A 72,089-nucleotide genomic window follows, 5' to 3' on the forward strand; every position below is an offset into this window, starting at 1 on the left:
ACATATTACAGTCAGAGAAAATAACAGGGAATGCTACTTGCCAGAAAACTAAATCAGGTTTGCCTTGCATTTATTCTCCCAACGGATCGCACTTTGGGAGAGATTGTTGTTTTCTGAATTATAATAGGTATGGATGCTTTGGCCATTACAGTTAATTCGCTTATCTTCGCGTATTCTGTATGCATTTATTTCAGTCAGTAACCTTTCTTGGGGATTCAATGTTTTATCGAAAACAATTTTGACATAAGAGATATTGTACGTTTTTACAATTTGTCAACAAAATTCATGAAAAAACGGCTTCGGTGTATAGTAATAAGGTTATCTATCCCAATGCAATTCATGGATTTCCACAAACTTCAATTTAAGTCGCATTGATTCTGGGAGATTACATGGGGAGAAGTGTTGGAATTTGGTGGTGGAAAACGTATAAATACAATAATTACGCGAAGAAGTATTGTTGCAATATTCAACAACACAAAGAAATCAAACATGGCTGCAACATCTGGAGCTATCGTCATTTACATTTTCGGAATCATGTTTGTCAACGACTTTCAGGAATAATGTCCAAGAGACGTTTTGTAAAGACTGGTGTTAATAGCTATAGCCCCACTTCGAGTTAGACTGGCGTAACTTGTGTGTGTGATGGTTGCAGTATTTTATATTGTTTTTGAAATATTTTCAGAACAATTCTTCATTTTGGTCTCTAATATTCTCCGACCTAAATCATCGGTAGTGCACTAGTTGTTTTGGATAAAACTAAAGTGTTATAAAATATAAATTGACTGGTAACGTAATCGAGGTATGAAAAGGAACAATGGACAAGACCAGGAATCGAACCCGGAACCTTCAACAGAAAATGTCAATGCTCTTACCAAGGAGCTTTCTTGTCGGTATTATGTCCCTTTACACCTCTTGCATAACCTAACGTGGTGGCTACATCGACGCTTAGCGGGGCAGCTACACGGACACCGCTGTGTTTGGCGATACTTTGGGGCGAAAACAATACTTACTTCAGGATGATGTTTGATCTAAAGATCGTGTTCGAGAGGCTATGCATTTCCTTCACCAAAAAGTATCGATACTGTAGGTCGATAGACTGGGCTTGCCGGAGGAGTCATCAAAGTCAGCTATTTAGCTGTGTTAGTTTGCATATAAGGGCATGACGTGCACCGTCGAAGATTCAGATCCTGACAGGTTGGCTCTCAGTCAGTTCTACATGGTAGCTGACATGCTGTAGCTGGACTGGGACTTGACGTTGTGTAAGGCAACGTCATGTCATCAGGGAGTAAACACCTAACACACGGATAACAGAAGCGGAGGCATTTACACTAAATATCAATATTACACAGACACCTGTGTGACTGAAAAACTAACATTAACAAGGACACCTGTTTGAATAGAGTACTAACATTAACACGGACGCTTGTATGACTGAAGTACTAACATAAACACGGACACCTATTTGACTGAAATACTAACATTAACACGCATACCTGTATGACTGAACTACTAACTTTAAAACGGACACCTATTAGATAGGAGTACTGACACAAACACGGACTCTTGATAGAAGAAGTAACACGGACACCTGTTTGACTGAAGTACTAATAATACCACGGACACCTGTTCGAAGAACGAAAATAAATACGGACTACTGTATGACAGGGGTACTAACATTAACGAGGACACCTGCATGGCAGAAGTACTAATATTAACAGACACCTATTTGAATTACGAACATTAACGCGGACACGTGTATGACTGAAGTACTAAAACAAATACAAATAACTGTAAGACAGAAGTACTAACATTAACACGGACACCGGTATGGCAGAAGTACTAGCATTAACACGGACATATGTATGACTGAAGTACTAACATTAACAAGGACACCTGTATGACTGAAGTACCACGGACACCGGTATGACAGAAGTACTAACATTAACACGGACACCTGTATGACTGAAGTACCCTTAACACGTACTCCTGTATGACTGAAGTACCAACATTAACACGGACACCCGTTTGACTGAAATACTAACATCATCACGGGTTCAGAATTCTTTTCTATGGCATTTACCTCTGCATTCTAACATTCAAAGGGCAAAAGGTAACACCTAACGTTTTGGTGCCACATGAGCATTTTACACATGTCCGAACACCCAACTTCTAAAGACGCGTAATTCTGTTTGTTTGTTTGTTTAACGCTACTCTCAGCAATATTTCAGCTATGTCGTCTGAACATGGATCTACGTATTCCAGCATCAACCATGTCTGACCAGTCGATCCCGTTAGTAGCTTCTTACAACAAGCTGGGGTTGCTGCTCTAACCCGGGTGTTCTCCTGTCCGAGAAGCTCTACCGTAGCGACGTACACCCTATACGAAGATTCCATATTAGATGTTTAGCTGTATGTAGCCGTTTGTCATCTGAAATGGTCATTCATTGAAGTTCATCTCGTATCCCAGCAGTCTTTACAAACCAATGGCACTTTGACGCGAAATTTCGAAAGGCAACGGTCAACAAGGTGAAGGTCGCGTCTATTGCCTGACCTCCTAGGATGACCAGCGCAGTCTATCCTGTGGTTGTTTACCTACAGGACAGCTAAGCACTACTGTCTTCGTGACTACAAATCTCCTAAAGAGGCTTCAAGAAATGTTTCCAATTTCGCAAATCCCAATTTCGTAAAAGGGGCAAGTGGTGCATCATTGTCGGAAAAATAGAGGTACTTTCGCGAACACAGATCGTCACTCACAGCCACCATATCACGCTAAACACCCAAAATATCACAGTTTACACGTGCAGTTCACAATTCAAGTACGATCCGCGGTGTATCTGGCGACATATCAAGGTAGTGTATGTGACCAGGTGACAATGTCGACAAAGCAAGAACATGTAGCTGCGGATACGAATGTTGGGATGTACAACTTGTGAAGGCATTGAGATGAATATGAAGGAACTCTACACACAAGCTTCTGACCTCCGACATTGGGGACTAAATTGGACACGAGAAGCCCTACATATTTGTTTCGTGTCAATGTCACAACTTCTATCATTCATTATCAAATTATTTAATAAATGTTGAGAAAAAGTGACAGTTTCAAAACTTCTGAAAGTAGAACTTGGTACTAATTGGATTTCATGGAGTTAAGATGAAACCTGTTGTAAATAACAGATCTTGAAGTTGATTATCATTTGTGTTTACTCACTGGAGTAATCATACTGTTTTACCTTTCTGTGAGAACTTTGCTTTATTCATTAGCGAGGAAGTCACGTTCTTATCTGCTGAAATAAGGAAATACAACTTACACAGATCGGCACGGAACACAGTAATGTAAATTACACACGGCGACATGCAATCTAAACAGCTCAACGTGCAATTAACATCCACTGGAATGCACTTACACAGAGGACTCATGCATTATGACATGAAATGTACACTCTGTGGTGTGTAAGTTACATATGGTCCTAAAGGTGGCGTGTAAATATATAGAGCATTCTAAACGATGCCCCGTGTAATACCACATTTATGAAACTCGTGAATGGTATTGGTATCTAACTCCCTTTCGCTCGTTAGGTAAAAACGGTTAACCATTCACGAGTTTCATAAATATGGTATTACACGAGGCATAATGTACTATTTCATTCATTACTCACCCAACATTAGCTAAATAATATTTGAGTAAAGTGCGTACTTCTTTCCCAAGAATTCAACGAACATCATGACACTGTCGGCAGTTTCCATCAATATATGTTGGAGAGGAATACTAAACTCGGTTCCGTGAAGTACCATTTTTATTAAACAAAAATGGTATTACACGAAGTGTCGTTTAGCAGACTCTATATTTTCATTCCAAAATTGAAAAACATTTGTATAACACTTCTATGCGATGCAATCTCACCTGACAATTAACGTCCTTTAATTTTTTTCCAGCTACATAGTACACATATCCTAATTTCGTTAAGGACATGTTTATTTTAAAAATCCATCCTCTCAACGGAGAATTGCCATATGTCCTGAGGTCATCTGATGGGTCAAGTGAACTCCGCGAGAACAATGAACAGGGCCGAATGAATCCAGTCATCAATCAATGTCTCACACTCGAATACTAGCTTAATATCAAACTCCAAAATAGAAAGTCCACTTAAAATAATCTTTAATAAAACATGATATCATATTTCATTTTAATATCGAAGATCAACCCACCCATATGAATATGGAGGGTCGACTGGGTGGCCAACCTCTCGATTGGACAGGGGTACTTCAATGCATCCATCATAGGCCCGTCTGACATGGTATTTCAGCGCATATACGGGTGGTCTACCCGGATAATAGTGTGTACCCTTCAAATGCATATCCTAATGTTTGGCGATTTGTCACCTTAAAGGCCTGCGTCATTTCAAGGTCAATAGTTAGGGTGAAGGTCAAACTGATGCGTAATGCCGTGGGCACTTTCGACCGGCGCTATGGAATGCCATTGTTTTCAACTTTCAAACGCATAAATGTTGCTTTAAAGCGGTATAACGGTGTATTTTGGTGCTTGAAATATTAAATGTTTGGTTCCTGAAATTGCTAGGTCGTAAATTATATTGCGTCTGGATAGTAATGGGGGAATCTGTCCACTCAACTAATTGTACTGCAAAGAACTATTACCTAGGTTAAAATACAAAGTAATCATCCCATCTATTCTACCTGCATACCCACGAGGCAAGAATAGCTGTGTGGACGACTACGACCAAAATAATCCTACACTTCCAGAAACGAAACCTAGCGTCGATCACGGCGCACATCAATTTATCAGTAGCTTTGTAACAAATGGCTGCACACCAGAGTAAAAAAGACATATACATTAAAAATGTAAAAAATCCCATAAATTTATAGCCGACTGTGAGAAAATGGCAACCGGTTAATTTAGTATCAGTACTCTGTCCTGAAACAAAACAATGTACTGCATGTGTAGACAGCTAGTTTTCTACATCACCTGCAGCCGAGAACGTACGACATCCGCAAATAACACTGGGAGGTTCTCGCCCATTGAGTCCTTAATTGGGTAAGTCAATGTTCTTATCCGTGTGTATTTACTGTCAGATTTAAAGATTGTATAACTCCCGCTGGCATCAATCATAGCTGAGCTATGGTCTCGACTCTAGAGGGTTCTCATACTATTCCCTACAAAAACGTCATCGTAAATCTTCACAACTACCACGTCAGCTTTAACATATACATGAATCGGCAGGACAATAAATTTCTCTTACAGAAACACTTTGGGGCGTAATTTTCGTAGAAGAAAATCTCTTTTGGTGAGTATTCTCAACTGTGGTTGAAACTCGATTCGAACTCGGGACCGATACATTACAATATAAAACGCCGGGGAGGGATCCCAAAAAGGATGAAATATTTGCCTCCCTTTGTGAATATTGCCACTCTGTTTCTCTCGCATATACGTCAGTCTAAAGTTTCAACTGTCTTTTCGCGTCTATGAGGTTTTACGGTCACTCAGGGATAGAATGGAGGATGCTGTACCACAGAATATCAATATTTGACTAGCAAAGCTCTTGATCATAGAAAACATGGCTTTATAGGACCACTGGGAATGGAGGAAAAGATTAGATTTCAGAAAGGCAGGAGACGGGGATGTTGCAGTCGCCGTGGTGGTGTTGTGTGAACGCTGGTCGGTACCCTATGGCTGTTGGAATCACTGTAGGGTGTTGGGAGTTACTGCGTCGCCAACCACGTTGATGGTTTAATAATGACAGAACTTTGTCTCGCCAGTGGATGAGTGCCTGCAAAGAACATGGCAAGTTTTTTTAAGACTACGTAAACCACGTGAATGTTCTAGAAGAAATAAAATTGCCACATATGATTTTAACATACACACTCGTAAAATTGGAATAATGTCAGACTTTAATTTCCCCCAGTGGCTTTCAACACCAGAGCACGTATTCACATTCAAAATCGAAAATATAGCATTTCCAATTCTGGGACAGGTCTCCTTGGAGTATTGCCTGTGAAGCAGTTAGAGCTATGTGCTTCAGTTTCAACTTGTGTATATACATTCAAAGTTCAAGCAAGTAAAACGGAACACAAAACATGACCAGAAGTGCATAACTTCGATGTGTTCCAGATGTTCTTGTGCATGAAAGAGGTCAGTCTATTCCACGAGCCTTCCCTAAGACAGACGCACCAATCAATCTCCCTTTCCTGCTTTGGCCGGCGAAATTAAATTAAGCTCCTTTTATATACTCCACGATTGACAACATAAAGCTCTTTACACCTTCTAGATCTAAACATGATACATGGTGTATCCCTCATGTATCTATGTAAATGAAGTCTCCTAATCCACAAGGGCGAGGTCAGTGCAAGATTTATATCAACCCTGCACGGAATGGGTAAAAACGGAAACCGTGCTAATTATCGGCCTTGGTAAGATCATTGCTTTACACTTCATATATTCACAGCGGCGAAATATCCAATTCAACTGACACAGTGGGGCTTTACACTGGTCAGTCTGGACAGTCGTGGGCGGACAGTTGTCACTGGTCGTTTGCGTGACCTGGTTTTTGTCAAACCGCGATAACTGTCCGCGATAGATAAGCGTGTATGACCAAGGCACGATAATCCCCACTACGTTTCCAGACAAAGAAACACGAGGAATACCCACATGCCTGACAATAGCCCGTGGCAGTAGAGTGAAATTTTGCTGGAACCTTTCGACTATGAAGAAATGACCAAAACGCCATATTCCGAGTCAGCACCGTCGCGCATGGACGGCGTGAGTTGTTTGAAGGGAGGTAACTCTAACGGGACAACGTCCATCTCTTCCTTGGTCTCGCTGACTCGCTTCCTGCCGCCAGGCGCGCTGACAACTGGGGCAGCCAGCATCCATATTCCTAACTCCAAATATTTTAGGAGGCTTATCTCAGATGCTTAGTAGCACGCCGTGGCATGGGCCCTTCTGGAGGAAGTATCGAAATGATTGGACATGATTACATCGGACGTTTACAATTAAGGCACCGATAGGGGATTTTTTCCCACTTCTTCGAGCGAGTGTGACATATTGCTACGTGCAGAGCGGCAGAATATCCGATAGGGTGTACGATAGCAGTGCGGATCACGTTTCAGTTACCAAGCCGACCCTGTGTAGTTAAAATAATGGAAGTGCGAGTCTTTAGGAAACGTACGCGTCTGCAGAAACAAACAGTAACAACTAAATTTACACAAGACTGATTAATTTATTTACAAAAATGTTGTACAAATCTGTCACTTCAGATTTCTGAAACCGGTATTCTTTCATTTTCTTTAAAATCACATTTTGATGACTATCCATCTACGATTATAATTAATCACGTACTCTAAGTTACAGTTAGAAGATTTTAGAAAGAAAATGTTGGAAACATTGTCTGCTTAAGGTTCATCCAAGGAATCCAATTTTCGATCGTGACGCTTCCGTGGTCAGTTTCGAAATATACAGCACTTATTTCTTGTAACGAAAACCATTATTTCTAATAAAGCAATAAATTCTTAAAGAGAATTTCTAATTCGTTTTATAGGGGATATTTTTCTGCAATCTCAGTCCAGTTTTGTTAGCGTGAAATTCAAATATCCTTCAAAATCCTTCGATAGTTTTCACTTAATATATGGAAAACCCATATTCACAGAACATGAATTTCTAAACGATGACGCACACAACCATGACGGCAGTTATGTAGTAGTGGCGGATTCGTGTGGTTTTGTCGACTAATCCGCACGATAATCTTCAGTTTTGCCACCAACACAACGGCGACAGTCATTGAAGGAAACTATTGTTGAAAGACAATTTATGTTCGAAATCCGACACGTCAACCAAACAATGCGACTGAGTCTGTCCAAATAAAATGGTTTCAATTACTTGAATTAGAATTTAATAATATCTACATAAGTGTCCGTCAAAATCTCCGGAGGCGTCGAGGCGTATGAATGACGTGATTCTATTGTACGAAAGTAATGTTGCATGGCACACAATACAAGTCTTCAGCGACAAAACAAGCCCTTTGTGTGGACGCATGAACATTGTGTGGTCACACCATCAGAACACGGAGTTTTCCTTGTTTTAGGCAGCGTTGGTGGCTCCTTGTTCTTCTAGAATATTGAGACAAAATTCAACCAAACAACGCATGTAAATTGTTGGCATGGCATAAATATATCAATAACGCGAACTTTATAATTTGAAATAAATTATTTTTGCAATATTGATGCAAACATAGTCAGATCTCTCGTTGTTGCAAAGTTTTTTACTGAATTTAACGAAATTACTGTGTAAATATTGCATAACGAAAATGATCGATTTATACATGTTCAAGTATTTTTCTACAATCTTAACGGAGAGTAGAAAAAGACAAATGTTCATTTGAATGAAACATGCAGACGCAGCCGTGAGCAGTTACTAATAAATACATTCATTTATAAATCATGATAACAGTTATATTTTAAGCAAAGGCAATACCCTTATACAATGCATAAATTATCATAACATTAAAAATGTAAGAATAACTTTAATATTCAGATGTTAACTTTAAAATGCTCTCACTAAATAACGACAAAACTTGCAACCATTTCCACAGAACACGTTTTCGGAATTATGAATTTGGACTAGAACATAATTTTAAACATATAATATTTTGACAACAGGAGATTTTCTTTCGCGCCTTGTGATACAGAACGTATTCCATATTACAAAAAGAAGACCTCCCTTAAATAAAGACTCTGTAATAGGATTATAATGGATGTCTTCGAGAACAAAATCGTTTTGAATAGAAACATCATTTTAGATTTGAAGTTGTACAGTAGTCGAACAAATTAAATTTTGAAGTAATCGTTTATCGATCTAGTGTTTAAAAAATAACGTAAATGATTCATATATTTAACTTTGGGAAAATTACACTCCAACAAAGATCCTCAGCACACTTTAAGGGTGCCTGGAGACTCGAGAAATATTCAAAAACGGAACATTCGCGTCTTTGTAATAAGCCAAGGCGCTTAAAAAGCTCTAATAAGAATCGTCTGTTTTGTTTCAACTTAGACAAAAAATAAGAGGAAATAAATTGAAATTCAAGAGCAAACTATTGCATGTCATTTTAGAATTCTTGTCGTAGATGTGTGCAAAGTGTAGGCGAAATTGTTTCGTAAATGTGCGTGACATTTAGAATTTTAGAACATTCTAAATCTATCCATGGGTATCACTTAATCATTCAAAATTAGACAGCAAGCAAAAATTTAAAGACATGAAATTGCTAACACGTGCCTCTTTTCGCTAAAAATTATTTTAACTCAATGAAAACAAGTTCCAAAGCATCTTGTCAAATTCGCCGCGTCGCCGCTTAAATTTGTTTTGATAAATTTCAATAGTAAATGATAATGTAAACATTTGATTTAGACAGCCATTCCATTAATGAAAAGTTAAGTTGATTCCAGATTTAGAAAAACAGATGCAAATAACTCGGATTTCTTAGAAACAGCTGCTGTTGAATGTCAATTTCAGCGTGCGGTGAAATGCATCACCTTCCCCCATGCATTATACACAGCAAGTCGGGGTAAATATTGGCTCGAGGCGGTGTACATTTCACATAGAAACTATCGTTTATTTTTCTATCGTTTAGACTGTGTAAGGGACTCCACGGGCATGTATATACAAACCGTCTTTCGTATATTTATCGGTATGCAAAGAAATCACGGAGCGCTCTTTGAACGGAAATATACAACAGTTGTCAAAATGACGAGAAGGAACGTAACCATTGATACATATTTCACCACCAGAAATGTATATCAATACACGGACAAGTGTCCCCGTAAAACAAATCATATTACAAAAATTAAAAACGTTCTTATCACGAAAATCAAAACGAAATCACGGCGATCGCGTTATCGGTGATAATTTACACGTGTAGCTATATGAAGTTAACAGTGCAAATTGCATTGTTAACACTGTACATAAACAGGACATTTGAAACATACATGACTTTTCTGTCATCTTGTCACGTGGGCACTGTCAAGGAATAATACATCGCCTGAACAACCAGTTCCTTCATCAGATTGTCCAAGTCCTCATCTTGCGTAATACATTTCAAAGGAATCTTGTTAATATCACAGGCTATAGAGCCCAGCGCGTGCTCTGACGTAATATGATTGATAGGCGAGACACATATCCTCCACCTGAGAGAAACTGACTATATTACTGCATTACGTGCATCGTAAGACATATATATCTACATACAAATACCCAAGAAACGCAATTAGGAAACTGGGCCACGTGTCATTTCCATTTGATAACCTGCCTTGAAAAAAATCCCCGAAAACTAGTTCTATTAATTCGCTGATTTTGGATAAAAACATTTCAGGCAATAATACGGTTCTCATCAGACAGTTTCTAAAAATGAATCGATAAAAAAATCAAATATTTCGTATACATTCTCAATTTTGCAAATTTTGCTTTAAACATCATACCTTGTTAAATAGTGATTGTATGTTGATAATACATTCCATGACTGCTTTCCATACTCCAAACAAGAAATAACAACGTCTGCCGAATTAGCCAACGTGCACGTACTAGACAATAGGAGGGTATCTAATTACTACACTTGTTATCGCTCAACTATAATACTAATCTACTCACGGTAATCCTTCTCCGCAGACCATATTCCATGGGCCGTGTGACTTAGAAAGGTTTATCCCAATACATAATACACTGTTATGTAGCATGTGGCCTCTCTGTCATGTCTATACCTAGTAGACTAACGCGTGTCTGTATATATTTACGGGTCACCGCTTATTACAATGAACAACAATACTTTATGTGATTAGTTTAATGAGTCGTAAATAACACAATATTTTGATTTAGGGTCGATAAACGAACTTTGACGCCAAACAGGACTACACTTCAGTATTGTCACTGTAAATTCCAGCCCTTGTTTGAAAACGACCAAAATGAAATATACAAGTTAAGCGTTCGATGTGGATGTTTTTGGCGTCTCCTGAAAACGAAAACTCAAACAATGCTATTGAATATTTAATCGGTATGCATTGATTAAATGTCTACTTTGTCGGAAAATGTAATTGAGGACAACATTAAATAACCTGATATAGCATATTGTAAGTCACAACATATCACTCTGCATGTGTTCATAGACAACAGTGGTAAACACGTAAACAATTCATACCTGTATCTGGTTAAGTAAGATTAGAATGTTCGGACAAATGTGTATATGTGGCGTTACGACACACCTGGGTTAAGCACTCGACTACATCTTGAATGTTTCAATATTTGGTATTTAGTGTGTTTCTAGGGGGCTCAAACCTGGCGTCTATCTTCTAACAAGTAGAACGTTATGGAAGCTAATGGTGCCAGCAATTGGGATCAATATGTCAGTATCCTATCCCTTAAAACTCCCTGAACCCGTCGTCTCGCCAGCCGTCGGTGGAACAGACCCTAGACCCACACCCGGCGGTTTCCGTGGCAAATGAACCTCGAATAATTCCGAAACGAAGCGTGAAATCGGACAAGACGTAAGACCGGATTACCCGTAATTCGCATATAGACATGCATGCATTCAGTTTCGTTTCAGACACAATGCCACACCGCCAGATAGTGAAACCCCACAGAAACGGCTAGTCTATATGGCGGGCGATTACCGCGACACAAGGTCTCTCTGCATGCATGGGCGAGTCCCTAGTGAAGAAAACATACGGTTGAAGAGTCAGACACAATATGGAGAAAATTTAGACGGATTTGGTTGAGTTTTTCGGCTACTGCTGTCTGCAGCACTCCACGCGCCGTGCCAAATCCAATCCGGTTATATCAAAAATGTAAATCACGTTTTAAAAACGGAACCTGGTAATTTCATGTGACATCCATCTTTCAATACCGTATAAACTAACATACGAGTATTCGATCATTAACCGAATACCGATATTGGCTAAACTTGCGTAAAACACATATGACAGAAATTCTTGTCCACATATTTTGTGTTCGGTTCTTATCAATGATTTACTAAATGATTTATGAAATTCATACACAAATTATATTAATTCCACAAGTTAGTTTGCCAGTTTGAATTAGTAAGTGTAATTTTGAGTATATGTATACACACACTTCGCCGCATTCTCTCTCATTTGGTCTTCGTATCAGTGCCAACAGCATCGTATGGTGATCTGGAAAACAACACAGATTTTGTTATATATACGGTAAAATAAGCGCGTATTTCAGTATGAAACCGCCCACCTGTTTCCCTTTGGTTAAAGACTGTTGTAACAGCAGTAGTGTGTTATTCCGACCTCACCAAACCTTGTCAACCACCAACCCAACATACATCAAAACTCGTCCTATCATCAACAACAGCAACACTCTGAAGGTTTGAAATTAACTGTCATTTTTTAAATGGACACAAATGTCCTTTCACCTAGGCAGCGCCTCTTTTTCTGCAAAATGTCAACATGAAACAGCTTATACTCATAAGGTCCTTCAAAGAAAGTATAATCGTTAAAACCACGCTTAAAAACAATCGAATTGACAAGAAACTTATGGATTGTGTGTCTCGATATGAAAACCTCATGTGCATGTATACAGCCGCGAATGACAGTCAATGTCTAACAAGCTCTCCACTTACTCAGACAAATTTCCTCAGATCGCTTTCCAAAAAGCGAGAAACAAACTGACACATCAAAGTTGAAAAGCGGCAACATATCGACTCCTACAGACTAGAGGTTTCAAAACATCCTTACCGAGAAAAACCAAAGACATTAAAATGTCACTCTACTCTTGGGTGTAAAAAAAGTGATAATTCTGTTATATTTATGATGATTTATGATGATGTATGTCGTGGGACAATCATTTCTCATCACTAATTTCGCTCCTCCGCGGCGCGGAGAAATAAACTATTTCCCGCTAAACATACTCCGAATTATTCTCACGAACGAACCGCTGAAACAACTGACCATGCACACTGCGAAATAGAAACAAATTTGCAAGCAATTTCACAATCATATAGAGGTACCCGGCATGGCCTCTCCCCCACCAAGTGGAATGACGTTTTGAGCATTGCTTGGTTTATTTTCCTTTTCAGATAACTCCGGGGTAGCACTTCTCGTAATCTCAAGATGGAAAAAAATCTCCCATTTTGTCAGGCACATGTAAGGCAATGCCGTTGATATGTTTTCGGTTTGTGCTTTTCAAAGCTCGACCTCCTTGCCACTTATATGGCATGTTATTTTTGGGATTTTCTGAACGTTTATATCATTCTTGTGGGTTGTTTTTACTAGATCTTCTGAAACAATTACTGTTACCCTTCTGCTGGGTACATTGAACGTCGAGGGATTGGTATTTCGTTATATAGACGTTCTAGATAGTCGGATGGCAAACATCATGTGGACAGACATACACCACGTGCACTTATGGGATGTGTACTTAGGCAAGTGCGTCATATCATCTACTCTAATTCAAAATATTGTCATATATTAGAAATGTTTTCATGTAGGTTCCACTTGTAACCAGTTAACAAGGTTGCATTATCGACGAGGCTGGATCTCAGAATCGTATTTCATCACGTCTTCCATATTTCAAATTAATTTAGCTAAGTTCCATAATTGCAATTATATATTTGTTTTCAGCAATCGATTTGTTTCATGTTTTCCACTTTCCGTTAGTTATTTGGCATTAACCATAGCTCCCACTGGTCATACGGTGTTTACCATGGGTTGTTTGAACGCCTATTCCCTCCACATCATGTTAACATATTCTCAAATTCCACGGTTAACTCTCAACAGGCATTTGTTATTTTTCGATCACTATTTTTTATATATCCCGTTCCATTCCATATTTTCTTACTTTTAAAAAGCCAGTATAGAAGAGCGTGTTTGTTGTGTTAGATCGGTATAATTCCGCTATATTTATTTTTGTTACATCCTTTGAGGTTAACAATGTTCATGATTACTGATAAAATATTTGTTGTCAGTTGTCAATTTCTTTTGTGTATTATTCTTTCCGTCCATTATTCGCATTCCCACTTTATTGTAACCGTATTTGTTATTTCATGTCACTTTCTGTTTGATATTTCACTATTCATTTCTAATTTTTGATTCTTCAGTCCATCAAGAGCAACACTATACTTAAAACAAATTTTAGATATGGCTGGTCATATATCACCCAGACTCCTATAGTCTGTAAATGAAACCTCTAATGACTGAAATACAGCTTCGTGAAATCCCCTTTACATAAGTATATATCTAGTCATCAAGTGTTTGTAAGATGTTCACACTGAACACATGTTGAACATGCAAAGCAATCAACTAAATTAAAATGTTTCATCTAATACAAATGTGGATTATCTTTTTAACCGATGATTACCATTCATGTAATATTACGTCATACTAGTGTTTCAAACAGATCCCTTTCAGGAATACAGACCCTTTTCCGTCCGTACTATTTACGTAATGGGTTTCCTCAAGTTTGTACGCTGTCTGAGATGATATTCCTTTCTTGTCAACAGCATGAAATATTTATGTAATTATCCTATTAAAGTATGGAGGAAAGAAAGAACTAAGTTTATCAATAATTGTTTATGGGGGTCTGTTACAGACATAAAAGCTACAATGTTATATATTACAGCACATTTCTGCTTGTCTGACAAGGATCTCGGATCGGTTGTGTCTAAAAGTTTCTCAAACAACCCATTGCTCTCTAACACCCATTAAAGATCCATAGCACCCTTATGTCGTTTGCGTTTTGCTTTCATTGTAATGTTGCTATCAGTTCTAATGTCACCATAGTTCTAATGTTAATATCAGTTCTGTTCTTGTGTTACTATCACTATCATAGCGACGGCTATATCATCTATGTTAAAACGCTATCAATGACGAAACAGATCTACTTTGCTATAAAAATGAAATTGACATTTTATGACGTACATAACAAATACGACCCATCAACGTAATTCAATATCCACTGGCATTCCAATATTTTTGTGATGTCTGGATTTAATACAGAGAGACTTCCGTCAGCAGTGCCACCAAATGATGCGCTGATGCCGACATCCAGTTTCACCATGGTATTGACCAAGATGATCTTTGGCCTTAAGACCACAAAGGGTTGTAAGAATGTTCATTTGTATACGTGATATATAGGTGCATAAAAATTCTTGTATACATGGTATGTGACATTTATGCGTCCTCTACTCATTCGAAAAGATTAAATGACATTACATTTCTGTTTCTGTTGCATTTATCAGATCCAAAAAACATAACATAACCGCTCTACTTGAAGTAAATTCTGCACATATATTGTTTGTATAAATACCACATGCATTGTCCACAGTGAAAACAAGTACCCTGTTCTTGGTCCTCCTAATTGGAAGTGAACCCTTTTGCTTTTAAACACTGTGAAATGTACATAATTTTATGTAGATTTCATAAAAGGATATAAAATGGGCCTGTCAATGCATTACATGGGGGAAATTGGGCTGCGTGATCTGTTTCACTTAACAAACACTCGTTAGCATATTGAATCAGGTGGTCCTTTGATGTCTATATCAGTAGGAAGCCGAGACCGTGTTGACAAACTAGCATATAATCTAGGCACACAATACGACATGAGCACTCCATGCCAACTTGGGTTATTCACAATAACACGGCTACACCAAGCCTCGCAGATCAAGCCTTATGATAGCATTGCAAGCTTTGGGGAACACTTAAATACAAGCGGGAGATAACTCTCCAACAATTAGCCTAAAGCGGTTTCTATCTTATGGAAGGATAGTCCCTTTTGTGTGATAGGGTGGGGAGCATTCATTGCCCATGGAGAATTTTCACCCGGCTGTGAGATCAGTCAGTTATGAAAGAATAGCAACACTCGTGCCTCTCTCTGTCAGCTTCATATGTCAAATTTGACAAGGATTGTTCCAGGAAGTGAAGCTGGCCGAATATAAACGTCAGACAAGGGATTCATATCACTGATATAGCCTCTTCATCCATTCGCCATTTCTGAGGTTCTGTACCGGAAACTGGAATGTCGCGTTATGCCTGTTGAGAAAGATCAAGCTTTTGAACTAAGAGCTTTGACTAATCTCTTTAATTTTTAACTCTTTTGAAAAGCTTTTGTTCAGACCTACGAGGATTTGTCTCTAATGCAGGTATCTGTTTATGACTAAAAGCCACTTTGAAGTCGACAAAACAAGATGGCATGACCCAGAGCTTGATGCTGCAACCTTTGAATTCATCACTTGCTGAGAAGGAAAAGAATATCTCTTTCTATGAGTTTCTATATCATCATCCTATACTTGTCACGACCCCAGTAATGCTAATGAGATCAAACGCTACTTGACGTTTGATACTTAACTTTACAACTTTATCATTTCCTATGCAGTTTTCTTCATTAAAAAACATAAGAATTCTAATAAAGCTCACAGTAGTGGATCTAATTCAGTTCAGGTTTACCCGACAATAAACAAATATGTTTGATACCATAATTATATTTACTTCACGTTTGTCTAACCGCGGAGCAATTAGACTGTAAGACCAGGCGAGTCAGTAATGCAGCCATTTATGTTCATGGCAACCATCTTCTCGAAATGTACAAGCGATAAATCGCAAGCTATAATCGCTAGTTGTAGTGTAGCATATGAATGAAATGAAACACTGAGAACCTGAATAAATGATAACTTCGACAATCGCAAACGCGATTCTTCATATGTATACGAGAACTCGTTCGATTCGCACCTACTCATGTATCGATTTTCTACAACTAATCGCGAAAAATCGACAATTATTACACCCTTCGGAAATACAAGGTTCCAATATGTCCCTTGTAGTTAGGAAAACCGATTGAAATGGGACTCGTCATAATATCAGCATATGAGAAATAAAAGCTACCATGCGAGAAATTGCAAGTGTTATATCATTCTGAATGAATAAATCCTCATTCGAGACGCCAATCTTGTCAGCTGCTCTCCATTCCAAACCGTTACTCTCAACCATCTAATAAAATCCTCCACCCCTTCCCCTGCTAAATCCAACCGGTGTAAAACTCTCCCTCATCCACGTCCCATGACCTGTAACCACACTCTGTAGCAGGAGACCCTGAAACCCCTCAACCAGTAACCGCGCCAGTAATAATATCATAAATGCCAGGATAGAAATTCTACCCCGACGTCAGCGGTAACTGTATTCCGTCTTCGCTTCATGAACTTTGATGACCTGTTAAAACGAACAGGGGTTCTACATTCGTTATGGACTTGCGCGTCCACCGATCCCGTACCATAAACCCTCACATCTGAGGTAACACTGTGCTCCGGAAACCAGAGGTCTGTACATGTTTATCGACAGCAGTAATCTTATCTTGGAGTCAACGTGCGGAACGGCAGTTTCGTCGCTGAGTTGACAAATATCATATGTTTCTGCTTGTATCAAATATCCCGAAAATATATTTAAAACAGAATATTACTCCTTTATTTAATTACATGAGTAGTAGCGCTAGAAATCCATCACCAAAATAAAACAATTCGCCAATAATTCACTTTTCTATTTGCTTATTGTTTATCAATATGTTAGCGGTTGCGTTTGACGTGATTGATACTGTGTTAGTGAAAAGTGATTTGTTAGTCTGTAACGTAAAGTAGAGGAGGATGAGGTGTGCAGTAATGACTACTTACCGAAAATTGAATTATTGTTGTATAGGGAAATAAGCATTGTATGCAAGTCCTGGCATAAGCACGGAATGAATGTGACCAATTTGAAACCCCCTACCGTTGGGATTCCCAGAATTACATGACACCTGTACTTTAATATGTGTACAACATTACATGTGGATCGGATGGCTATACTGTCTGCCCCTTGTGTTTGCGTCGAATGTGTGTCTGAATCCTCTCAGTAATCCTGTATTACTTACAATCCGCCGTGATACCATGACAGTAAAGTCGACATAAAACAGCATTCATTGCTCTTTCACAAACAATCAAATTGTTAGTTTTTAAGTATGGTTGTCTTTCGTCTCCCACATGCGAATGAAATATGTTTGAACTACCTCACATCATCGTTCAACAAGTCGGATTTATATCTAATTGCTAGCAGTCTAACCAGTATACGGGGTGTAACAGCTCAAGTGTTGACCTTGCAGGACAAACACGTCTGGACACAGGCTAATCCATCCAAGCAGGCATTGGTCATTTGGAACACCGAGATCACAAGGCAATGTCAGAAGATAATTGAGTAATAATCGATCTGTAATCGCACGGGGAAGCCAGGACATGAAGCAATTGGTACATGCCGGGGCCAGAACGGATGACCCAGCCACATCAAAGATTGGGGAAGATAGTGATACGCTAGATGTTGGGAAACATTCCATATTGGATGACCACATCATAAACAGATCCATTGTTTCTAATATGCGACACCTAGTTTACAGGACTGATTTCAGTGGACTTAAGGACACAATTGTTTTGTAAAGAACGGTTCAAGCAGTATATTTTTTACAAGTAGTTATTCTAGGGTATCCACACTTGAAGATTATACACGTATTCTGTAAATGAAATTGTCATGTTGTATATTTTTACAAGGAAACATGTTTTTCGGCTCTTGATGAAGAGGCTTATGTGGGTTCAATGACACCAGAAATAGTTAAGAAGAATCGTGGTCCTTGTGAGATTATGATCCTCGTATTGCCGTTACAGAACCCGTAGTCACTGGTATACTTCAGACATCTTGGACATGCTTCAGAGCGAGCTTTCTGGGGAAAAGTTCCATCACAGTGCCATTGTGTAAATACCAATTTGTTGAACGTGACAGATCCAAAGAGAGCAAAGAACGCACTGTTACGCAGTCGCCATCACTGAAAACTTGGTTAAGGCCAAGCTTCATTTACATACTCATAAACGATTTTCATATTTGTGACATTCCTACATTTAACGAACTGGACATCTAGCTTTTCATGTTTTCGGTGTTATTTAGTAGAGGTTCTGCAGTTGCGAAAATGTTAGGCAGTCCAGTCTCTTATGCTTGCAGGTGTTTAACATGTCTTTTACAATAATTCACGATTACCATTGTATTATCAGTACCATCACATTTCCTGTTACACTTTGTAATGTTTCTCACAGTTCAAAATAATTTGGTAGTACGTATTTTTATATTTTTTTCTGTTGACTATTGTTGGCACGTGTTTATTGTAAGCTCACCTGTACTACTGCAGCAAGATAATTGCTACAAAGCGGCCTCAACGTTTCATTTTCGTTCAAATACTCAGTGGGATTTCCATAAATCAGATTTTCTCACCCACTCTCACACAACAACTGCCGCACCTGGACAGTTTACGAACATAGTCTAAATGAGCATCAGGTAGGAAACATGCCAGTGTTATTTAACTCATCTTAATTCATTACCCGTTACATAGGATCATTGACGCTCATAAACCATCATTAAAACCTCCTAAACATTTCAGGTATTATTTAACGCCGTGGAAGAGATGGTATCATAGATTTTAGTAACTGATAAATGCAGAAAATCCAAAACTTAAGCTCCCACTTCAACGCACTCCCGTCATGCATCGCAACTTCCGCATTTGAGCATGCGCAGAGAAACAATATGTTTAAAAGGTCTGCAGATCTTATGCTATTCGTAATTGATTTCTAAGTGTGTCGCGCCGATGCTATCATAGGCTATAAAGGTAATTATATAGGCATAATTGATAATTATCGGCTTCATCAAAGGGAAGTGTTTGTTTATCAGGAGAATGGAGCACCTGTGTTTTTGCGTATTTTTTGCACCAGAACTCCCAAGGTGAAGCATTATTTTTTCAACACACTTTAACGCAATGGATGGGACAAACTCGATATGTTTTACGACATTCATGCAGTTTATTGCTGTCATAAATGTTTTCGTCATACATATCTCCATTATGCTGCACTATGTCTTGCTTTTCACTTCTTTTTTCGCGTCTCAATTACAGGATTATCGCATGCTCACGGTGAGTATCTTGTGATCTCTGACTACAAGCTTTTAAAACACCAAGTGGAAAGCAGCATAAAAGATGCCACAACCTGTACTGTCTGCACCGAAATTTGAACATTTAGTTTTCCAAACCACACCTCGCGCATTACGATGAGTATGAAAGAAATGTGATGGTGGGCTTGACAACAACGCCCCTCCTCCAAATATCAGAAAACATTATGACCTATTTAGAATATACTAAGGTGTCAAACGCGTACTACATACACGAAAGGTATAGACAACCACTGACAAAAAGATAAGAAAACAAAACATACACGGGTTGTAAAAAATGTCTCTACATATCGCGCCGTCAAAACGTCACTCAGAAACGACGTTATCTGATTTTTGGTGTTGTTGCTGTAGAACTCCTGGTGAAAGACGGACCAGACCTTTGTTGACAGCATGTACATAGTAGACCTATTTGATCATGTCGTTCTCGAGTTTTCAATAAACCATGAAAAACCCTCCCTTTGCTGTGTTCATTGCATCCTATATTGTGACACACAGCCAGATTGTTACATTTCATTTGACCATATTGTTACTACACAAAAATAAAACAGTTAACATCTCACCAACCATTGACAAAATAACTGTGTGATCTGATTCCTACATAGATCTGATATATCATTCTACATGATCTCCCAGCACTCATCTTTCTTTCAGATCATGGTACATTTTGTAAATGTCTTCATTCAGTTGAACACAAGTCTTTTCGATGGTAACACTATACATTTATGGACCATATCACGAAAAGTGTTCTTCCCAATAATTAATTATATTTTTATAACTTAACATAAGTCTGCTGAATTTCTGCTGTGGGAGAAAACATAGTAGATTTGATTCCACGCACTTAGACAAACCTTAGATTGATATAATCAAGTAAATCCAATTCATGTTCATCGTGCATTTTCTTAACCAACGCCATACGTGTGTTTACTTTTGTATATTAAATGTCTTGAGCATGTAAGTGGAAAAGTCAAGGAGATGTACTTTAACCGCATCTATTAATAGGGCCGTGTGATTAAGTCCGTTATGACCACGAATCAGCTCGTATATCTTTAATTAATAACGGACGTCGTTTCGCTGATCGTTGTTGCACGTGAAGAATATATCCATCATCCAAGCAGATTCCTGTGAACGTTCCACGTGCAAACAGCCTTGCAAGTATGTATAATTGAAGTTTGTAGATCTACTAAACCATTCAAAACAATTTTTGACAGGGTGACTCCATCGTGTCTGAATGAAGATGCAAGGACTCCACAACACTTAAATTCCTGTCTCCAAAACTAACTTCTAGTTTGGAACCCAATGGAGAATCTCAGTTGACGTTCTAATGCCATTTTTTTTCAGATGAAAACTCCCTAGGATTTTTTGCGCTTGAGGAAACTTCTACTGACAAACAAAAGAATTAATACCAGCAAACAAATTTTCAATCTCGTTACCAACTCCAACCCGGTTGCTGGTCGACGATGTTGGCGTTACCGGGGGGTGTTCCTGCACCGGCCTGGGGAACGTCAGAGTTGGGACCGGGAGGCTTTCAGCCCCAATTAAACCCTCTATAAATCTCCGACCCTGGATTCACCTTTCTTAGCCCTGCCTTGGCTTCTCAGCTCACTCGTTCTCGGCTGATTTATAATGGCTCAGAGTCGCCCAATATGAGGCAAGACCCTCCATTCAAAGCTTCCATATCAGCGTCACACACTCATTACGATAGTGAAATATTAATAAATTTCTTTGACTGTCAAAGGCTGGTTATTTGAAGTGTACAGGTAGGCCTAGAAGGTTAAAGTTGAGGGTGCACCAGCCGAACACTTTGCTAAGGTAAACGTTGGATTAGGGGTTAACCCAGTATCAAGAGTGTTACCGCATGAAGTGGGGTACAAAGAAACCACTAGAACACGTTCTTACCCGGGGTATGTTCCCGTCTTCCAGTGATGAGTGAGTGAATTAAAGTTTATAGTTACAGCGATGAACCGCAAGCAAATTGTTAACATGGCATTACTTCAAACTTGTTCACGTGGTCAATATTTATACAGTTTTACATAATTGACATGTCGTAGAACAAACTAGGTTAGATCATGTATGTAGAACATGCACCATTCATCTATACGGTTTTTACACGCGAATAAGATTTTGAAAACACGTGCTTAAGCCTATACAGTCAGGTAATAACACTCTTTCTTTTTGAAATCATTAAACTGTCATTACGTTCCCAATCATCCCCATTCACTGCAACATATCATCAAGCCAGCTTTATGTATGTAAATAACACATTGACAAGCAGATATGCTACTCAAAATTAGAACCTTTCAGCTTCCTCTTTAGCTACATCAGCTTCTTTATGAGAGGCCGTAACATCTGTATCTGTTGACGCTGGTATTTAGTTTGAAGCATAGAATGTAATATTGTGCTTTCACAACTGCACATAATGATAAAACTTCTCCTTGCTAAACTATTTATTGTAGCATACATCACTCGTGGATGTGTTAAACACACAAATATAGGCCGTTGGTCCAAGGTTGGTCTTTCTTTGGCAGTTATTCTTCACTTGAGCACCAAGGTTGAGTGGCCTGGCATAATTAAAGGAACTCGTTTGGATCTCAATCGACTTGCCAGATTACCCGTGCTAAGTAGATACGATCCAGTTCAAACTTGACAAGTTGAAAACATTAAGACGAACTGGATATTGACTTAAATGTACAACTGGGTCAGCAATGTTGACTGCGGGGACATGTATAAGTGTTAATGGTTGTTCAGTCTGGGAGTTGACGGTGTTCAAATTCCAGCCAAGGTGTTCACGGTGGTATTGCGGCGTTGTGCATTTCCTGGTGTTTTGAAAATGTTTTTGGATAAGTGGATATTTCAGCAGACAGTTTGAACCACGAGGCGCATTGATTGCTGTGGGACTGGTACCTACTATAACATAGCCTCAGAACTGAACATGTGTATAGATGTCCCGATTGACGGCTTTCAAGTATCATGGTGATGTATTATAACTATAAATACTTCTGAACACAACTGTTACAATGTATATTAACATTTATACATGTTCTATCGGGGCACGGGCGTTTCACTCTTTGGTCATTGGGAAAAGATAATTCAGTTGACACGTGCTTTACGTCCTAACGTGGAATCATGTGGTGAATCAATCATTGTTATAACGACACCAAACCTGTCTTCTTATGGATCCAGAAAGTCTCATGTTTCGTGTATTTATCATACGTAGGGCATGTAGGAACTCATTTACATGAAAAAAGAATTATGGATTTCGTATTTGAGGTTGTTCCGGTTCAAGTCATATGAAGAAACTTGAGTCTGCGTTCAAAACTTCGAGTGTAAACCATTATATACCAGTGTCCTAAGACCTTGTTTTGACGCACTGAAGAACCTTAAACACAATAAGGTAATTACGAGGCCAACAACATTATAAACTGGTGGTAAGAACGTGTCATTATGTAGAATGGTACTAGATCGAATTATATTTCTGTAAATCAAGGTAATATTTTCATACAAGAAAAGCAAAATACTTAATCCGAGTTTGAAGAACATCCAAGATCTTAATACCTGGCTCAGGGGAAAAACCACGACTCGGATCGCTTACGATTTCAACAAACAGCGAGGAGCTACTGAATTTGACCAAGGCGGCATTGCCATCCGTGGAGTGAGAATGGAAAAGGTCACTATCATCATAGATTTCAAATTAAACTGACCTAGAAGTTCGGCTAAACATCCAGTTTCCCAGATTCGTGGAGCGGACCACGTTAACGAGATCGCAAATGTTCCTAGTTCGGATCAGGTGGAAGAACTTCACGCCCCAGAATGACGGTCCTCCCTTGGTAATTTTCTCCTCCTCTCGGAAACCAGCGGTCCTTAATGATGATGAAGAGGAAATTGATAGTTTACTATTTGTCACCATCTAAATCACTTGCAGCTCATCGCACTAATAGTACGAAATAAATTGATTTCTTTCTCAGCACCGGGACTAGAACGGGATATATCCGTCGGACGATGCTAATTGGTGCGTCGTGCGCAGTCCGTGAAAGTCGCGAAAATGGCGGCGCAAGGGCCGTCTCAACTCGAAGGTGGTTTAAGTGATGACTTTACTGGACATTTTCTCGAGGCAGGGGAACCTTTATGGGATTTTCAAGACATGAAAAATGCGTGCTTTCTTTTAATCGGAATCAAATTTTATAAAGATGAACAAATGTGAAATTGGACAGGACTTTTGTTATCGTTAATGAGGATGTACGAGACGTCGCGAGACTTTTTGTCAAAGAAAAGCTAGGTGTTTGTTCCTGTGTCCAGTTTCGTATTTATGACTTCTGTGGTAAATTTCGGTACCACATGTAGATTTATGGAACTAAAAATTTATTTGTCTGACAAGTAAGAAGTGATTCCTTCAAACGGGAGATAACAGGAGGATAAATAGGGATGTTTTGATAACTTCTTTTGGATTTGGAATCAAGGTATTATTTCACATCCAATCTGCCGGAATCTGGATCCCCTCTTTCAGGCTGCTACAATTCTATACTAAGAATCCAATTTCATAGAACACAATTACACAGATCATACAACCAGTGTTAATATTGGTCTGCATGTCGCTGTATTGCAATATCACTGAACAGAACTCCACTACATTCCAAGCAAGACCTTCCGCAGGAGGACAGAATCATTTGGGTCCTTTCTTCAAGATGCACAACTGTCTAACTTGGTCAGAACTATCTCACTAGGTTTTTGTTGTGTGGGGTCTTTTTTTCAGATATATGATCTCTAAGGGCATTCCACATTGTTACCCTGTCATGAATTTGCTATAAATACCACTGCGAGGAAAATAAAATTTACAACCTGGGTGCAATAAAGTTTACATATCCGTTAGCCGACTGAAGCAACCCAAAGCTTTGATGTACAGGTATTTTTGCGAGTGTGAAGTTTTTATTCGTTTTTTCATGAGGTAACAAAAGCAATCTGGATTGTACTGGAAGCGTTTAACGTAAATTTAACATAAAAGATATTTCCGTGAAAAATGAGATTGATCATGGTTACTTTATACACTGATGTCCTGGTGTAAAAGCTTGATTATTTTACACAATCATGTTGTCGGATGCATATTGACGGCATGTGTGCATTCATATCGATTAGCGCCACCTGGAAATGTAAATTGAAAATTCTGTTTATCTCCTTTCTTTTAAAACCTCTGCTTTGTCGTCTTAAGTGCTAAAGAGGATTTGATTTTCAAAACGCGATGCTAAATTCATTTAAACAATCTATCAAAATACATCCTTTCAGAGCTGTGAAAAATGAGGGCATTAAAATGTAAATTCTGTGGGTGCCGTGGCAAGGGTGTAGTCTGATAGAATTAGAACAAGGCTGCTCTAAAAGCATGGTTCTTTTGTTTTCAGTTCATAGACTATATTGCAAATATTTAAAACAACTGAATCTCTTCAACGCCTTCCAGCAATATATGAATATATGCATACTGCGGCAATCACCAACGGTATTACATCCAACGATTTCGTCCAACACAATTGCTTATAATACATTTTAAAACGACGAGCTGTTTTAGTATTCATAAATGTTTAGGTAAACTTTGTTAAATCGTGTATGTTTGTGTGGAGACCGCTTCCCTAGGCACATGTCTTGGAAAATATGTCTACGACCCACTGAAAGTTATGCATGTACAATCGTTCGAAGTTCTTCGAGTGTATTCTCTCGACGGCCATTTGCTCGACTTCATCATTCTATCAATCTTGCTAATGACGAATTTGGGTCTCCCAGTGTTGTAGTTGCTCAATGAAATTCATTTTTTTCTAGTCCTTAAAAGTAGGGGTTACTCTGAAATAGAATATTAATCACTAAACAAATTTCAAACTCTACAACACCCTCGTTGCCCGGACATTTGGTATGCACGTGACAAGAGCAAATATAACACTCTCAGCTCTCGAGCTGGGCACGTGATATCAAAACTACTGTCAAATTTAAGTACTAATATTTGAATTTTTGAATTTTGAATAAAACTCCTTGAATTTAATGAGTAATTCACACCTCACAGGGCAAACAAATATGAGCTGGATCGAGAGGTTTTTAAATTCGTTGGCACTGTTTAGAGAATCACTGCAATCTTTCAGCAATACAACCTTAAAAGCTGGTATACAAAATAGAAAGTCCTTTTTAAGTGTGCATTGCAGTTAAGACCCTCTTGAAATCTTTTGCATGTGTTTATTACATCTGTTTCCATGTCGAATCTGTGATGAAAGAAGCGGATCATTACCAGTCGGAAGAATTAATCCTAAGGAAGACGCATGCGAACTTTCTGTGATAAAATTAAAACTGGTAAGAGGAAATGTTAGATCATTAATTAGCTACGAAAATATTTAATCTGTATGGAGTCCTGAATAAAGAGAAAACGTGAAAGGCAAGTTTTACCAAAATACGACCGACACATACATGGACATTGTCCGATATATCTCATTTCCAAAGCTAAGTACGAGAGCTACCTATATAAACAAAACAATTATTTGTTATTTACAAAATATGAAATGTGAAAGTTTTGTGAGACTAGTTCCACTTGATCGATCAATCTACGCTTCGGTGTCTGGGGATACCGCTTGGACACACCACCAAATCTCGACTACAAAAAGAAAAAAGTTTCCTTACACGAAAACTGATACTTTCTTAATATTTTCGGGCAACATTAAAAAGTTTACTATGAGAGCCTATCCATTGATAAAAAAGTAGACAGCCTCCATAGAAATCGTTCCTCTCACAAAAACAATAGTACCAGACCGAAACAAACAAGAAACATCGCAGTAGTAGATTTTCACTTGATAAGTTGGAATATTAAGTTTCTCACATTTCCTCGATATACCAAAGTGAAAATGATGTGCTTCAGGGTCAACAATACGATAGTAAGAGACTAGCAAATAAAACACAAAGTGAATTAACTTGGAAACAACATCCAAATAACCAAACATGCAGATGACCATATCATGAAAGAGAAGTTTAATTCCGAATGTGTGGTAAATAATGGTGTAAACTAAAGTTGGATTTTTTTTTAGATTTGATAATTTAAGCTGGTGGTGTTAAAGGTTAAGTATATAGAATTATAGTTCAGAAGATACTTTGTTCCTCTGGATTTAGTACAGATGCATTCCTTCACAGATCAACCCAGTGTCAAATGAAAGAACAGTTTTCCTTTGAAGAAATTTTCCATGGAATTATTGTTACAAACTTCTGTCGCTCCTCAAACTTTTTTGGCTTGGATATTTTTCTCTGACACTGTACTAGTCATCGTTTACAAGTGAAATTATTTGATTTTTCAATTTGAACCTTTCGCATAGCATCTCCAAGGACAGAATTAATGAAAATATTTCTCCAGTCACTAGAGAACATTGAAATTTGACTTTTCCCTACAGAGAAACCTTCTTGTGAAGCGTAGTCCTTTTGTTTTCTTTAATGCTCCAATATCCGAGGCTAATTGCAAAGCATTAGCAAATTTGTATAAAAGAAGTCATTCTAAAATCAAATTACTATCGCAAATTAGGCAATATTCTGTTGTTTTTCAAATAAAATTCGAACGTAGCTCGCTACCGTTTGGAATTAAACATCGCTTTCTCATAACATCACAGTTCCCTTTCTATTCCCCCTCAAAAAGTACTTCAGACAAACTTTTCTTAGCGTATTCCTGAAACTTTGTCATATTAAATGATCGATACGTTGCCTTGGCTTTCAGAGTACATCGACGGTTGCTTATACAGGTAACAACTGGAAGCTATAAAGATACACAAATAACAACCCCCCTCCTCTGTGACAGCATCGTGGTGTGGTTTGTACCGGCAGTTATTGCATGGGGACGTCTTCCCCGTCACCTTGTTTTAATTCTTTGGAAAAAGTTCATTCATGCAAAATACATAATTATTTTAATTGAAAATCCGACCTGAAATTAGATTATTTCCTGCACTGAGCGTTTTCTCCAAACTCATCAACCTGGGTAACATGTTTTGCATCTCTGTCAAATTAATATATCTACATTGCAGCAATAAAGATTGTCTCTGAGTAATAAATATACTTGTGAGATATATCGTTTTTGAAAATATAAAGTTGTGTAGGCGCTTCAGAGAATTTGTTTCTGTATTTCACAGAACAGATTATGAAAATAAAACACACTCTGATATTTTGTTTTGACGTAAACATAATTTAGTGAGATGTGTTCCCAATTTCGGTATAAACACACCCGCAGTTCATTATGTGGCTTATCTGTATGACTTTATTCCTTCGTATTCAGCAAATCCTCAGTGGATAAAACTACTCCTCAAAATATCTTATTTGCAAGGGATCGACAAAATACAGCTGGAAATTATTCATTCATTTTAGGAATGTTAACAAACTTCGATTTATTTTTCTGATAGAAACGCTTAAAACCAATTCACTTACACGCTCACAAAGATTCAAATAGGTTTGTCCTCAAAAAGGAAAGTTTAACTCATACACTAATTTTCAAAAATATTTAAAATAGCCAGGCGACAGAAGCGAGCGAATACTGGTGCAAAACAATTACGGTGAAATTCTTTTGATATCTCTTTCATTCGGTATGTAAACATTTTCATACTGATGTCTTGCCTATCAATTTGGTATTATTTATCAACCTAATGCAAATGATATCTTGGAATAAATAATCTCACAAAATTTCCCATGCATATAATTTCGTTTTCAAGCCGATTTGACATACATGGATTAAATCCATTCACATTGCGTCAAAATATTTTATCGCATAACTGGAGCAACGTAAAGGGTGGTTTCGCAAATTAGGTTAGCTTACCTTCCCGGGCTTACTGGCCTGACGGGATCGTGAGACAATTTACGAGCCACATCCCAGCATGCCCTGCGCGATACATTTACATTATTTGCTATATATCAGAGCCTTTTGACTAAACACAATTTACTTACCAGCAAACTGTATCCTACACATTACTTCTTTTGTGGCAAAGATGGGGAGAAAACATGTTTTCTTTACTATCCGAACTGAAACACGATCGAGAGGAAGCCAATTCATAAAATTATACGCATGTCTTGTCAATATTTCCGTCATTCTCCTCTACGAAATATTCGTAAAAATTAACGGTTTCACTGTACGCAAGACTAAACAAAATTGTTTGACATTTTATCCGGACCCGCAAAGAAATCATCAGTGGTGTTAAAAAATGAAATATTTTTCAAATTATTGACAATGCCGCGTCTCAGTGTCTCCATTGAATATTCTAATTTGTCACCTTGTTTTTAATAAAATCTGATGTAACATTATATTTATAGTGTATGGGGTCTTGTTGTTCAATTAAAAATATTTCTGGCTGATACTTCATTAAAATAAATAGCATAATAATTTCTAAAGTCTAATCTAATCCTGAATACAGACGAGGTCGCGAATACTGCAAATATACGGATGATGATTTCCCTGACTAAATTATCCTAAAAAAATTTATAAAGTTATTAAAAGAGATGTAGGTAAAACTGAACTATATTGTTATGTAACTTCAAATTAAAATAATTCAAAATATACATGAGCGCATTTTCTAACCAGGTGCCTTTTGGTTTATTGGATAAAAACATTCGGGTAATTTCGCTCACAACCCCCCACATACAACACACATTTATATTAATTTCTCAAAGAATTGTTGCCGGATGAATATTTGATCTCTCTTCATATTAAATATGATATGTATCCGTTTCATTGCACAAAATCATCGCCCGAATCCACAGCTCAGCACGAAACGTGTATTGTAGTAATATTTCATTCACATTAAATAATAGCGAGGTAAGAATGTTTCAGAAACATCAATCGGTGAAATACATCACCAGTGTGACAAAAAAGACCGTTTTTGTTAGATAATACACAACTCTGAACTATATTACATATAAAATTTACTGGGTAAATTATTTCTGAAGGTCATGATATCACACAGAACAAGGTGCTTAAGTGTAGACAGGCGGGAGTCCGATGTGTGGAAATACTTATCTTGTTGGACGAAAATGCAATATCACTTTACTCTATAAAATATTCACTTATTGAAACTCACCAGCGTATGAAATTGACTATTCAAAGCTGAAACCACCGGCGGGTATGGTTTTATAAACTGTATGCTTAGTTTAAACAGGCTTGAATTGCGATGGTCGTTTTCAATATGTGTTGATTCTGCGATCGTTGAAGTATATTAACGCATTTATTCACAGCAAATACGCAAAAAACATCTTAAGTCAATTGCCGATGGTGTCAAAATACAATCACATGCTGAACACATAATAACAAAGAGTTCTGAAAAATTATTAAAACGTCAGAAAATATTTTTAAAAAATATTTTTTTCAAAAAGGCAACCTAATCGAAAAATTATTTTGAAGCACAGGCTCCCCCCTGCCCACAGAAAGCCCCGAGGATCCAAATCTCAGACAACGAGATATTACGAGAGGACGCACACAATCCCGTTGCGCCCCTATGGGATATCCGGTAGAGAAAAACTAGGATGAGAAGTTGAGTTTCCTACCTCACACTGTGGTTTGGGTTACGGGTCAGCCTAACTGCACGTCCCGGTTAGGGAGCATTTTTGTCCGGATCTGGAGTGGATTCTGTAGACCCCCGAAAGCCTAGCTGCGCGTTCTGCTGAGAGGTGGCAGTCTTCTCCCAGCGTTTCTCTGTTCACCAACTCTCAAGGCTGGGGACAGGCAGAGTCCAGGACGGGCATTATCAGGGAGGTATATTCGTCCTGCCAAGCGCTAGATTTACATTTCTACACGGCCCTTTGACTGAAGGGAAGAGTCAGGCAAATACGTCGACTTCGGACGATCGTATCACAGACGCATACAACTAGCTGACAAGAAGGATTTGCTGTGATGCGGCCTAGGCTCCGGATGATAAATTAGCCTCTTCGCCGTTTCTGCCTGTTCTGAACGGGAAACGGAGACCCCAGACCGTAATCAAAACTCGAAAAATAATTTTCTGTATGGTATTTGGCCTTTGTTGTGTTGATATCTAATCTTAGTTGTTTGGGAGCTATCAAAGGCAACGCGGCACATTTTATGTAAAAGAATCGCTTTATATCCCGCCTCTCTGTCGAAATAACCCCAGCGCCTAAATGCTAGGCCACAGCCCTATATCTAATCAAGGGGATATCGGGAGATAGGATTTCAAATATTTACTTGTGTCAAAAGGAAAATGATTGCCGCAATTTCGATGGCCCGAAATTCAATTCAGGGGACCCTACGTAAACAACATTCGCCTTCTGTGTATCGGAAATACAGCGATAATAGTCTCTGCACATGCGCAATGGCGACTTCAGAGTTGGGCCACAGTCAGAATGGCGATATAGCGACGATGTGTAAACTTGGAGGGGAGTGGGGAACGATTATTGCAAATTAAAACTTTTCTGGACAAGCAAACGCTAAATCTGGCTTAAAATCAAAAGGCTGACCTCTGCCCAGACCTCTGCTCGAATGGGTTGGCGGTTGATTTCATTTCCAAGTAAAAAAGGGAATTGGCAGCTATTTACACAGGCTGTAACTGCAAATTTGCGAAAGTGACAGCAATCCATCACCGTTGTAATTGGCTTATTAGTATACTTGTAGCTGAAGTGAATGTCCATTTTGTGAAACAGATTACACCAATGATGAGCTTAATAAAGAACGGCATGACATGCACATGAATATTTCTAAATCTCACATCAAACGAAAGAAGTGTTCGGTGGCATGTTCTGGTTAAAAGTGCCAATTACCATATCTCACACATTAAACATTGCAATTTACAACTGAAATCGCCACAGAGACGATTGAATGTGGTTCCGAACGACGATGCCGAGAGAATGAAGAACGGGTCTACGGCGTTCCCATGATATTTACATACTATCTTATGTCACAGACATCCACAAGGCTGTTGTACTCACGCTGCACGTTGATGTTGCAGACAGTCATTAAGTGAAATGTACATTTTAAATGATGCAATATACAACCATTACATGAAAGTGACATGGTAAAGCACGTGGTAGGATTCGATGAAAGAGTTAAATGATGCAATCGACCTGAGTAATGGGAGTTGACTGATTAATGTCTTACCGGAATCGCTGTTTCGGTCCGAGTGGCAGCTGACCACTGCGACAATGGGATATATGTGATGGGTCGGGGTCAGTGGTGTGGTGGACGTGGTCCACAAGGGTGAAATGTACATGACATTACAGCACGGGGCGTCATATCAAGGCCAACAAACCGTACAGTTCGAAACGACGAATTTTGACATATCTGAGTATGGAACGACTATTAACAAAATACACACGCCATTACTCTTTAATGTGTGATCTGATTGCAGCTTATCATCTACATGTCGGAGTATAAACCTCTGAATGATACGACATCGTGACGGTTGATATTATTATGATTCACACACTTAAAACTTGTTTATCCCGATACTTCTGTAACTTCTCTGACTGGTTAGAGTGGCTGGATTTCAAATGGTTGTAATCAATCCTGGTTTGGCGGTTCTAAACAAACCCACAAACTCTGAAACAATACAAAAGTTATGTATACTTCAGAACTGTCCTAGTATTCAGCACGTCCTAAACGTCCTAAAACGTCAGTAATATTGCAATATTATTTGAAATAACCTTTCGGCGAGAATACACATAAACACGAACAGTCCACTGAGAGTTGTCAATAATCAGTGAAGGGATACCGCAAACAGAGACCCGAACTGTAGTCCGGCTGCTCAGGAATGATGACAGTAACTGCTCACACAACAATACCATCGTGAAACTTACAACAGGGATGCATATTTTCCAATATGTCCATACTTAACCACCGACAATTCCCCTTCCAGTATTTAGGATGGAATATCCAATCTAAACGCGAATACACACGCAGGTGGGAACATATCAACACCTTGCAATTGTTCGTCTCAGTACTTTAACCATACTATTTCCCCTACTGTTTAGCATTCCCTGCAGTGCTGAAGCAAATGAACCAAGTCTATCATTTCCTCGGGTTTTGAATCTCTCTGATGCTTCTTTTCAATGTAGTAAGTAGGAATATTTGTTGCCATAAAAAGTACACGTATTCAGAGCCTAATCAACCCCTCTACTCTCAAGTCCCCGAACTTTCATTATGTTTGCCGCAGTCTACATTTGTCATGATGTAACAGTAAATGTCTGAGTTACATGCCTTTGATATCTGATGAAGAGTTGAATCAAGATGTGTTTATATAAGCTGTCGTCAGACAAGACACATCGGTATGTCACTATAGACACAAATGCGAATGTGTTTTGTCAGAAAATAAATACAGATTACCTATTTTTGATAATGATTATATGGTGCTGAAATATTTTCAAAGTGCAAGTATTACCCAATCCTCGTTCAAATATTAATTCCCCGATTACCATATTTCTATCGTGGACATTCAGGTGAACGAGCGCTTATGATTTTATATGTTTAATAACTGATACAAACAAATAGTTCCATTTATACTGGCAAGGACTAGTGAGATGGGAGATTCAGATCTAAACCCGAGAACTCCCTTTCAGTCTTTCGCCCTGAGAGGACTTGGGACATTGAGAACTAACGTTGTTCATGGATGGTAAAACCGACTGGGATTTGGTGTTGGAATTGATTCTCAGGTACCTATCCTGGTCGTACGAGACGACCTAAAGGAACAGGTGCTCGGGTTAGGTGACTTCGTGTCATCGTACACCGTGTGGCATTGCTCAGGACATCGATCACTGGATTGTGTGATCTGATTACCTCATGGGCACCGTCACTTAGTTGAAGTACTGCGGGGCATAGCGTTCAACATGCGGTTGAAACAGACTTGAGTTTTACTACCACTTTACTATCACACATAGTCGGGCATCGCTGCAGTTGTACAGCAGTTTAAGCAATTAAATCGATCACTGGATTGTGTGATATGATTACCTCATGGGCACCGTCACTTAGTTGAAGTACTGCGGGGCATAGCGTTCAACATGCGGTTGAAACAGACTTGAGTTTTACTACCACTTTACTATCACACATAGTCGGGCATCGCTGCAGTTGTACAGCAGTTTAAGCAATTAAATCGATCAGTGGATTGTGTGATCTGATTACCTCATGGGCACCGTCACTTAGTTGAAGTACTGCGGGGCATAGCGTTCAACATGCGGTTGAAACAGACTTGAGTTTTACTACCACTTACTATCACATATAGTCGGGCATCGCTGCAGCTGTACAGCAGTTTAAGCAATTAAATAGAGCCATTGTATTTATGATAGCAATTCAACACATAAACGTGTAAATCTTTTTTTGTAACTTTTATATATTTACAACATAGCCTTCAATCAACATTAATGAAAATCGAGATCGCTCCGATCACTCCGAACGAATGCTGAAAGTGATTTCACATATAAAACGATTTGCCTTTGTACTATCTCAACTTTCAGTTGAAGATGTTATTATTTGGTCCTTAGTTATTTTGAAACACCTTTATCCTTCAGCAGTGACATATCTGTGAAATCAATGATGCATATTTCTAAACGTGCACTATGTTCACGATGCACTTTGTAAATGTGTACTGCCTGTTGTATTACTAAACCAGTGCTTTCTGTCATAGTCTGGTGTAGCACAGTGGTAATAAAAGGTACATCCGAAAAAAGACTCTGCAAAAATATCACACATAGGGGCTGCCATCAGTCAGACTGCACCATTGTGGACAGCCGGTCCTTATTTCCCTACCTCTGACTGGAAGAACTGGTTTTTACCTCCGACTACTAAAACCATGGTGGTGTAGCATGTAGACATGCGTTGTCCAGTTAGACCAAGGGCTTCCTACCATGCGAATTTGAGAAATATCCATACTCCCATTCTTAACCGAAAGCACACATTCTTTCCTCAGAAGCAATCAACTTCGATCGGGGAGTGTTTTACTAGTTGTCTCCATGTTCGCGATTGAATGACCTTGCAGTCATCAAATAATAAAGAGGTTCTTCCCACACGCTTCTTTCAGTTTTAGCCGACGATATTTGAACATAGTTTTTTACATCGAATAAGCAGATTAGTATTTGGTTCAAATATGCCGTTGGTCGCGACCCAACAATGTATACGTTTCACAAGGACTACTTGTGTAAACTAGTCAACAAAACTGGGTTTCTTTTAGCTTGAATCCAAACTATACTTCGGTGTAAGTTATATGTCTGGTGGGTCTGGAATACCGTATACGTTGTCTTAAGGATTGGCTTATGGTCGCTATTGGCATGTGCTCGTGCTCACAATGGAAACTTCGTTCGTCTGACAACGTGGGAGTCGGTCACGATGCTGTTGGGTTGACAGACAACCCAATGAATATTATCCATGTGCAGTCGCAGGAATATGGAATATGGCCACATCGCAAAACAACATTCAGTCTCTCACACAAACTAAAGTTAATCTGCATGTCGATGTCATGTTAGTTTGAAACTATTTCAAGAATATTTCAAAATGCTGATCAGAAAAGCATTTTTGAAGAATCTAAAACAGCAAAAACATTTTTGGGTTTTTTTGAGAACAGAAAACCATGGGAATTGAGGAAAAATGACAAATATTTCATCATTCTCGCTTGCGCTATTTACTTCATATGGGAGAAAAATCGGTTTTGACAAAACACGCTGGCAAAATGACTTAACCCATGTACTGAAAACAAACATTCTTGCATATCTGTCCTTAGACATGCCAGACAGACAATGTATGTGAACATCAGCATCATTCTGTTTCTGCCGAGTAACACGTAAAACTCACGAGGTAAAATTGTCATGTTCAGATAATTCACAACAAACACTTTAACACACAATGACAGGAGTGGGTTGTTGCCACAAACACGTGTCGTCTCAAATGGACAAGAAAGGAATGAAGTACCTCCCCGAAAACTAATCGAAGTGAATTTCGACAGCTCGGCAAATACTGAAAAGGCTAATTGTAACGAAATAATTATCACAAGCTAAATGTCAATACATAAATGATGGAAACGGTTAAATAAGGGAATTTCGATTGTGATGGATCAGATTTAATGTTATTCAGAAACCACATGATATGCCCAACCAATGAAATTTTAAGTTATCAGTCTCCTCTACAGTGTCCTCTGCTCCTCAACACAAAATACTACCAAGTCCAAAATGATCTGAAAACTGGAATTCTTTTATTCAAAAGAAACTATGACACGTTTTCCATAATAGACCATTAACGACATTGAATTCGAATTAGGGTAATAGACCACTTTGCGGCAGAGGATCCCCAATAGTGCAGTGTGCATTTACAGTGACGATGGCGATAATCCAATGACCAAAACCGCTGGAACTATTTCACTAAAAGATTTCATTACCACGTGTCAAGATAGATCGATGGGTGATCGTAAACAATTATAAATGATGCATCATCTATTTGGGAAGAACAGAAACGATTAATTCTCTATTTTGTAATCTCATAATCGCTGGAAGATTATTAAACAGTTGTCAGGGAGCTCTCTTTAGTCCAAAATGTCTGCGTATCGCGGTTCCTCATCTAAATTGTTTTCTAAATATTTGATTGTTTGATTTCCTATCGTACAAACTTCAGTTTTTCCCTTGAAACATCTATTTTTTTCTAATTCGTGAATGAACTGAACATCTCGATATCAGGGCTAATCTTAGAAGGCACCCAGAAAGGCACACATTGTGTAATCAGCGCGCGGAAATGAAGCAGCGAGATTGTCAGATGTCACCTGCAGACCCACACGGAATACGTACGAGATGCAACGATTAACACCACTTACATTCATCACACTCAAATACTGCTTCTAGTTTAATCCTATTGAAACCTAAAATTTGACCCTAACATTATCTGCTTCTCAACCAATAACGTGGACAAGGGAAGGAATGATTTCATACCATATATAGTCTTAAAGGGAATGCGCGCGCATCTTGCAAAATTCTACCTCACCATCTGACTAATAATGAACCTGAACGGTCCCTCCTGTGTTTGATGTAGGAGCTGTCGGTCTCATGACATCAGCCACCGGTTTGTCTCGTCAACACGCGATGAAATATTACAGCTAATCTTCATTCAGCTAGGATACTTTTAATGTTTAAGTTCAGCATTTATAACGAACACATACACCCGTCTCCTCAGGGAAAACATTTGTAGACAAACACAATATGAACGAAACAAAACTTTCAATCTGGTAGAATCGAATTCCTTTCTCTCAATTTGACGATATACCCACGACGCATGAATATGGTTAAATGTGTTTTGTACGTTGTTTCTCATCGAAAACGTACAAATAATTCAGCAGAAATTGGCACTGCGTTTACTGGTTGTTGGGTAGACTACGGTACAGGTGTCTTGAAGTCACCCAGCAGATTACGTAGCCTCGTTGTGATGACGTTCCTGGCTTGTGGGCTAGTTTGCATTTGATTCACTTATAGTCCGTCTGGATCAAAAGCGGACCGATGAATGGCAATGTAACTCAAATACTAATAAGTATAATATACTCAATGAAACGCTGAACATAATCAAAACATCATACCAACTCAGTGAGGTTTTTGCAGAATTTTTGTCATATTAAAAATAAGGTTGTTTAGCAAACTATCATTAAAATATTGACACAATTCACAGTTTATTACGAGGGAGGAGTGCATAGAAAGGCACAGCCAGGTGTTTGAGAAGCACGTACAGAAGTGCCGAGAAAGTTAATAAGTCATTAACCTGTGCGGTCTCCATGATTTTTCTCCATGACACCTGGCTGTCCCTTTCTCTGCACTCCTCCCTCGTAACAAACAGTGAACTGTATCAATATTTTAATGATAGTTTGTTAAACAACTTGTTTATTTTAAAGAAAAATATTCTGCAAAAACCTCACAGAGTTGGTATGATGTTTTATTGAGTACGTTATGTTTATTTGTTTTCCAGCTAGACTGCAATCCATCTGCCCGCTTTTCAGCCAAACGGACTGTAATGGCTGAATAATTAGATCTCATTGTCGTAAATACACTGATAACAAATGCTGACGTGAAACCCCCGTTAAGCTGGTTCAATATCGAAAAGAATGGTGGGAACATTAAGTGGGTTTTTTACTGGAAAAACTTTGTTAGATACTATTTAATGTAACCCAACATTTTCCTGTATCGAGGTCACGCAACTGGTATTATTTTTTTATCGAACGTTGTCCCTTTACCCACAAAACTGCTCTTTTTATCTAATCTGCGTGTTGTTTGATAATTGTCTTGTGACAAGCAAATGCCCGCCGCCATGGAATAATTTTACGTGTCCGATTGAATTCATTCAGGACAGGTTTCCTTTTCTAACAATGAGGTCTCCCCGGACTTCCGGCGACGCACCGCCCCTCCTGCCGGAACTTCTTCCGCGCAGTTCACAGATGAAAAATGACTGCTCCCCTAAAGGGAGATTGTGATCTGAGTTCAAGGTTGGTTAATCGGCTTAACGAGCAATTTCAATTCGGTATCAATGGGCGAAAGTTTAATGTATAAATTACGAAGGGACTGGGTAATTTTTTACCCCCTAACTGACATACTTCATCCTGTCGACAATGTTGCGGCACGAAGACGATGTTGTGGAATTTGGCAAGAAAAATAGTTCTAAGGGCAAATATGTAAAAAGTTGATGGAAAATAGGGAAGTGTAAAAATTGGTAACTCTTCCTGTTAGAGGAAACGAAATAGGATTCCGACGACGATGTATCGGAGATGCGAATTACCACGTGTTTCTCTTTCAAGGAAAATTACCCCGTGAAAATTACAAGAAAACAAAAGCGTAAAAATCGCAGACAAATCGACGCCGCCCGGACAAGTTAAACGGAAAGCTTTCTTTATTACTCCTCGAAGATTGACGCGAATGTTCGCGCTCCGCTGAGATGGAGCTGGAGGGGGGTGAATGTAAAATACGAAGAACGTCGGACGTAAATCTTAGACATTTGCCATTTTCAATCAAACTTTCTGATTTCTAAAGCCAGAATTTTCACTCCAGTGCTGTCGACGGTTGGTAACTTTCTGACCCACGGTCACCTCGCAGAGTCCTGAGATGCTGAAAGGGTCATAAAGGCCGCACCATTTCTCTCTCATCTGTCTTGTACAAATTGTCCAGTTTCTTGCAGGCATTTACCAGCTGAAATAGATCCCGACAGCCGAACAAAAGACAGGGTGCAACAAATTAGTGTTAAGAGCCTGAGACGCAACATCATTATATTTGTCAAATGCGGCAGGCTGAAGTTATGGGAATTTTGGGGTATATTCCCTTCCTCGAAACTTCTTGAGGGCAGTTTGTCGGCGCCACACGTTCATCAGTGATTGATGTCTTGAATTAAAATGTGTGGAAAATAGACCATCTCTCCTCGAAATCGCTCCTCTTAAGTGCCCTAAACAAGGGCTACGAAGCGTAAAGAATCGGGGACTCCTACATTGTGTTTTTGTTTGTCTTTCTATTAGGAAGGAGGCATTGCTTTTAATACCGTTTATTTTAGTCGGGAGCCTTTGCCATCGGTGATCGCGGGGTTTTCAATAAATCTGCCTCTTAGTCTTGGTAATGGAAGCGACAGATTTGTGTAAACAGACCTGATTGATATAAGCGGAATAGAGAATTACTACTTTTAATCAGTTCTATCGCCGGCGCGGAGACTTGCAGTTTTCAAGGGGACTATAGCGCTTTCAAAAGGTCGTGCGATTTGACCAACCTCGCGTCACGTCTGTGAATGGCGGACAGCCGTGCATCGTTCGTCTTTCTGATGCGAACAGGGAATATTGGCAATATACATGATGTAGTACGGGACCTTGTGTGTATTGTGGCCATAGGACACTCGCCAGTTTGTGTAGTCAATGTATTTGGCGATTGGATTAATAGATGTGATGCTTGTGCGACATGACAAGAGGTTCTGAACTTGTGATTTGTTACATGGACGGTCAGCCTGTATGTTGATGTAACACCCGCAACATGACATTCGCCGTCTAACGTGACAGTTGTGAATTAGGAGATTTAATTCTCTTTGAAAGTGAACTTTAGGAAGATTCGTTACGACGCATCATGAGAGTGGTGGTTGGGAAAACTCACTTCGTTATAGTGTGACTGAATTCTCAGTACAGCACAGCACCATGAACAGTTAAAGAGATAAAGGCATAAATGAGTCCATGATAGCAGATTTGCCACTATCGACTTTAATAGTGAAGGTTTATGATATGTGGACATATTTTAAGACTACTATCGGAAGTTGTCTTGTGACGTGATTTCTCAAGTAGACGGGAACGATGCCAATGCCCTGAAAGTATTTCACAACAGTAATTTTGTCGAGGGTTAACTTGATGTCTTGCAATACTACTAAATATGTTGTGGGTAAAAGAACAGTGCCCGGTTCTTTCTTTCAGTGATAAAACGGTAATCCCTGAAATTTTCAGAAGTTTCTCATTCATCTTGTTATGGGTTTCCTGTCACTTTGTAACTGCGAACTTCATAATTTTATGTTTGACGAGGTGTATGCATTCCTTATAAAAGTGAACCTATTGTATACATTTAAGTTATATTAAAGCTATATTTGAACACTCTGTTAAAGACATTATTATTCCTTCCAGAGACCTGCGACATTATACTGAATGGCCTGGAAGCAGAGTGGTGGCACACCCACAATACTGACATAAAGCCCGTTTGTGTTTGTCATTTAAGGTGCCACAAAAGGGAGAGAAATGTTGATGATGGTGTCCGCTACAACCACATGCAGAGGCAAGTCAAGTTTCAACCTTAACAACACGAAATTATATTGTAGCAGACCAAACAAGGAATCACATCTCTTGTGTGGTGACGTGTCAGATTTGGCCCGTATATTGTCCACCATGAAACGTTTTGAAGGTTTGACACTGTTACCCTGATCAGACAACCTTCCAGAAAGTGTCTGCAGAAATTATGCTCTATATTTAACATAAAGGGACAAACTCTTTTTGAGGAACTCATCCTTCTTGTAAAGTCTAATGGGTAGTTTCGTGCCACTGGAATCTTAGTTCTGAAAATGAAAGAGGCAGTCTCACTTGTGTCAGACTAGCTATTCTCGAAACGTTCGTAGGGCTATAAACTTTTTAAGCCCATTCTTAACACATTGGCTACGATCAAAGTTAAGAATTCTTAGGGCTACGAACGCTTCGAGAATAAGGGCCTTAGTGTGTAAATCAGTGGAAGACAACTAGCTGATTGTTGGTAAATTACAACATATCATCAAGGAACTTGAAGCATAAGGTAAACATATTGACCAAACTGCCTTGTTCAGAATTTGCCAACCAAGGAAAATATTCTATTTCAGATGTTCAAACATGAACTGGAAGATGACCTCGAGTGGTGTCTATGGACATGCCTACTTCACTTCTTGCCATGATTCACCCCCAATCCACCCCAAATGACACACAGATTTATCAGTAAGGGAGTTCAGTATTTCAAATGTATTGTGTACTCGGTAAACTTGATGTGACAATTGTTTCATGAGGACTAATTGCTCTCTCAACCTATGACGAGAGATGTGTGGGTAAAACTAGTGTCACATCCAGTAACGTATGCCGGATTGATCAAGTTTATTATTGCGAGATCGTGGTTGTGCAAAGCTGATATTTAAATGTTTTGACAGTAATGAATTTGGTTCCTTTCTGAGACTGAAAAAGTTCAAATAAGTCCTTTGAGTTTTTAAGACTTCACATGGCATTAATTCCACTTGTCTCTAATACTTTCTGTGGATACAGAAGAAAGACCTTCATTGATTCCATTAAAGAATATTGTTAAACGGGCATTTGCTGGTGCATTTACTTGTACCAGTAGTATAGCTCTCTTTGTGCACATTTTTATGTAGGTTTCGAATTCACGAAGAAAGCTGATGTCACTGATGCTTGGTCAGCTTGCTACTCCACATATAATAAAACAATGCACGAAAGGTTCACATAACATTCAAACTGTTAAGAAGCAAGGATTCTATTACACACTGAGAGCGCGTAGTGTATATGGCGCTAGACTACACTTTTACTCTTACAGCTTTGTTGGAAACTTTGGACTAGTTTATGTAAAGCTTGCAATTTCATCACTGAAAACTACTCATCAAAGAGTGGTTTGCGTTGGTCAAATTTTTACGAGCTAACTACAAAATACAGTTAATTAAAGACACTCGTACACGAGCCACCTTAAAGGTTTCTGTCTGAGAGACTTTGTTACAAAAGTGTAATGAATCCCAGAAACATTTGAACTAATATGAGCTTTGGGAGTTTCTGAATAAAACTCCTTTGGCAAACTATGGAGCTGAAATGGTCAAAAAGGTTTCCCATACAACTCGTGGTTTCGTAAACGTTTAGATATCCTCGTTCATGAGGCAAGTTCATTCAATCAAAGAAACATGAAGATGTGAATAAGACTTCTAAATGGCAAACTTGGAAATTCAAACAAAGTCTGTCATAGCACGCGTATATTGACAACATTGGTTTATGTCCACCTTTGTCTTTTTTATTACACGTCCAAAAATATTGTTACATTTAATTTGATAGTTTTCTCACCCTTAATATTGAAATGGGATAACCGACTAAAGGTTTCGCTTGATTTAACTGACAATCCAAGATACTGATATTGTCAAAATGCTGGGCATCCTTTAAGCTGTATTTGAGCGTTAATGGTAACTACCATTTGAAGCTTATGTCTGCTTTCTCCTACTTGCGACACCAACTTGTTCTTACTTCTCTGACAGGTGAACTCAAAAGTGAATTCAAAATGGTTTGTTATCGAACAGTTACAGACAATAGTTCGTATACACTTATATATATATTCTGAGGTGATGTGGTTGTGTGAGTTGATGAATGTGGTCTAATGTAAGTATCACAGCGACCTGCAGTCTGTCCCACAGTCCTTAAGCCATATCACTGTCAGCCCAGACGTTAATGTAACGCAGAAAGCCCGAAATGATGTAAAATCTATATATTTCTCAGATCCGAATCTGCAATCCCACCCTGTCTCCTTTGGAGAAAACTGAGTTTTTATTTTTCATACTATAAAATTTATATATTTTCAGAAACTGGGCAGACAAAAGTTACCACAAGAAGATCAAGTGCACGTGGGCTATTTGAACCATGATGAACTATGAATGTCCGCAATGTCCACAAGCGTGTCTATACTTAATCAGAACTACCAGCAGTGTGGAATATTTAACGTCATACTTAATGTCTAACTTTGGACCATGGCATATCTGCAACACAAATCCCACTCAGTGAAAATAATATACATCCCTGATCACAGGGGTACAATGTCACCGATGTCGACCTAGTCTTACCACCCGATCCACTGGGTGGAATCTACGACAAGTATAAACCTGTTTTCATCCACGAGGCCATTGACAGTAGTACAGGAAATGACGTGACATGGAAGTCTTGATGCAAACGCTGCAGGTGATGATGCACCGTTTACACAAACAACTAATCCCTGAAGTGAATACATTTTACAGAAAAAAAATATAAATAAAAATAAAACAAAAAGGAGTCCAGAATTTGGAGAAATTTATGCTTGCCACACATTGTAGACTTGCATGGAGTCGCAGACATATAGCGAAAGTAGCAGAGGTAGGCAAGGCAGTAGTAGTCGCTGTCACTATACAACCTAGAAGATGAAGTATGTTGCTGCCACAGACAGAAGTAAGTATTGAGTGAGTGAGTGAGTTTTACGCTGCTTTTGAGCATCATTCAAGCATTATCACGGCAGATGACACCAGAAATGGGCTTCACCGATTGTACCCATGTAGGGAATCGAACCCGAGTGTTAAGCGTGACAGGCGAACGCTTCAACCACTAGACTACCCCACTGCCCCACAGATGATAATAAGGATTACGGAGGTCCGTGTTGTATTGTATATAGTTATGATATATACAGCACAGAGGTAAAATACATGCACGAATATATTTGACGATGATGATGATGATGGCGGTGGTGGTGCCAGCATCTCACTGTTACACTTTTCGCAATACTGTAATACAACACATGGTATACAATAAATGAAGCAGGTTTATTTACAGGTGTTCGCTTTTTTGGCTGAGTAATTCCATTAATATTTCTTAATATTAAATACCAACAGTCATCACGCTTCATTTGCTAGATGTGATGTAAAGCAGCTATCTCCTCGACTGCTTCAAATGTAGAACAAGTCGGTAATCACTGTTAATTATTGCTTCATAGTAATTCCATTTCTCTGGGGACATATTTACAGTAGATTAATCAATGTGTAAGTGATTTCGCTTCATATCATCCTAAAATCAAACTGACCCCAAATACCCAAATTGTCAATAATAGATTAGCGTAAGGTCAGACGCTTCCATAAACAATGAGTGAGACCGGCTCCCTGTTTGGTTACGGAGTTCAAATGGTTGCCATTAACCCAAATAGTAAATACCAGAATTTCACACAAGACAGATTATGTGCTTAAATCAATAACTGATCAGACGCTGAAAAAAATACCAGTAACAATTTCGTCTCGCTGGCATCATGGGGGCAATTCAGATATTGCTCTTGGGTTTCCAATCACGTCCCGTGTGATGAAAGATTTTATTAGGAAAGGTCATTGGGGCAAATGACAGATAGTCCGGTGCAATATTTCCGAATTCTCTTTCTAATACCACCCTGTTCCCCGTATAAGTGAAAAGCTAGGGGTCGCTTGCAAGCATTTCCACCGCCGTGAAATTCGCTCCTTCTTGGCAGTTGGATATTTCATCAAGAAACCCTTTCTTTGACCCCACGAACAAATAAAACAAGCTAATTAATCTTCCTGCCTTGTCTGACGTCCGAGCGCAATTGTCTTCTACCACGTCCGCGCGTTTCAGCCTATCAACTGCCTTTGGTTTGGCCGATTTCAAGGTCTCGCAGATACGTTTGACATTTATGGTTCTTTTTACCATTTTCCAGTTCGATTTCCCCTCCAAGCAAGTTTCACACATGGTGTATGATCTGCAAATATGACCTGTTTACACTACAGGTAGGTTGCTGATAAGTTTTCTTTGATACCTGATATTACGGAACGGTGATCGTTACCCTGTCCCCAACAACTGCCGTCCGCTTGTAGTCATGGTCAGCGGGTCTCTCTAGCAACTAACCGTCCAAGCGAGGGCTTAGACAAAGCCAGGGAAGAATGGAAATTATCTCCAATGTTCTGTGATAACTTCAGTCCTATGGGGAAGAATGCCGACATCACCAGAGCAACCACGCCGAAGGTATTAGACGGCGTTGTCGTTGCTGTCCCTGCTTTTAAAGACTATGCAAAGACATTCTTACGGATCAAGCATTATTTATTGCAATAGAGGCAGAGAGGTGTCCTGGGGGCTTGGGGGACTCCTCTCTTTGAAGGTTTTTAACATAAATCTCTTGACGACCAGGATAAGGTTTCGTTCCGTCGCCACCTAGCACATTACTACGTCTCCAGAGTGGAGCGGATTTGCTGTTGCAACGCGGACAAATCTCCTCTCGGTCCTGTAAATATTTCAACAACGTCTCCAGAAAAAATCTCCCGTCCAAACGATATCAGCTCTCCGTTTTCTAAACTCGTCTCGATGCGTATCAGAGAGACAAAACTTGTTTACGTGCGATGGGGCAGGTGTCCAAGTCTTGGAGAAGCTGAGGCATCTTCAGATTACAGCAACACTTACTAAACACACCCAATTTTAATTTCCGAAAGTTGTAGGTAATATCTCAAAAGTCGATGGGTGACACCCGTTTTGCGGATGTTTTTTTTAAGGTTCGAAGTAACAAGCAGTTTCCACTTATCACCATCTGGCGGCGAGTGTTTTTAGACGGTTGTGAAATCATTCCTTTCATCGCCCCATTCCCAGATTCAGAGATTTTTGGCATGTATGTTTCAAAAACAGATTTGTTCATTTGATTAAACATTAAACTATGACCTAAACCAGTTTAATTGTAGAACCAAGAGACAAACATAAACCCAAGCGAAGACTATGAATGTTCATCATACTGAGAATATATATGAACTAATCATAGAAGAAATATTTTTGTGGTATATACTGTAATGGTCAGTTGTTCAAATCAGATGCAAACGTTCCCAAGTCTGGATATACGTTATGATTTTGTTAATACTGATGGCAAATCTCACTTTAATAACCTTTAATAGTGGTAGACTGTTATTGACTCTAGAACAATCTCTTTCTTTCCCAATAACGTACAGCCATATGCTATCCAGATTTTAGTATTTCCCTTCATTAGTGTCAGTATTCGTTGCAGAGACGCTTAAAATTAACGAAACAGCCGATAATTGCCGAATGAAGTTTTGACGGAAATGTCCGATCCTTTTATCAGAGCTGATAATATTCCTACCGACTGCACAACACACAAAAACGGTGATCCCAGGCTCAAAACGCCACGGAATAACCATGCTCTGGGATTACAGTGCCAAATCTTAAATTGTTCTGACAAACGGTTGCGGATACAACGCTTTTGATTGATGAAGGGACTTTATCTTTTATCTTTTTGCATAGGATTACATGATACAGCGAGAGATGGTTAGCGAGGTCGAGAGCATGCCGCGGAGGAGAGTAGTGAGATGGAGTGATGTGTCCGACCAATCAAAATTAGCCACTGTCACCAATGAATCATTGCGCGGACCTGTACGACTCTTCAAGACACGTCATCCTAGGATTATCAAGAATCGAGAGAATTAAAGGTGATTTCAGTTTCAACGTGTTGCGTTATCTAACTAAGGTAATTCGCTTGATAGATGGGAGAATTCGATGTGCTACGGTTACATAATCGCCTTTGCGAGTGATATTTATATCGGCGATTAGATTCACGTTCTTAATGGACTGGCATCGATTAGGAATTAGTTCATACAGAAACCAAATGGCCGTAACTGATCTGATGAGGACAATGACAATTTGCGTCAAAATGAAGATGTTTAATATTTGAAAATGCAATTGTGTTGTAATATATAGACCGTCGGTGCAAAAGAATATCCAGTCTTGACTATCCTCACAATGTCCGTGTCGTGTACTGGGTAAAGGCTGTGAAAATCATATTAAAAAATCACTGAAAATCAGAGATGACATCAGGTGTTCGTCCAAAATGTGAGCACCTCTTGCCCTTCCGGTGACACCCACCAATCACAATATTTGCCTAAAAATGGATGTATGATTTGTCTGACGCCGCATAGCAATTCTTGTGCCGAGTAACGGCGGCCTCTGAACAAACCAGACAATCTGGTGATCGATGACCCAGTCATGTTAGATACTTTTGAATTACGACTGACGTTCAGGGATTCCGATGTTTATAAGCGAAGAAGAACGTTGGTTTAAAGATCGTGGTTTAGAAAATGGTTGTATCTTCATGGAATCCTACTAACCGATTACCTTCCTTCTGTATTCTGGAGAGACTGGAAGACCTTTAGACCAAAGTTTCATTCAGCAGTACAGCTATACCTGTTGTTCCCGTCCTAGTGTCCTCTGTGTCAATAATCTAATGCACCATGGATTTAACTGTAAACAACACACGGTAGCACACGAAATGAAAGCTTGAGGAATGTATAAAAACTACCTTGATGGTTCTTCTGTCTCTGGAGTCTCGTTCACAAACCCTCAGATTACATTCACAAATACCTGTACAATGTAAATACAACACAACCGGGAATCTCAATTAATTAATTGATTCGAAAACAGAGGTTGGAAAAAAACCCTGAGAAACAAAACGCCAATATTCCCACCGAAGACGATCATAACGACTGACCACACACAAACTTCGTTTTGATCATGACTTCCCACACTTAAGGCCTCGTTGTAAACTCACGTCAACTGCTTTGTGTTATACCGGGGACTGGGCAACCATTAGCATCCTAAGGGTGTTCACAGCACAATACAATTTACTATGTTGCAATGATGATGATTATGATGATAGTGTATATATGAATGACCTTGATGACCATATTAATCAAAACCCAAGGCAGGAAATGGAAACCCATTGTTCCAGTCCGATTAGACCTTGTTGTGCTCCACAAAGTCGCAGTTTCAAATTCCAGACACTTTGTTTTCAGAAATTGACACTTCTGATTGAGCTTTCCAATTGAACTTGTGCCTCCCTCAAGCTAAATTCAGTCATCAAGTCATCGATCTTCGATCTGACAAGCTCTACTTATTTCATGTAGGTTTCTCGCCCTTGTAGGAGACTCGACTGTCTGGGATGAAAATCAGAATTCCCAGGTGTTGCGTTGTAAAAGACATGAGCTTGTGTCGCACGAAGCGTCACCCATCCATCAACGGAGCTCTGCCTGTCCTGCTCTGCCCTCAGTAAGGTAGCCCGGGGGTTGGGGATTACCGACATATATCACTGGCGATGGGGGGAGGTGGTTGCAAACAGAGAAACAGACAGGCAAAATGGCTTCGAGGTGAAAAGAGGGTGTTGTGGTTTAAGACAAGGAAATTTGGAGATAACATGACCGATATTGTCAAACGTGATATCTACGGGAATAAATATCGTGTAATCGGAAGGCGGAGCTCGAGATGTGCTTGATGTACACATGCGATACTTGGAAGAAGATGCTGTGTTGATGTCCTATGACATGGAAATCCAACAATTTACAGTACTCGGTTAAATAGAAATATCGTCATGAATATTTCACTGCCTTATTTGTTGTAGTATTCACCCATTAATAATCTCACCGCACGTCTGAACGACCAAACTGGGTGGTAATATTGCCAGTTCAGTATATACACATAGCAGATCTTGCAGAAACTGCTCCCAAGCATCAGTATGACGACGTGTGAAATTATTTGAAAAATGCATAAAATATTTTAAATGACGGCTAAAACTGGCGTTTCCTTTTTTCAAAAGTAAAAAATGTCTACAAACAAAAATTTCAGAAACGTTATCCCCAAAATAGTCATTAGTGTAAATACACAAATTAAATACTTAAATACATTAATTATCTGTCTGTAACTCGCGATGCAAGATGACGGACGTTATCGAAATATCATGGAGACGTAACTGACGGATCCCCTGTCCGTTTCTAATGCGTTTCATCCATGGATAAAAATCATAAAAGCAGAACGTTCCTGAAAATGTAATCCATATTTAGATTCTCATTTCTGGTTTCAGGCAAATATTCAAACATTTCACTGTCGATAGTCAAACACTTGAGTGTCTCGTCAACTCAAACGGAATCTGCCGACTGATGAATCTGCATTAAAATCCCACTTTAGTGAATAAGCACTACCCTCATGCCACCTAAAAGCGCGGCGCCGGGAGTGTGGTTTTGGCCCAGTCTGAAAGCCGGAGTTTCCAAGAAAAAATAGACCTGCAAATGTGATCGTAATATTATATTCATCAAAACATTTAGCATTAAGCACCAAACCTGAATTATGCTGCTTGACGCTAAAACCAGTAAAATTCGAGAGAATTCTGATAAATTAGCTTGATTTCTCCCCATAAATCAAAGTGTAAGACTAAGCAAAGATAGCTAGTCCTATTTTGACGATATCACCAACTACCGAGTCGAGCCCGAGACGTTTCCTATGGGGAGATCCGATAAGAATGGGGGACCTACAACGCTAATGTGGGGTAGGGGGGGTCGCTGAAATGTTGAGAAATATTTGTCTAGGTCATAAATTTACTTTAATCTTGACAAAATGCTGTTCTATTTCCACTACCGATATGTCAGAGTTTCAGACTACAGCATGAAACGGACTTATGAGTTTTCCCGCCATTTTTTTTACATCCAGCAGACGACATGTTTTCGGTTGGTTTTTTTTTTTTCATTTTTTATGTCAAACTGCTTTGCTTATTTCCGATGTTTATAACTGTCTTTAACAACCTAATTTCCCGAATCTTAGACGTTGGTGAATATTAAAAAATAATAAAAAGAACCTTAAATGTATTGCAGAACATCTGCCCATGGATGGTTGATCTTACAACTGCAGTTCTGTTATTGGCACTATCGGATGATTCTCACTGTATGGAATTACCAATGTCAGGTGTTATTTCTCTAAGACGCGTATATCCGTCTGGATGGGGGGATGTCGATAAACATTAAACTGGTCCTTGTATCTGCAAAAGTATATTTGCCGAACGTGACGAGTCAAGAAAATTGCTGCATATGAAAGGGAGGCAACTCAGCGTGATAATTTCATCATCATGAAGAAACTATATCAGCTGCTCAGAGGTCCCACTTAGCTAGTTCTACAAGCATCCAATCGTATAAAATATACAATATATACTATACAATATATAATATACAATATATAATTTACAATATATAATATACAATATACAATTCTTCACTTTGTTATGTGTCTGTGTTAATCGAACCAAGCACTGCTTATCAAATTAAGAATGGAGAAATTTTATTTCTTGTTTTAAGACCTTTCATGAAAACGATGTACAGTATATGTGGTGTGAGTTCATTGTGTTTTGACGCCACATTTTGTAAACAAATGAAACACGCAAGATACTATTCCTTCAAGTTGATATACTGGTCTCTCAGACACCATAACGATCAGTCTCACAGATGAGATAATCATGCACCTTGCTTAATGATTAAGACCTGTTTTGTTGAATGAGTTAACAACAGACTGCCACTTTTATAACTTCTACGACTGTGTGTAACACATAGCATAACGCACGCACGCACGCGCGCATGTAACTAAATATTCATATACATATATGGACCTCAATATAAAGGTTTGTTATTTTTCTTGACTATTAAGTAAACTTTACGTCAGGTATTTAACGTTCATAACAAAGACTAGTATTGAGAAACAACACAAATACTTAATTATAAAAAACTACTAAACAATAAAACACACCTATATCAAGTGGTATGACGGTAACTAAAGTGAACACCACATCGACTCACACCCATGCATGTTATGCATGCACCATCAAACAGAAAGCAGAGAGAGTGCGTGCACTACCGGAGTTTGCATTGTTTCAAGAACAATGTAAATATCCACATATATCGTTGATAAAGTAGAATTAATCCTCTACTTCAAAAAGTAAAAGGGTTTTCCGATTTGTCATGATCCTGCATGCGTTGTGATTACAGGCTTTCCCACTTGGCACACGCAGGATTGGGCGCAGTACATGCACAGTGTGTTTTGTAATATTCGTTAATATTTTCATGAGGTTTTTATTTTTCCACTCAATCAATATTTATCCTACTATATCATGTAAATTAAAAAGTAATATTACCTGCCTCATATTCAACCGATTTATCACTTGAAATAATTTGGAATCGATTTCCATATTTGGAGACATTGCTAAACACAATGAATGTAAAAAGTCAGTTATGTAATTCATACGTATTCGTTCAACATTAGAAAAGATCAGTGAGAAAAAGTGTTTTTATTTTTAAAAAATGATGAATTATCTTCTAAAATTACAGTGATCTTTTATCATAGAAATAACGTTCATATTGAACATTGATTTCCTAATACTACAAAAGCATATGATTCTTGTAATGCTCATAAACAACATTTAAATAAGGACGTTAATGAAACTTGTTACTGGTCATTTGGACATGTAACACTTCAAACTGAACAAAACATATTAATTTCAAGAATTAGTACATATAATCAGACAAGTTGTCAGTTTCAAAAGCTGGGTGAAATCATGTTGATCCCAGGGAGGGCCAGGTGTATCGCACACAGGCTGACATCTGATTGACAGCAAGGTGCACATATCTCTCTGAAATATATTATTACAGATTGGAAAGATACAGTTTCGCGCATCGACACTAGTTAATAATGCTTTGCTATTGCTTCCATGGGCGTATAATTAACATGGCATTGGCTGAAACAGACCCGGTTTTCTTATCAAATGACTACCAGTACGTCCATTTCAACTATTAGTGACAGTGTGGCTTACTTCAAAAATAAGACAAAAAACATCGGAACTGATACATATGCCTTTTTTGCTGATTCGGATATTGATTTTATGTCGGTTTTTTTCACTCTAGGTCAGTGTTCTTGACAAAAAACAGACATTCGAAACAGAGGGAAAATTGAAATAAGCATGATTATTGTTCAAAACCAATCTGTATCGTGGAACATAGAAACAGCTGTCATGTTCAAACAAGTTTTAAATTTCAAAGTATGATCAAACTTTTTGCTTAATCTAAGACACCGCCATGGATGCATAAAACACTTTTTGGTGTATCAAAACTGCGCTGGTTTGGGTTTTTTTTTTAATTCTTCAGTACGAAATCTTTGTATTCAATTTCAGTATAATAGTTTTGCTCACCGGAATAAAGATTCTGTCAAACATTTGTAATCGCTTGACTCACATTTTTGTGAATTTCAAACATGTCATGCAAGCACCGTTGCTGTTTTGTTTGTTTTTTTGTATCAAACGAACTACTACATGTTGTTGTTTTAATCATGAAACAGCACAAACAGCAATATTTATACGTTCCCGCTCTGTTCCTTTATTTAATTAAAAACATTTTATTTTCTTAAACCAAATATATCATCCCTTAACCGTAGGTTGTACATTGTTCTTTGTCTTGTAAATGAGGTAATCAATTTCTGGATGTTAATGTCACTTGTACAATGAACACGACAATCTCCAGTGAGACATTACATGATGTATGTGTCCAAGTCACGGGTTAACACGCTTGTATATCTCGGACTTTCTCAACGCCTAACTCACCTTTCTCATAGTAGACATCGTGGACATAGACCTTGTCCTCGGCTATGTCATAGCTGTCAATTACTGTCTTAATGAACATTAATAACAGTTTCTCTGCCTGTTGTCAATATATACACAGATAAAGACATTCTTGTGATATGCACTGTCAGGGATAACCGACACGGATAAACAATATTTATGTCATGTACATTTCACTCAATTGCACTGTCAATTTGAACAGTACATGTATATTTCATCATAATATGTACACTCTGGATGATGTTAAGGGGGGAAATTAAGCTGCCACTCCAATATGTATTGTAACATTATTACTGCACAAAATCTCAAAGACCAAATTTCACAGCTTATTCATTGTAAAAGAAATGTATAAAATAATTCAAATCCAATAATAAAACATAATTTCAACATTCCTTTGAAACGAGATAAAATGTCGGTTGATAGTTCTTATTTTTTACTGTTGAGACAACGTATTTACACTATTTAATTTTCGATTGAAATCATGTCTCCGCTTTGATTCAGAATATATCGTACCACACAATCGTATGTCTACTTTGATTTACCGATTCAAGTCTGATTGGTGAATTTCATAAACGTCCAAATCAATTTCATGTAGAGGGTTAGTGGGTGATTAACATTACGTACATTACACTGTGAATGTATAGTATCGGCACTATGTCAGCAGCTGTCAACACAGGTTTCACACACCAACACAAATGTCTATTATCGGTTAATATCCAATAAACATATAGGGTGAATGTTTCATGAAGAACGCAATAAATAACCATGGAGATCGTGTCCCTGGAAGTCAACTGAAATGCGGTCAATTCTTTTGAAATGAAGTGCAGAATTGATATAACCTGAAGTAAACAAGCTCTAATGATTTGTTTAAGAGGCAGCAAGGATGATGAAATGACGTTGAATAATCATGATAAATCATAAATAAATATTCACCACTGACGAACGCACGGCTGATGTAAAATCTGTTTGTTTTCCACCAGACAGTCCTGTTTGGACAAATGCAATAAATTCCGTCTAAAAGTGAAAACCAAATTCTAAATGAAACGAATGACAGTATTGAGAGAAAACGACAGCGGGTATTTAAGAATGCAAAGTAAACGCACGGCCACGTAGCATAAATAACGTTCACTATTAGTCGTGCACGCAAAAGCACACGCAACCATAAGCGTACTACGCACGTACGCAGACCTCGCGGTCCGATTTGTTTACTAATGAATTTAACACTGAGTAAATTATGTCGAACCAGACTCTCTTTGTGATGTAAAACTATAATAGCATATGATTTTCCAAATAGTTTCATTCGAAAAAATGAGGGTTAGTTCTGAGAAAGAGTAACATAGCACTATATTCATCAAATAGAATTTACTCGGGTTTTATTAGAAATTGTCGAAGCATAGCGATTTGTATTCAGCGTAGCTCGTCGGTTCACGTGGCATATTAAAAAGAAAACTATTTAGGGAATTTTAAGGAAGTTAGCAGGATTTAGAAGTTGTTAAGGCTTCAGAAAATCTCCATTGATTTTAGCCAATAAGTGGCGACCCCTTTCTTGAAAATTTTCATCCGCGCATCAAATTTGTTTACTTTTCAAACAAATCTTCCTTTCTTTCGCCGACGACCCGGCAAATTGTCTGGCAAATCTGTTTCCATGGTACTGTTTAGAAAGCCAGTGTTTTTTTATTTCTTCCACGGGGTTTCATTAAAGTGGAACGAATTTTGGCGCATGCATAACTTGTTGTAGATCATTAGCGTACATGCTGAAATCATATCAATTACAAATTGAAATGTCGGCACCACCGCCAACGAAATTACATTTATTCGTGATGAAAATGACAAGCTTTTCGGTAGTATTCATGTCATTGAATTTACAAGAGCATTCAAAAAGTTCGTTTCGTAACCGGCTCACTGAAATTAATAATGATCGTCTGGACTCAAGAAGCCTCGCATTAATTATCAAAATCTATGTTTAAACAATGTATAATAAGTAAATGATATGTTCGCATAAAACATCAATTTTTAATTTTCTAATATGAATAAAAGTGGTAGTATTTCCATAAATATAGCAAATCTTGCGAAATAGTTTTGGATCAATTTACTTGAAAATTGAAAACGTTTATGCATGCAATAATATCCATACACCAAAATAAAAAGAGAAACATTTCAAGAATCTAGATGTCGGTAAAATTAGTGACATGCACAAAATGATCATGAACAGATATGTCAGGTCACAGCACATTTAATAGGTTCCAGCATTTAGAGAATTGTGTTCCCATGACCCAGAGTGACCTCTGTCCACTCTGGTCAGTGTCACTGTCCAAAGAAGTCGTCACATGTCCAAACAATTAGCTGTTCATTGAGCTGACCACACTAACTTGGTAGATAAGAGTGGCAATATTGTGACTGGGCATGCAAATAAGTTGACATGTCCATCCATAAGTCATGTCTTACTTCAAATATCCATGCATTCGTACATAGCATATATATGCGAAGATGAAAAATAAACAGAATATGTTGAAATCCGACATATGAATGTATATTTCTTAGAAATGAGTGTTTACGACTTTTTATAATTATTACAAAATCAAAACAAATCTTGAAAATATTTTACAATAAATGAAAAGAGGAAAGCCTATACAAAATAGATAGATCTCCGCGTCGTCGGGTGTGTGTGTATCTTGTGTGACCTCCGGCCATCGACAAAACCCATCCATCTTTGTGTTATTTGTTGACACATACATGATACGTTTTGAGAACCATAAAAACTGTGGTATTTCCGATTGCCGCAATAACAATTTATTTTAATCCGGGCTGAAAGTGTATCTGTCCTACAACTTACAGTTGTCCATTTAATTAAGTGTTAAAACTTCACATCCTTCGCTTGAAAGGATACAGTACACTAGTAAACGATGCTTCAGCTATTCAAATCGTAATCATAATCTTAAAATATGTCTTTAGCAGGGCTCTGAATATTAGAACATACTGTTAGCATAGATTGCCTAAATGTAAATGAAATATGGGATAGGATATGAAGCGGTAAGCAATTCTAACTCAAATAAATGTTTCCCTGGTGTCTAAAGATTTGGGGGAATATCTTTACCGTTCCACTTCAAAACGTAGATTTCTTTGTAAAACAAATAGACACACATATGTACAGACATACCATTTACATTTCTGTAATCCATCCGGTACTCAGGATATGTCTGTTTAGTTGTGGATCATAAACTTGTTCAAACTGTACACTTTTCCGTTTCTGTATCAAAACATAAAATTGATTCTGAAGTGAAACATTCCATTTACGTGCTTTGAAAGTGATTACCCATACGAGTATCTGCTATAAAAATAACAATTTCATTATTTTCAGACTCCATGAAATAATTCAGCCACAGTATTATCAATCCGTGAAACAGTTCACATGCTGACTGATATTTTGAAACTGAAAACTGAAACAACTAAAGAACATAAAACACCTCATACGTGACACGCAAACAATAAGCACATGAAATGTAAATTGAAAAATCACCAACATTTCCTCTGAACGTGTAATTGTCTATGTAGAAACCTACCTGTGTAAGCAGCATATTAGCACAAAAGGCTATCATTAGATACAAATCCGTGCTGTTTGTTTTCTCAACTCCTTTTGTAAACTGACCACACAGCGGTGGTCAGTTGCTAGCCAGACCATTCTATGAGGCAAGTGAGATAAGAGGAGACGACTTTCTCGGCATACAAACGCCAGGTGGACTCGCAGAGAGTGCCAGCGTAATTTACACGCTGTCAAAGTCGAAACAGTCCAACACAAGGAAACTGTCTGCATTGTTCATTTTAATTTAGCGCCTGCCCTAAAAATTCAGCATGAAATATATTTATTCTACTGACGGCAACTGGCGCGATACAGAAAGACTTTGGAAAAGGACGTTGACAACGATTCTGGCAGGAATGGCAATTCTCTTGTCAGCCTTGCCAACAACGTTAATATACTCGTCATGTGTCTGCCGTGATTACTGCCGCGGATTCCTCCTGGTCTGTCCGACTTACGGAACGAGTTTTCATTGTTATATTGCTCCATCTCATTCCCTCCCGTCCCAAACATTATATCTATAGCACAGGTCGAGGTTTAATAAACATCACACTTGACACCAAAACTGATAGGCATGAAATAGATAGGTACTGACCTCAATGCCGATATACCTGGGTTTTTTTTCGCCCACGGTCGATTTGTCAAACTTTGATTTGAAATAGTTGAATGACTTTGTCAGACATATAGTTTGAAAAGCGCCTAATCTTGCCATATTCAGAAGCGATGATTCTTTTGAACTCTGGGACCAAAAGAATGTTTAAAACTTGTCACAACTTGAACACTTTTAGGCTTCTAATGGTTAAGATGAACAAAAAAAGAGTCAAGAGAAAAGAAAAGGGAGCGATAAAAGATTGCAGTCTTAAGTCATCGATCTTTGTTAGTTTGCTGAGTGATTTTTCATCTATAATTCTCATTGCCATCGTAATAGCTGGGCCACACAGTTCAATTAGTTCAGCTTCTTGAAACGGTGTAGAATCTTTCTATCGTGTCTTCCAGCCCCTAGGCGCTTTTTCCTCGCGATTTTTTCATCCAACTGTTCTTGGCAGCCCTTGCTTCAGTGTCCCCTGGGATGTGCCCCCAGCATCTTAATTTCTTCTTTTTTGTTTCTAAAGGGAATTATTCTGAAACAATACCATTACCATTTCGAAACAGGTGGTCATTTTTCCTAGTTCCACTTAAAAACTGCTTAACTATTTGTCTTTGTCAATATGTAGATAAACCTATTTAATGTTTTATAAAATTTCGTTCAATAAAATCACATAGATTCTTTAATTCAATATTTTACTTTCAGTCGTGTTTCATTCACTGAAAGTTCAACATTTTACACACATCTTCATGTCATTTAAAAATATATTTTCTAACGAAATTCGCCTGACCCCGCGGACCCACACAAAACATGAATGTACGCTTCAGTAAAGAATTGCACACTAACAATTTTCATAAAACAATTATTTCGAAAAAACGTAAGCGAATACCATCCCTCCATTTTATTTGTGTGGAGGATTGAACTAAATGGCAGTGAATATAGCTCTAACGGCCAACATTCTGTGCACACAATAAACAGAGCTCTGTTGCCCATAATTATCTCCCAACATTTACATGTAGAAGGTATACCAATTACAGTAGGAACTAGCATATCAAAGAGAGGGTGGAGCGCGCCCCCCTCACCTATATCATTATACTAACATGGCTCTCAGCCCAGTGTCTTCCGCCGAATCTCAGGATCCTCTCGGTCGGCTTTGTTGACGTCCAAATCATACCCTAGCTTATCTCTGGCAAACCTGCTTTAATGAGAGAAATAACACAGTAAAAAAACTCTACATTCAAGGAAAGGGTATCATCAAATAACTATTATTATTTTCCATATATATTAGTGCCAGTTTCACCCCGGCAATTTACCCGATAAAGAAATATGACTATGCTAAGTGAAATAGCTTATTCGTATCCGTTATCCATCAAATACTGGCTGATAGTTTTACGTGATTGGAATACATTAGGTATTGATTTATACCTATTGTGAAGTATCGCAAATAATGCATATGTAATTTGCCGCGTTACCATTTGGACTGTACGAATGGTATTTTTGTTTTAGTAATCATTATAAAATCAAGCAAAGGCATTTCCTGTAATACAGTTTCCGTAGATTTTCTTCGTTTTTTTCTTCGAAAATCTTTTTTTTTGCACTTGTATGGGAAAATGCAAATCAGCAAATCAACGTCAGAAAGACGCATTTGAAAATTGCCTTATTAATTCTGTCAAATCTTATTTCGTTTTTGAAATGCGCATGGTATTAATATAGGCATTATCTGTTTAGAGTTATCTCCCCTCTCAGAGTTTCACTGGTAACTTTTCAACATGTATTCAGGTGCTAATTTTGTGAGGCATAAAGACGTCACATTGACGAAAATTATAACAAAAGCGTAAATGTAAGGTCTTTTCAACAACAATTGTAAACTGTTACGGCTTCACACACAACAACAACAGACTTTCCAGGACTGGCATCAAACCCGGAGTCTTAAGTGTCGAGAGACAACATAATGTCCACTGGCCTAACCAAGATGATGAGGTTGATGACGAACGCACAAGACTAATTTCTATCGCTCCATCGTCTCCGTACGTCAATAACTGTCATAGTATTGCTTGGCGGTCCTCTACTCTCTGTCCGACCAGCACTTTAAAAGCAGTAAAAGTCAATCTGGAGGGGCGAGTTCCTTTAATGACCCTTAAACAAGCATGTGGTTTGCGTCGGGCCCATGACGCTAGGTAGCACGGCTTACATACACGACTAAGCAGATAATGATTGCCATGAATCAAAGAAATGCCAACTGCCGTGATTGGGCCCTGATCTTTAAGTAGCACTTGATTGATAGAAGATTTGCTTCAGAGTTTCTCTTGCAAGCCCAAAAGGCCTTGGGTGTCTGGTCCGGGTAGATTAATGTGTAGACAGGGAACGGCACAATAACCAGGTGTTACTGGGGTTAGTTAGATGACGGTAAATGCTTGGAAATAAAGTTCGCATCTGTGATTATTTTCTGTACTTGGTAAGCGATTCTCCAGTCGGCATAATTTTTTTTCTTTTCTATTTTTCATGTTATCTATCGTAATGTAAAATTCAAATGCATAACAAATATGCATTAAATAATAAAAGGAAAAATATAGCTTGACATGATAATACCATTCCTTATATACAGTCGTCATGTTGCAAGCGTGATATATTCCTCAAATACTTAATGTTCTGTTTAATAGAGCCGCTCGCCTACACCCTCTGTAATGCAGTATTCAGTCACAATATATGCGAATAAGATCAGGTACCGAAATTTATTTCCCTAAACAAACACCCCGTGTTTGGACACAAAGCTTCTATACATTCTGTTTCGCCAGTTCTCTGACCTTGTCAAGATAAAGAATAATTTTGAGGTGTGTCGAGGAAAGCATGTGGGGAGAGGCGAGGGGTTTGGGCGGAGGATAAGAAGATTTATACACGAGGGAAACAACAGACGCTAGGAACTATTTTTCGTCGAGTAGGAACAAAGCTAATGAGATAGGTTACACGATAAGTTGAAAAGTCGAGGCAAGTATGTGATTAATACGCGTCGAGATTGCACAAGTTACAAGCGCACAGAGGTAGCTTGTATTACCTTACCGTTCTTGTAATTAAGCTTATCTGCAGTTTTTTTCCGTTACGTGTGTGGCAGTTCGCGACACATTTTGTCCGATATAATATGGAGTAGATAAACTGCAAAACACAAAAGATCACACATCATTCACTGAAGGCAAGATCATGTGATTTTGTACAAAGATAAACATGGATAAACTTGTTTGAGTGTGTAGTTCCGTGTTTACGCCTTTATTGGCTCGACATTAACAATGGGTCTCAGACCATTTACGACATAGTCAGACCACAGCTCTCATTTACAGGAGAGCGACCACAAGCTGAAACTGTTTCATCGGCTAGAGTGCACGTCATTTCTAGTTGTGTAACCAAGTGCAGCTTGGCTGGTATCCATGTCACACGATTATCCCCCTTTAAAAAATTTGAATTTTAATCATCAAATGCAAGCCGTTGTGATTGATAGGAGGTCCTCGGATTCTCCCAAATAATATAAAGGAGAAACATTGTGTCAATTAATTTGGTATATTTGGTATTGTTTTCTAGTGAAAGTGTGTGTGTGTGTGTGTGTGTGTGTTGGGGAGTGTGTGTGTGTGTGTTGGGGTGTGTTGGGGGTGTGGGGGTGTGTGTGTGTGTGTGTGTGTGTGTGTGTGTGTGTGTGTGTGTGTGTGTGTGTGTGTGTGTGTGTGTGTGTGTGTGTGTGTGTGTGTGTGTGTTGGGGAGGGGTGGGTGCGTAGCTGGGGTAATTTGTGTGCTATGATACAACTCAAACCAATATGTATAGTCTATTTTCACATTTATCCCGGATGTGATGTTTGTTGTAATTGGGTACATGTAAACAGGTAAATGTAATGGCAAGGAGAATTTATCTTTCTGCTCCAGGGTCCTGTCCTTAAGTATGATTTACCTGTGATCAGCGTAAATTAATTTGCGACAATGATGGATTTATCATATACTTGTATCAGGTGGAAATAGAGATAGAGTGCTGTTTTGTCGAATCATCGAGTACCAGCACCCGAAAAACTCACAGGTAAAAAATATATATAAGTAATTTACCCCCACCCAAAAGACAACTCACCCCACCCAAAACCGGTCTCCCCCTTGCCCAAAGTCAGCTGCTGAAAATGGTACCCGATAGTCATGTATCGAACTATTTAGGATATGTCATATTGTTATCAGTCAATGAGTAGACCATGTTACAGTCGTGTGATTTACGACATGTAAATATGGTTTAACATATATCTGATTTAACACAGATCCTGCCTACCGACGGTCCGTGCTATAAATACCCAGAAATAATAAGTACTTTACTTACTTTCGCGTATACCGTAACAATGGTGACGCGACACATTGTAAACGGGTGGATGAAGATACAACACACCCACTTAATACCCGTCACACAGCCCTTCTCATATGCAACGTTGTTAAAGTCTACCCGGAACGTAATCACTGGTATCCCCGATATGATACGTCACCAATTTGAATAGAGAGACACAGGTTATGGCTGATGGGGTGACGATAAGACATAATTTGGTTTCTCAATTGCGGAATATAAAAATTAACAGCAATTAGATAACTAGGAATAAATGATCGCCTTTCATCAAGATCACAGGTAATTTATCACGCTAGCGTCTCATCTTTGTAAGTAAAACTTTTTGTCACGCTCGAGAGAAGCCTAGCGTGGTTGTTAATACAGTTGCATATTTCAGTGGTGTAACGTATAGTCCTTTACGGTTACACTGATGCGGCGCAATTTCCATCAGGTTGTATGGACAGATCTTCTTCATGGGGGGACGTCGCGTCTAGGGGGATATCGCTAAAACTGTACCTGGGCATCGCGTCGCCAGCCCACGGGTTTTTGACAAAGCACCGGTAATGGCCGTGAAACGCGATAGGAGAGAATTATTCGTAAGATCCACACAAATTGTTTCTATTATAACCACCAACAATAGCCGCATTGAAAAGTGTCGAGGGACTATTTGTGTTTAGCGGAGGTTTGGGCTTTTCACTACGTTGTGACATCCGGGGGACTGATGAAGCTACCCCTTATTAAAGATGCTTTTTCCTCCCCAATTCGTTATGCTCCGCTTCCGGCAAGTGGCAATAGCAACCTGTTCGGCTGAACCGCGTTGCTCGCTCAAAGCCCTGAAATCACACGCTGAATATGGTCTGGAGTCAGTCAGCTACGCTTTCGTGAAGGAAGATAATGGCGGGCGACCGCGGCAGACGACAATCCCGCTGCGCGCGCGACGCGCCATTACATACATGTACAGCCTACCCGAATGTAGACAGCAGGGCCTAACTCTGTAATTTAGGAATCTATAATTAATTTCTAGTACGGGATGGTTGCTTAAACCATCTTCAACTGAAACTCGCCGCTGGTATCGATGAAAGTTTCAGATATGCTTAATTCGCCGCTGGCAAAAAAGTAAAATTACCTTCTCAAAATGTGATGATAGTTAAGTGCCCGCTTGGACTAAGACATGAGTGCAGAAGAATCCCCCCATTGTTAACCAACCTCCAAATGGCGCGCATTTGGTGCCCAAGGCGATCTAATCTTTCCCGCAATCTCTAAAAATGTGACCATTTTAATACGAAATCGAGTTGGGTAATTTCTATCTCCTTTAAGTTTGCGATCCTAGTTTCAATCTTTCCCTTGCGTGCTTGTGCTAAATGGTTTTAATCCCTCGATCTCTATGATACGTTCTTATTATTGCTTAAGTGTTATGTCAAAAGAAATATCTGAGATAACAGACAATGATTGACAGGTTATTTAATGTAATTATTGATTGATTGCAATCAACACTTCATAATTTATGAGCAAGAACTTCAGAAGCGGAGATTACACTTCCAGCATTAGGGAACGACAAAGACCATTGTAGCGGCACCTTCGCCCCGTTTCCTTCGCTGTTACCGAAAGGCAGCGCCGTTGTTTCAAGAATTCAGCCTTGAGAAAATGTTCTCGACTCCACGATATATGAACTATAAAGCCCAGGTAATAATATCATATACCAGGCACCACGCGGCGGGTGTACATTGCCTATGCATCAGTTTTCAAATTATTTAAATAATTTAACAACAAAAATACTCTGTTATTGCATTATATTTCAGTATGAGATGAAACTAGATATGTTCCATTATTCTGAGACAATTGTATTTCAAGTGACATTTCAAAACAATTGAAGGCTATCTCTGGAAATAATGTAACACGGGACATACTTTATGTATATTGTTGCCTGACATGCAGACACAAAACGTTAGGTCAAAATATGAACATAGGTTTCTAAACCACACTTGGCCTTCCGGAACAAGTTCAGATTATTAATATTCATTCTTAATTAACACATTTTCGTCATTTTTGTCTTAATCTTGTGCCTGATGAAGGTGTCAAAATGTCATGATTGACCCGGGATGACACTCGAGTTGAACTGTTCCGGATTTAAACCCGAGCCAGCAGTGGTCAGCTGAGGGTTAAGACTATCATCCGTCCCTTTGTCCTAAACTTCTAACCAATTTCACACCCGAGTTACGAATCGGCCGAGACACGTGACCACATACGGGCATTAGCTGCCTTGTCACTCTGCTCATAATGATGTCAATTGCATGTCCATCACACCATGAATCTCACGTGCAGTTGGTGCCACTAGTGTCAATATCATGGAAGTCTTATACGGGGGAGGTAAATGCCGAATATACGGGCAACAGTGACGGGCAGTCTTTTATCAGTGATTAAGTTCATTTTCTTTTAATAAATTTCGGAAAGGAATATAATAATTAGCACGTGCTTGATACGTTTGATGTCAATAAAAATTTCCCAGAATGGATAACTTAATATGATAATATTCGCAATAATGGGATGGGGGTAAATGCCATGAAACTTGTGTTTTCAGTTGAAGGGGGTCAGACTCGTGCTCAATCACAGCCCAAACAAGTGAGATTTAAATCCTTCAAAATCCACTTTGTCCACCTGTTCCGTCTGTAGTGTGTTTGTCAGTCTCACAGTAAATAATCCCGCTTATTTCACGGAGACAATGTGCCAGTTTCCCACATGGAATAATTACACGTTAGCGCTGAACTGGCTATTTCCTCCAATAGGGTTTTCACTACAGACAATTACGTACGTGTTGCGCTAATAAATCAGATTTTATGTTTTCGTCCGCCCACGAAAATATTGATTATGAAAGCTTCTGGAATCTTTTCTATGACTGGCTGCATGTTGTTGTACCGTCAAAACCTTTGTGTAATATCAGCTCACTCGGGATTAATAATGATATGTCATAACAGTACGGACTACAGCATGTTAATGCTACGGCATCACGATCCTACGTCTCCATGAAACCATGGTACCATGATACTATAACACCGTGATACTACGGCTCCATGATATTATGACACCGTTATACTACGCCTCCATGATATTATGACACCGTGATACTACGGCTCCATGATATTATGACACCGTGAAAATACGGCTCCATGATATTATGACACCGTGATACTACGGCTCCATGATATTATGACACCGTGATACTACGGCTCCATGATATTATGACACCGTGATACTACGGCTCCATGATATTATGACACCGTTATACTACGGCTCCATGATATTATGACACCGTGATACTACGGCACCATGATATTATGGCACCATTATACTACGGCTCCATGATATTATGACACCGTTATACTACGGCTCCATGATATTATGACACCGTTATACTACGGCACCATGATATTATGGCACCATTATACTACGGCTCCATGATATTATGACACCGTGATACTACGCCTCCATGATATTATGACACCGTGATACTACGGCTCCATGATATTATGACACCGTGATACTACGGCACCATGACATTATGACACCGTCATACTACGGTTCCATGATAATATGACATTATGATACTACTTCATGACACTACGACACAATGATATTTCGCCACAATGACACTACGGTACAATGATACAACGGCTCCATAATATTATAACATCACGATACTACGGCTCCTTGATATTGTGACACCATGATACTACGGCTCATGATATTATGACAAAATAATACTACGGCTCCATGATACTAACGATACTACTTCACACTACGGCACAATGATAAAACGGCTCAACGATACTACGTCGCCATGACACAACGGCACAATGACTCAATGATATTATGACACCATGATAGTATGGCTCCATGATGTTAGGACATTATATTATGACATTATGACATTATGACACTACTTCACAATAATATAACGGCACAATGACTCAATGATATTATGACACCATGATAGTATGGCTCCATGATGTTAGGACATGTTGATACTACTTTACTTTGTCACTACGGCACCATGATGCTCAGGCTCCATGACACTACGGCTCCATGATATTATGACATTATGACACTACTTCACAATAATATAACGGCACAATGACACTTTCCGCACAATGGTACAATGGTTCCATGATATTATGACACCATAATACTACGCCACAATGATACATGGCTTGGTGCGGTTTCTCATTACAGTGTTCTGTGATTGAAAGAAATCAGGAATGGTCATATGCTCTGTTACCTAAAAAACAGAAATCTGGGCACATTAACACATGAACATTCGATGTTTCGGTTGGTGTTTAATCCATGTTGGCGCTCAACAACAAGAGTACCCATACAGTATTTTGTTCGAGTAGGGTATTCAGAGCCAGTTTTGTCCTGACATTTATGAAATGCCCGCCTATCGTCAATTTCAATACGTACTTATCATGTTAATTTCAAGTAATCGAACGCCCTTTTTGAAGCCTTATATCGGCGTAAAATTCACAGCCGTGTTTGTCTACACAATCAGAAATATGATTATTGGGTGTGTTGACCAGACTATCGTCTCCCCCGGCGATTAACCTTATTTGTTCACAGGTCGCACAATACCCTGGCCGTTAATGCCATAAAACTTGTGTTACAGCATGATATCAAATGTTAATATTGGCCACGCACTTACGGGCCGACCGTAACTTGAGCGAAGGACTTGGTAAACTGCTCTATTCAGACCAGATACCCCGACGGACGTTGAACAAAGCCAGCAATTAACTTTGCCATTAAGCTGGCCACGTACACACACTATAACGACCACCTCTGGAGAAAGAATTCGCGAAGCATTCGGAAGATTTGACGGGCGGTGCTTGCTAAATATAAATATCGCCGAGGAACATAAGACTGGATAGGCCGAATTCCTTAAAACCGTGACCAGAGGTCGGAAAAGTCCCGGTGTCTGCAGGGTCGGTAATAATAATCAGAGGTTACCACCGAGATTGAGTGTATCCTGAGTGAACGCGGCACTAGCTAGTATGCAAGCGTGGGGGATGCACCCAGCTACCTTACCGACCACCTGTTCCGCCACTCTGTAACTGCTGGGGGATTGAAGGGTCGGGTATTGGGGAACACCGTATGTTATGGATTCTGTCATTTGGTAAATTGCGATGATGCATCTTCTCGGGTGATGAGTTGAGAGATGGATGAGCAACGTTGTCGACGGTGACAAGAGAAGAGATAATGAGTTCAGATGTAGATATGTAGATAACATCACAGTGGCACATGTTCCGGGAGCGACGAGGACGTGGCACGTTGTTGCTGTGTAACGTATGGCTTACTAAACCAAGTATATTCACTCTCCGTCTTCTTGTTGCGCTGTACCAAGAAAGTTCGTAAAGTGATCCTTTCTCCTGAATATATCGCAAAGCTGAAACAAGAAAGTGCGTTGCTTGTGCTTGTGGACCCACAACAGTGTCGAGTTCGTGCGGCACTATGTTTGCATTAATAGAGTCGAAAGAAAAGAAGGAAACTAGTTTTATGCTCTTTTTTCCCAAATATATTCTTATAATGTTCTTCAAAATAAACGATAAAATCGTTCATACCTTGTGAATAAGATTTTGAATGTCACGGGGAAAACCCGAAACCCGAAAGGGCAAAGTTTATTCCCTTGCGTTCTGAATGCACAGTGGAACTGTAAGGCGCTCTTCTGCCAGCGGTCTCGCCTTGTTTTAAGGCTGTACTTAATGCTGGGCCTATGGATTTATTATAATTCTGTTATTCGAAGAGGCAAGTCTAGACAAAACCTCTGTTGTGTATTATGTTTTCAGAAAATGTCATTTAAACTATGATTTTTTACCTTTACTGCATCGCAGTGACTGACGTAACCACATCTGACGCCTTGAAAATCGTGTCCCTTAAAGAAAACAAAACATTTGTCCTCCTCAAACACAAAAACTACCTCACTCACCCTAGACATTATTCACACGCTCAGAAATAACTTCAGTAGAATTCTCTTCTCTTGTCAACTTCAATGTCCTACTTGGATGACATTCATACTCTTTCAAGTCACGTTCGTGTTGTTACAGTGTTCTTCAGCCTCTTGTCTTATGTATACTGCAGCGCTGAAACAATTGCTTTCCCTTTGTCTTTACCCAACAAGTACTGCAATGCAAGTACTGCAAGGTCTACGTGTGTTTTTTATCTAAGCGTAAAGATGTACTACCATGTATGCAGCAGTGTGTGATTAAAACAAACTACGTCTAGATGTAGAGTTGGGCGTCATACATCAACACCAGTTGCCCTCAAATACGCCCGGTTACCAAAGTCAGCATCGTTATAACGAGATCACCATATAGAACTCCCATCGTATTCACGAAAGCCTGCACGCGTGTTTTGTTTTCCCCTATTTTCCCGTGAAAAAATAAAATTTATAGGCATCAAGTTTGGCACAACGTCAGAGACAGATCGGGTGCTTTTATATCTATGCTTGTCGTACGTTCGGAAACTGCCTGTGTTATTTCATAGTCTCCGAGTTCATAAAATTACGACTGCAAGTTTATGTTCATTTCTGTCTCAATAAAACCTCCATGCATGCGTTGAACGCTAGATGGCTCTGGTTTGGTCTCGCTAGGCGGAAAACTCGTATAAATTCCCAATGTGTTACAAACTGTTGACTCTGCTTGTGGAAGCGGAAGTTAACCGCATCACAAGTCTTCCACTGGCACTTTAATTGTGTTATTCGAACCTCAATAGCACACCTTGAAGAAACGATGTCTGCGTGTAATAAAAACAACCCCAACTAACAAATAATGTGGTGTTGAAATATTAACTATCAGTATTGCAATAGACGCCATGACGTCTGTCCAAATACCACCCTCGTCTGACACCTGGTCAGCGAGGTGGATACGATTTAAGAGTAAGAGTGCTGTAATTGCTTGCGTCATGTGATCTTTGACGTGTGAGTCGTGCAACTGACAGATATATATTGTTAAAATGCAGGAATAAGTAAAATGAACAGAAAGCACAAAATTTGAGAGAGAGAGGAGGGAGGGAAATGTTTTACCACATGTTATTGGAAATGTTTTGCTAAATTGACGCTAAATAAGCAAGTGGAAAAGCCTAGCATTCTTATGTATACAATACAACCATGACATTCACAAAGAAATGTTTAAATGTTATCAAAGGCTAACTGAGGTATATATTTTGCTTCCTTTCCATAAAACATTTTGTTCACTCGGAACTTAAACTCTTACCGATATTGTTAAAATGCAGGAATAAGTAATATAAAAAGAACAGAAAGCACTAAGTTTGTTTCGTTTCCGTTCCAGGTTGTAGCTATTCATAGAGAACACCGTTCTATGCAAAACACCTTTGTTATCATTACAGACAAATTCCAATCACGTTGCCGAACTGATGTAAAACTGATGGACTATCATTAAAACAGATCATTCCCACTACATGAAAGGCATTATTATGACACACAAATATACTAACAGTAAATCTCACACTATTTATCCATATACTGTTAAACGTGACCAGGCTATTTAATACTAAAAGTAAATCTCATCATAAATTCGCCGTTGATGCTGACGCCAAACAAAGTCAACCTTTTTCCATCGTGCTCCAGTTTTCTCTTCACGTAAATGCGCGCATTAAAAACACGCACATTTCATCTACATTTACATACGTACTTAAACAAAAACACATACATCAAACAGCTCTATCAATTAGCAATTTGATTTATGAGGACATATGAATCCACATGACAAATGTCAATTATTTCACCTTTCACCCATTACTGAAACTACCAAATATGTTGGACACATGCGATGACTTTACAAGTCTCATGTTCGCAATGTCCATTTGATATCTACATGCAGATATCTCACCATGTGAATAATTGATATAAACAGTGTGCTACCTAATGTCGTTTTAAGAGAAGTATGATTAATGCGTTTATGTTGAGAAGGTTCAATGTTAAGATAAAGTGAATGTTCCATTAACAGAAATATTTAGAAGCGATAATTCTAAAGCATTCTTTTTAAATGTGAAATAAGAAATTCTACATAGGTAGAATCACAAGTCACCTTTAATAAATTATAAAAAGAAAAATTCTTACATGTGAAATCGCTAAAATGCGGAGTGTTTATTTCATACGCGAAAAAGGAAAAAAAGAGAGAAAGGAGAGAGAGAGCCACACGCTAAAAGTCTGAAAAAGAAAAGCTTTATCAACTTGTCAATCTAAGAGGGAAAATCCCTAAGGAAAAATAAATAAAGGCCACTCCTTATCTATAATTACGGCATGGTACTTCGATGTGTGTTCGAGAATCGCATCATCACTTGATGATTGAATTGCATAAAGACGTCAGTAAGAAATTAGCAAAACGTTTGTTCGCTCTACTCTGAAAGAGCTTTATCTATTTGCAGAGGCCAAAGATGTAAGGCGACTGAGAGATTAGCCCAATGGTCTGACAAAAGAACAGTCGCCGGCTTTAGGCAGTAGACAGTTGTTTACCAGCTCAAAGGACTTCTACATATATCCCGAGGCACCGTGTACATCTGATAAAGAGATAACAGTTGAAAAGTCACAAAGTTACAGGCGTGTTCAATAACATGTTTATTTCTTACGAGCTTGTTACGACATAGTTTCATGGTTGGTAGAACATGAAACGAGTGCCTAGTGGCCTAAGTACTTTGCCATTATGCTTGACCACTGGGCGAAAGTGTAATTCGTTTGAACAAGAGTCAAGCCAAAGGGTCACGTAAATGGTCAAGAGCGAATTGCCCTCAACTCTCCGGGGAGTACATTTAGACATGATAAACACAACCACATCAAGAAAATTCATTAATTATATAGAATTACAATGTAAACGTAATAATTAGACAGGCCATGTTTCCGATTTCTTGGCTGAAAATTGTTTTGAAAGAATTGTCCATTTCGGCCACAGGTGCAAAAGATCAAAGAAGCCGATGACAGACCGCTTCCTTCTTCATTAAAAGTGGTGTACAGGTACCTTGTCAATTACACCTGACGTCACAAAGTGATTGACGTATCGAGTCCCATATCACTTGTATTACAGGCATAGCGGTACGTTCGACCCGATACTATCGGCTGTTGACAGACAGGGACCTTGTTGATTGCAGAGACAATTGTAACGTGGTCATTATGCGGCCAATACGATTGTGATAAGGAGATTGGGGGATGCTGCAATGACGTGATGCAAATTTCACTATCAGGGTGATTAGGGATTGGGGAGTGATTGGATATTATGAATATTCCATTGACAGGTACTGACATGTTATTACTAATTGGAAAAGCGATCCGCTCCTCGCTTGTGAATTTCATTGTCTTTCAATATTGAAATGTGACAAGCGGTTTTGGTTTGTCTCGGTGAATCAATGAAAGCGAGTAGAACCACCTCAGGTGTATAATTCGATTTTATTTTCATAAGGAGTTTAGTTTTACCATGGTAAAGTTAACATAAAGACACAAATGAATTTTAATTTCAGGAGCTAAGTACGTCGAATGATGGACACTTTCAGAAAGGCATAACAGATTTAACTAAAATAATAACTTCTTTATTGCCTGGTCATATGTTTTCTTCAAGCGGCCACCAACAGAAGAAGTGTCTATGTTTGAACGTGGTTACACTAGCAGCGGAGGTGCACAGTGCCAGGAATCTCTTCCACACATCACACATATACCACTACAGTCTACCCTACACCACATAGATCACACAGATAACACTGCTGTCGACCCTACACCATACAGATCACACAGATAACACTGGTGTCCACCCTACACCAAGTGGATCACACATATAACACTTCTGCCTAACCTACACCACATAGATCACACAGATAACACTGTTGTCCACCCTACACCATAGGATCATACAGATAACACTGGTGTCTACTCTACACCACACAGATCATACAGGTAACACTGCAGTCTACTCTACACCACACATATCATAAGATAACACTGCAGTCTACTCTACACCACACAGGTCATACAGATCACACTGCTGTCTACTCTACACCACACAGGTCATACAGATAACACTGGTGTCTACTCTACACCACACAGGTCATACAGATAACACTGCAGTCTACTCTACACCACACAGATCATAAGATAACACTGCTGTCTACTCTACACCACACAGGTCATACAGATAACACTGCTGTCTACTCTACACCACACAGATCATACAGATAACATTGCTGTCTACTCTACACCACACAGATAACACAGATACCTACACCACACAGATAACACAGATAACACTGCTGTCGACCCTACACCACAGGAATCACGCTGATAACACTGCTGTCTCTTCTGTACCACACTGAGCTCACGGATAACACCAAAGACTCTCACAAGACATTCCTTTATCAACTTGAGTCTATCAGTAGTAGATTACACCTTCCTGTACGTAAGACGTGGAATGTTTGTTAAACAATGAAATCAGACAGTCAAGAATGTTCAGATGACAGTAAGATGTATCTTCACGTAACATCATGACACCCAATGTATCCGTTTCTATTCGACCTTTGTCCACAAGGATCTCGTAGCGATCGTAGCACTCAGGTCTTCGTAGACTTACATAGACTTACGAAAGTCGTAGCACTCAGGTCTTCGTAGACTTACACAGACTTACGACAGTCGTAGCGCTCAGGTCTTCGTAGACTAACAAAAACCTACGACAGTCGTTGCGTTGCGATCGCTTTGTGAAACGGGGCTTTGATCTTGAAGAGAGAAATCAATATACATCAACGAACTCACATTTGACAGTTGTTAACTTGAAAAAATACATTTCTAAATACCAAAATAGGTATACTCAGAACAGTTCTAGATACCGACATATGTCCAATAGTGTGAGCGAATATTCTTTCCCGTCGTATGTTAACAGTGGTGT

The 72,089-nt window shown here is 38.9% G+C and overlaps 1 long non-coding RNA gene across 1 annotated transcript; it reads right to left on the reverse strand.

Annotated features, from left to right (window-relative positions):
- Positions 1 to 4,139: 4,139 nt before the first annotated feature.
- LOC137294462 (uncharacterized) lies at positions 4,140 to 30,683 on the reverse strand. Its single transcript, XR_010957521.1, has 3 exons — positions 30,535 to 30,683; positions 12,123 to 12,183; positions 4,140 to 5,783 (listed from the first exon to the last, which is right to left on the reverse strand). It is a non-coding gene; the product is annotated as an uncharacterized lncRNA (long non-coding RNA).
- Positions 30,684 to 72,089: the final 41,406 nt, after the last annotated feature.

The sequence above is a fragment of the Haliotis asinina genome, chromosome 8, assembly GCF_037392515.1.
Source record: "Haliotis asinina isolate JCU_RB_2024 chromosome 8, JCU_Hal_asi_v2, whole genome shotgun sequence".
Lineage (NCBI taxonomy): Eukaryota > Metazoa > Mollusca > Gastropoda > Lepetellida > Haliotidae > Haliotis > Haliotis asinina.